Source organism: Gracilinanus agilis, chromosome 2, assembly GCF_016433145.1.
Source record: "Gracilinanus agilis isolate LMUSP501 chromosome 2, AgileGrace, whole genome shotgun sequence".
Taxonomy (NCBI): Eukaryota; Metazoa; Chordata; class Mammalia; order Didelphimorphia; family Didelphidae; genus Gracilinanus; species Gracilinanus agilis.
The window spans coordinates 299464739-299536827 of record NC_058131.1 but is presented as its reverse complement, the minus strand read 5'-3'; the positions used below and the strand labels follow the sequence as shown (position 1 = coordinate 299536827).

Here is a 72089-nt window from a genome sequence, read left to right as displayed (position 1 = left end):
CTTCATCCTCAAAAAATCTTCACTGAATTCTTCCATTCTGTCCCAAACCTTTCCTCTCTTTTTTGGCTGAACTTCTTGAGAAAGCTATCTACTTTTCCTTCCTCTCCTTCTCTTAACTCCATTATGGCTGCCAACCTCATCATTTGACTGAAACTATGTCCAAATTTATTCATGGTCTCTTGCCAAATTTAATGGCCTTTTCTCAATCCTCATTCTTCTCGACCTCTCTATAGCCTTGGACACTGTTGATCACCCTCTTTAATGGTCTTTTCTTTAGGTTAACTATAGCACTATCTTCAGCCTTCACTGAGATCATTCCCAGTAATGGTGGGTCTCCCTAGAGCTCCATCACAGGCCTTCCTCTCTTCTCCCTCCTTGCTATTACCTTTGATCTCATTCAAACTCAATGGATTCACTGATCTCTTTGCAGATGAATCTCAGATCTCTCTTTTCAGCCCTAACCTCTCTCCTAAGCTGTAGTCTCACATCTCCGAGTCTACAGGACCTCTTGAATTAGATGTCCTGTAGACATCTAAACTCATCTTTTCCTCCTCCAAACTGCCCTATTACTTTTGAGGGCACCACTATCTTCCAGGCATGCAACCAAAGTGTCATCCTAAACTCTTCAACCTCTGTCACCTCCATCCACATGTCCATTCTGTGGCCAAATGCTGCCAGTCCACATTCCCAACATCTCCAATATATGTCCCCTTCTCTCCTCTGTCACTGTCAGTACCCTGGGGAAAGCCCTTTGCTCCTCACACCTGGACTATTCCAGGAGCTGGTTAGTCTTCCTATCCAGTCTCTTCTCACTCCACAACATCCTTGATTCAGCTGTCAAGTTGCTCTTCTGAAAGGCCAAGTCTGATCATGTCACCCTTTTATTTATTTAATAAAGACTAGTGGTTCTCTAGGTGGCACAGTGGATAGAGTTCTGGGTCTTGGAATCAGGAAGATTCATCTTCCTCAGTTTCAAATCTGGCCTCAGACACTTACTTGCTGGGTGACCCTGGGCAAGTCATTTAACCTTCTTTGCCTCAGTTTCCTCATCTATGATCTGGAAAAAGAAGGGGCAAATCACTCTGGTATCTTTGCCAAGAAAACCCCAAATGAGGTCACAAAGAATTGGAGAAGACTGAAAAACAACTGAACAAGTGGTTCCCTATCACCTCCAGGATGAAACATAGATTCCTTTGTTTGACATTCAAAGTACTTCATAACCTCTCCTACCTTTCCAATCTTCTTTTTTTATTTAAAATTTATTTTATTTTATAAAATATTTTACTAAAAATATTTTAAATGTTTTATCAAAATATTTATTGTTTTTATTTATTAAATTTTATTTATACAAAAATATTTTTTATTTAAAATTTATTTATTAAGTCCTGGGTATTGGCTCCAAGGCAGAAAAGTGTTAAGGGCTAAGCAATGCCTTGCCCAGGGTCACACAGCTGTGAAGTGTCTGAGGCCAGATTTGAACCTAGGATTTCCCATCTCTAGTCCTGGCTCTCAATCCACCAAGCCACCCAGCTATTCCCCTTTCCAAACTTCTTAAATCTTACTCGCTTCCCTGCATTTTATAATCCAGCGACACATTTCTGTTCCTCACACAAGACACTCCAGCTCCAGACTCAGTGCATTTTCAGCGACTGTCTCCCATACCTGGAGTTTTCTCCTTCGTCATCATCTCCTGTCTTCCTGGGTTTCCTTCAGGTCCCAGCTAAAATTTCACCTTCTGGAAGCTTTTCAGAATTGCCCCTTAATGCTAGTGTCTTCCCTGTTAATTATCTCCAATTTATCCTTCATAACATTTTATTTATAAGATGGTTTGTTTTTTTCAATTTGTCTCCATTAGACTATGAGCTACAGGAAAGCAGAGACTCTCTTTTGTTTGACTTTGTATGCCCATCACTTAGCACTGTGGCTTGGCACATGGGGCTCTTCAGTATTTGTAGACTGATAGAATTAGGCACAAATAATTCTAGACATAGAATAGACTAGGCACAAATAATTCTCACCTAGTGAAGGGTTATGGATTTGGTTCATTTTTCTTAATTCTTTTGTTAAAAATATCCACTTCTCCTTTTCAATAGCAACTAAATAAAAAGGCGTTTTAATTGTGGGAGTACATCTCGCTTTAACTATGTCAATAGAATATTATACAGAGCAGGGAGACATTATTTTGAAAGGGAGGGCATTCTTTTAAAAAATTCTCTCCATCCAAGCCTTCTGAGATTCCCAACAACTGGAAGCTGGCTCTTCTAATTCACAAAAGGATAGATTTGTGCAACAAATCTGAGATTGGGAGAAAGGCAGTAAGATCCAGAGAGAACTTATGACAGGTTTTCAGAAGCAGATGCACCACAAAACTGCTAAAAGGCTCAGCCCCAGGCAGTTTCCAGCAAAGACAATACATCTGAGCCTACTTTGGCTGGGGAAAGCAGCACCAGTGCTCCTAGCCTGGAAGAATCCTGAGGATCAGGATGTGAATGGAATGGGAGAGAAGGGCTTAGGGTAGCTCCGCCACACCAACCCCATCCTTGGTCAGCGTTCCTTTTCCGTGTAACTAACAAATGAGTCTCTGGGTGGGAGAAAGGGTGGTTTTGGGGAAATTAAGATGATAGAAAAACAAAAGATAGTTTTATACTTCCATACATACATACATATGTCTAATATAGATTTTTAGATATATCAATCTTACACCCTTAATTTAAAGGCAATATCAGTGATCTCCCAAATAATTGTGCTAATGTATGGCGAGGAGTGTTGAAAGTTCATTATCTTTTTTGGTGTATCCTCCAGCCACCTACAGCATGTGTTGTTGTTGTTGTTGTTGTTGTTGTTGTTGTTGTTGTTGTTGTTGTTGTTGTTGTTGTTTCAGAATAGCAAATAAAATTAACTATGCCCAGTGGGATTTTTTTTCTTCAAAATTCCAGGACTCCCCACTCCCTTGAGATAACTGGCAACACCCTTGTGGTATTGAGAAATCATGGGTGGGGAAGACCTAGCTCTTAGCATGGCCATACAAAGAAGCTTCTAGTAGTAACCCACGTTCTTTCTCTCTTGTCCATGGAGTCTTTCTTCTGATTTAACCAGAGGGGACCAGGAACAGCAACCACAACCCCCTCCCCTATCATGCCATAATTGTTCTCACTCTGAATTAAAAGCTGAATTTTCTCTTTGCCCTCCCAATCACAATTCAGGCTTCTATTGTTGCCTTGGGGTTTTTAAGTCACTGTCTGCCCCCTTCTGGTAGATAGAGAATTCTCAGGACACGTTAATAGACTTTTCCTTTGACCAGCTCAGTAACTACAGAACTTGTAAATAAGTCCACCTTCTTTGGCCCCTAGAACATCCGGGCACACTTGCCCACCTCCATGATATCCCTTTACTTTTCCTTCACAAGTTGTGTCCATCTAGGCTACCTTAACTAGGAACTTGAATAATTAGGCAATGAATTGAAGTGTAGACAGCAAAGCAAATTCAGGTATTGTTGGGGGTGGGGGATATTTATTATTATTATTTTTTAATCACCTTTCCCCTTCTGAAAGGGCTTTCTGACCTGCAAAATCTGACTTCTTGAGTTCTTCACATTCTTTTGTCTGTAGAGACATAAATTCATTTGTAACCCAGAGAGAGACAGATGGTCAAAACCAAAGGTTTACCTTCTACATCTCCCTGCCTGGAACTCCAGATACAGTGGGAAACAGTGCAAGAATGATCAACCACAGTTCCAAAGGACTAATAATCAAAAAATGCTACTCATTTGCTGATAGGGAAGCTAAGGAATAAATATCCAGAATGAGACATGTTTTGGACTTGGCCATTATTGGAATTTATTTTGCTTAACTATGTTTATTTGTTACAAGTTTTATTCCCACTCCCCTCCCATTTTAGCCAGGAGATAAGTAGGAGGGAAATAAAATAAATGCTTATTATTTTTTTAAGCTTTTATCTTCTCTTAGAATCATATTGATTTTAAGATTCTAAGACAGAAGAGTGGTAAGGGCTAGGCAATTGAGGATGTGATTTTTGCAGGGTACCACAGCTTGGAAGTGTCTGAGATCAGGTCTGGACCCAGGTCCTCCCAACTCCAGACCTGGTGCTCTATCCACTGGGCTACCTAAAGGCCCCTCAATGATTATTATTTGAAAAAAAAATCTTAATAAAAAAAACAGTGCAAGGTTTGGAGGCAGAACTAATTTCAAATCCTAACCCTGACACTAATGACCTGTCTGGCCTTAATTTCTTCATCTGTAAAATGAAGGTTGGACAAGATGACCTCCTCCACGGGAGCCTGGCATTTGCCCAAGCCTTTGGGTAAAGAATGTTTGGGTCTATAGAGGTAGTCAGCTCAGCCTGGTTCTGAGTTGTTTTTTTTCTTAAACACTTACCTTCCATCTTAGAATCAATGCTATGCATTGGTTCTAAGGTAGAAGAGTGGTAAGGGCTAGGCAATGGGATTTAAGTCATTTGCCCAGAGTCACACAGCTAGAAATGTCTGAAATCACATTTGAACCCAGGACCTCCCCTCTCTAGACCTGGCACTCAATCCACTGAGCCACCCAGCTGCCCTCCCTGGTTCTGAGTTTTTACCAGGTCAGAGGTACCAGATCAGTCTTGAACCTACCTTTGGGTTTAGATACTTTTCAAATCCAGGTCAGGAGACCGATTCACCAGCAAGGTGAATTGCACCCTACAATGCAAACCAAGAGAATGGCCCTTGCTAAGATTTCCCCAAATCCTTGCTTTTATACATCTTTAAGAAGTTCACAGGCGGAAGATAAGAGATCAGGGGCTGTTCCTCTTGACCCACACCAAAACCACCCACCTTCATTTATTATAATGTTCAACTTTACATTTACAGTTAGGTTTCCTCTTGGGCTCTCTGTTCTAGGTCCCCTTTTGGTTGAAAAAGGGAGAATCAGGGTATCTTCCACCACACAGTCAGGAATGTCCCGTGAGCTGCCAGAGGGGGGAACAATCTTTCCTCAAATATCCTCAGAGCATCCTACCTAGATTTTTCATTTGCCCTTATTTATATATGTATATTGTCCTTGTGTCCCATATTCTTTTGTACTTGTATTCTCCATCCTCCCATCACCTCTTGGAACGGAAGTTTTTCATTTTGGTGTCTTCATTGAGGCGCATTTTGCCTTGGACTTTGTAAGGGTAACAAGAAGAGGGACAAAGGAACTAGTAGGGACTATGATAGGTCCTTGAGAAACTCCAGTCATTGGACCAAGAGTTTTCTTTATCTCCTAGACAATTAGAGAGAAAAAAATTGAACTTCCCAAAAACTTGGATGTTTTGTGTTTTTATCTTTTGGCCCCTCCCCTGCCTCAGAGCTGCTGTTTTGTTCCACACAAAAAGAAGGCACAAGAAGGCAGCTTGCAAGCCCAGCAGGTTGTGCTCAAGGAAGTCCTTTGGCTCTGTCTCCTTTGAAAAATCGCCCAGGTGGAGGAGGGGAGAACTCCCAAGAGTTAAAAGGAATCCAACACAAGCCAGTAGTTACAAAACTTTTCTGGGCCTACCGACACACAGATGCATGTGTCACAAAGGTACCAGTCCTGTTCCCAGGCCCTAAATTCTGGGTGCAGGCCTAGGGCCCCCAATAGCTCACATCCCCGAGTGGGGAAAATCTCAACAGAAGCTGGGTATTTTCATGTGGGTGGGAGGCAGCTTGTGGTGTACTGTGCTTCTTGAGGAAAGAAATATATATTTTTAAAACTGGCATGCCTTCTGGAACAGCAAAGACCAAGTAGTCCTGCTAGTAAGTGGGTCACAGAGTTTTCTCCTGCTATGGAAGATGAAACGCCTGTTTACTCATTGGTTTGGTTTTGAAATTCTTCATTTCAGTCTGAAAACTTCCTCAGATTAGAAATGTCCTACTTCTCTCTTCTTTGCCCCGTCTTCTGTGATTTTCTTTATTCTTCCTGACAGTAGCTCCTTACCCAGAAGATATAGAGTCCATGTCTCTCCCTTGTGTCATTCTACGTGGCTACCATCTTGCTCCCTCATGGGAGAGGCCCTCCACTTGAGTCTATTTTGATCTGTGGGCCATGATCGTTCTAGGATTTAAGTAGTCACCAAATGGCTAGATGAGCCCTTTGGTGTATGCAAAATTCACTACTCAGTATAGTCCAAGGACTACAACACATTCTCTTGTTTTATTGTAGGGGGAGAAGAGGGGACACGTTACAGGGATTCAATCCCTGAAGAAACTCATATACACGTTTCTCTCCAAATGCCAACAGTAAGGCTGAAGAAGCTTTAGCATTGTTTTTTCAGGGGACCCTCTAGGGGGCAGCGAAGTGGGGAGAGAGGTAGACAGGAGACCTGAACTGGGGGAAGAAAAGAAGTTTTGGTTGCTGGGATTGTATCCTGGCAATAGAGCTTTGAGAATAATGATTCCAAGATAAGAGTGAGTGAAATGTCCAGGATTGAGAGAAGTTTCCCCTTCTCTTCTGCTGCCTTCCAAGCATCCTCTCCAGGTGCTTGGAAGGTAGGTGCTTCTCCCTTCTAACCGAAGGCAAGGCTTCTAAACTCTGAAGCTGTTATTCATGCTTTGAAGGTAAAAAAAAAAAGGTGAAATGCTAGAGCCCCGAAAGTGATGAAGTTGGCCCCAAATAATTCCCCAATCTCACATTAGAACTTTGGATCCCAAGGAAGCTCGAGGACCCCGACTGGGGTGGTTCTAAGGGTGTTGGCCTGAAAGCCTACTGTTGGCCCATCTTTGAAATCCTAAGCAAGGGACCAGATTTTTAAAAAATTCTTTTTTAATCTCTTACCTTTCATCTTAGAATCAATACTATCATTTCCAAGACAGAAGAACAGTAAGGGCCAAGTAACTGAGGTTAAGGATCCAGGTCACATAGTGAGGATGTGTTTGAAGTCAAATTTGAACCCGAGACCTCCCATCTCAAGGCCTAGCTCACTACCCAAATAAGTTTAATAAGAACCTCAGTGGTGACTGTGGAGGAAAGAGGTGGAAAACAGGGAAGAGAAGGAGTTAATCCACCACTACCACCTTGATGGAAACAGCCTAGAACCCAGAACCCAAGACTTAAGTTCAAACAGAACCTCAGACACTTACTAGCTATGTGACTATAAGCCACAACTTCCATCTGCTTCAGTTTCCTCATCTATAAAATGGGGATGATAATAACTCCTACCTACTAGGATAAAACGAGATAATATTTATAAATTAATAATTTTGAAATTATTTGTAAAATATTATTTACAAACCTTAAAGTGCCCTAAAAATGTTAAATGTTACTATAAATTTCTTTAGAAATACTATGTATTGGTTCCAAGACAGAAGAGAGATAAGGGCTAGGCAATCGGGGTTAAATGACTTGTCCAGAGGCCAAATTTGAATCCAGGACATCCAGTCTCTAAGTCTGGGTCTCAATCCACTGAGCCACCCAGCTGCCCCCTCTTTCAGTTATTCTTGTCTGAACATAACATAAGGTTAAATGTATCAAATTCCAGAACATGACAGAATCTCGTAAATAAAGATCCAAAACGAAAAAATCAAATGATTAAAGAATGTCCATTGTCTAGGTAATATTATGCAATTGAATGAGTGTTTATGTGTGTATATATATACATATGTACACATACATATATGTATAGATACAGGTGCATTTGTATGTATATGTATAATATGTGTATGGGTATCTGGATGGATAAATATTGCAAACAAACAATGAGTTGGGTCCAGAATTAAATAGCTAGAGGAAGAAGGCAAGCTAGACTGTCTTTGGGAAAATTGTAAAGTTATTTTAATCACCACAAACATCTCCCTGAAACAAAGATCTAGCATTTTAAAATATTCTATCGGTGTTATATTTATGTGCCTCACAAAGCATGGAGTCTTCAAAGAACTAAAGGTGAGGATCATTCATATGACGACGTAGCAGCATCCAGGAAAAGCGAGTGGATTGCAATACCTTATAAAGAAATATGAAGTGGAAAGGGCGTCACTGACAAATGGTACAAATGAGAAATAAGAAGATATTCATAAGATGAGAGCAAGATACTGACAGCCCATGTGCTCCTCTATAACTGTATTGTCAGGAGAAAACAAGGAAGGAACTCAGAATGTGAGGTGGCTACCCTGGGGCAAAGCTATCCAGGAGGCATGAGCAGTTCCCCAGGATGGACAGCCATGGCTAGGTTACAATCTGCATCCCTCTCGGGAATACCCATATCAATGGGACCATAGTTCTAAATGAGTATTTGATTATATGAATGAATATAAGATGATGTAGAACAAATTGCATCAGCAAGGGCTGAAGGGATATGCGATAAAGGAATCACTAGAATGGGGTGCTCAGGCAGTGAAAGCTTCTCAGAGGAGGTAATTTTTAAGTTGGATTTTAAAGGAGGGAATAGATTTATTTATTTATATTTATTTATATATTAACCTTCTAGTCCATAGAAATGGTGGATAAAAAGACAAAAGGGTAGGAAAGAACAGAACTTGTAGAAGATGTTATTTCCTAGAGAACTGTTCAGCAAATCATTTTTTGAACAGTAGTTGCCTTTTGCTTATAAATCTTAAAAGCCAAAAATGCTTATTTTTTCCCCTTTTACTGATTTCTCTGGTTTGAGTCTTAGGCATGGCATGGCTTATGTCATTTTTCCCCCCATATGGAGCCTTGTGTGATTTCTCAAACGAATGACAAAATTTATTTCTAAGTAATGTTTAGATGAAGTATTAATTCAACCAAACTCATTCTAGAGGAAAAGATGACAGTAGGAGTTGAAGTATTATTCAAAAAATCTCAAACCATCCATGTAAATCAGGAGAGTACAGGGACTTCCTGTCTCTTTGCTTTTCTTTTAAGTGAGAAAGCCTGGGATATAGGACCCATGGTGCTCCATCATGCCGCAGGCAATGATTTCTTGGTCCTTTCAGCTCTATCATAATTCTCCTTAGGATAGGAGCTAAGTGAGAATTTCCTGGGGCCCTCCAGTCAACCAAGCTCTAATTTCCCAACTCCACTCTCTTTACTTCATCATCTGTTAATTAGCTGTAAAAACGTAGGTCCTTAAACAAGCCAAAAATACAAGTCTGAGAATCATCCAATGAATTATTTCAATCATCTCATCCCATTCCATGTGAATGACTGTGCACATTTCAGAAGGAAGGGTATTTCCCTGAGCCTAGATGGCAGTCAACCTTGAGGGGTTCTCCATAGCCTGGGGAGGGGCAAAGACTGCCCAGTGAAACGGGTTCTCCTTGGACCCTGGAGTCCAAACATCAGATACAAAGATTGGCTCAAAGGACATGGGACGTTGAGCTTAGGGAAGAGAGATGAGCAGGCTTGTCTTCAAATATCGAATAGGCTGTCCCGGATTTGGTTTGCTTAGCAGAGGCCAGAAGTCAGAGTGATGGATTCACGTTGTAGAGAGGAAAATATCAGCTTCATTGGGGAAACTGCAGAACGATTGTTGTTATTCAGGTGTTTTCAGTCACGTCTGACTCATTGTGACCCCATTAGGGGTTTTTCTTGGCAAAGATAGTGGAGGGGTTGCCATTTACTTCTCCAGTTCATTTTATAGATGAGGAAACTCAGGCAAATGGGGGGAAGTGACTTGCCCAGAGTCATACAGCTAGTGTCTAGGGCCAGATTTGAACTCAGGAAGATGGATCTTCCTGACTCCAAGCCTAGTTTTTCTATCCATTGAGACACCTAGTTGCCTGAGGAAGTTTACCACATGCACAGGGTAGAGAGTCTCAGATTCAAATGATTTTCATTTACCCTCTCCCTCCCCCAAATTTAGGGAAATAAAAAAACATTAGGCAGCCATATCTTTTAAAAAGGAGAGACTAGGTCCCTTTAATATAGTTTGTACCACTTTGGGGTGATTAAGTGGGTGCTGCCATCCTCCAGTATTTTAAAATAATCGGTTATAAGCGAGTTAACACAGAAAATGCAAAAATTAAAAAGATGAGCATCCAGCACTGTGAATACTTTTTAAAAAATGTATTCTACAAAGTAAATCATGTGTAAGCTTTTGCCCAGCAGTTGTTTTAAAAATAGGATAGTAAGCAAAATGAGCAAATTAAATGACTGCTACAAATCTTTAGGCTCATTTTTCACACTTTTGAACATATGTTGACAAACATTCCCACATAATGAAAGATCCTGACCCCACTTTTGGTATCAACCAACAAATAGTTATTGAGCACTAACTACTATGTGGAAGGCAACATACTGGAAGAAAATAAATTTACTCAGGGTTAATCCTTAATATCCTTGAGTCCCTTTTGTCCTAAACTTTTGGCCATCTCAAACTTGGCAGGTCTGCTTATCTAAACAAGTAATCATTCAATTGCCTAACAAACTAAAAAGGTGTATAAATAAGACTGCTTCCTGACTACATGGAACTTATAGACTACTTGAGGAAAATACTCCATTAATATCCCATTAATGGAGGCACCATAACTTTTTATCTTTGTATTTCATCCACCTCTCCCAAACTTAAAAATACAAAAAACAAGAAATCATCATTAGACATCAGACATAGAGCTCTCTTCAATTTCTCTCTCCTGGGGGGGAAAAACTGTCTACACTCAGGTCCTCTCCTGATTTTCTTCTCAAATTTTAGCAAATTGACTTTCAAGTTGATCACATAACCCAACTACTATGCACTTAATAGTGATATCTTATTTTCAAATCTCGTGGTCCTTTTTTTTTTTTTTTTTTTAAACTCCTTCACTATTTGACTGTTGGACAAAGCTTTCTTCTTCAATAGTCTTCCCTCTTGGGTTTTTATGGCACTCTTTACTCCTGGCCTAAAACCACTCCTCTTTCTGTTGCTGGCTTGCTCATCATCCAAATAAGATTCCTTACTGTGAGTATTCCTCCAGGCTGTTCTGAGCCCTCTCCACTTCTTTTTAAACTCTCTTTTGGTAGCCTCATCAGCTCCCATAGATTTAAGATGTCTGCCACAGGTGATTCAGAGTTAAATATAACCAGCCCCATCTCTCCTCTGAGCTTCAATCCCACATTACCAATTGTGTAATTGAGCTCTCAGACTCAACATGCCCAAAACAGAATGCATGCATGATCTTTCCCTCAAACCTTCCTCTCTCAAATTTATTCCACTTCTGCTGAAGACATTTCCAATCTAGGCTCAACCTCTCTCACCTAGGCAAGTTGTTTTCTCAGTCCAGCCAGTTTTCTTTATAGCTGCTCCAAAGTGACTTTCCTTAAGCCTAGACCTGAGCATACTTCCCATCTTGATAAAGTTCACTGACTCCTTCTTGCCCCTATGACCAAATATAAACTCCTGCTTAGTTTTTAAAGCCCCTCACAAACTGGCTCCATCCCACCTTTGTTTCAATTCTCATCTCAAACTCTAAAATGCAACCAAATTGGGACCTCTCTGTTCTTCATACATGGGAGTCTAGCTCCTATCCCCTTGCCATTGCATCTCTGGAATGCAACATCACACGTTCCCTTAGAAGCAGCGAGGTGGGGCAGTGGATAGTGTTGGACCTGGAGTCAGGAAGACCACTGTTCAAATCCAAACTCAGACACTACTTATGTGACCCTGGGCAACTCACTTAATCCTGTTTGCCTCCGTTTCTTCATCTGTAGAAAAGGAGCTGGAGAAGGAAGTGGTAAACTACTATATCTTTGCCAAGAAAACTCAAAATAGGGTCACAGAGTCAGACACAACTAAAAACTGAATAACAACATGGCAGAGATGAATTCCCCTCCTTATGTGACTCAGTCCTTAGCTTCCCTTTGGACATTGCTCAAGCACCTTCTTCTACATGAAACCTTTTCTGATTCCCTCCACGGCTAGTGAGTGCCCTCTCCCTATCTTGTACTTATTCGCTTCATATTTATTCTTTACATTCTTATAATGTACTTATTTTCCATGTTAGCATGTAGGCTCCTGGAGAGTAGAGATGCTTCGTTCATCTGGATCATCTAGCACACCCGGCACATCGTAGGCACTCAATAAATGCTTCGTTGATTTCTCCCTGAACCTAGCACAAGGTTTTGCAGTACCAAGTGCCCAATAATGGAATTTTTAAAATATCACTGAGAGATAGACCTGTAATGCCCTGAGTTCAGAAGAATTGTTACTGTTTGGGGGTGTTCAGGAAACTGGAACTTGAAGGAAAGATATGATTCAAATATTTGGGCAGGAGGATGTCACATTGTTCCTAAAGCTTTAAGATAGAGATCTATTTATACTTCATTGCTATTAGCACGAGAAAATGTCTCTATGCCTGAGTTCTAAATAATTCTAAGCCTTTTTTCTAGCTTCTCTAATCACAGTGACTAAAGATATCAGAATCATGAGATACAGAATTGGAAAGGAACTTTAAGAATCCTAGTCCAGTCTGTACTAGCAGCAATGCAATGACCCAGGACAATGCTGAGGGACTTATGGAAAAGAACACTACCCACATTCAGAGGAAGAACTATAGGAGAAGAAACAGAAGAAAAACAACTGCTTGAACATTTCGGTTGATGAGGACATGATTGGGGATGTAGACCCGAAACGACCACACCAATGCAACTATCAATAATATGGAAATAAGTCTTGATTGATGACACATGTTAAAACCAGTGGAAATGCGAGTGGAGGGGTTGGGGAGTTTGAGGGGGTGAAGGGGAAAGTAAAAAACATGAATCATGTAACAATGGAAAATTTTTCTAAAAATAAAAAATTAATAAAAAAACAAAAGGAACCATACAGATTTTTTAAAAAAGGATCCTAGTCCATTTTTATATCATGTTTCTATAATCACCTGAGTTCTAAGATATTAAAGGTGAATTTTGCCAACTCGCTCTGTCAAAAACAATTTGTATTTTTTTTCTTCACACATTTGTAACTTTAATCCAACTTTCTGGCTAGTCACATTTGATCACATTTTAAAGTGAAGTATGACTCTAGCATGGAAGAGGTGAGTTGCAAACAACTTTTGGAGATGGAAAAAAATACAGAGCAAAAGAAAGGAATCACTATCATGATAAAACAAAGTCCAAGTCCTAAGACTGCTGAATTCTGTGAATTCAAGTCACTCACAATGCTTTCTTCCCCAGAAGGTGAAGTTTAAGTCTGATACCTGGGAAGAGAATGGACAGAAGAGGGCTTTGGGTTTATACCAAAGAGATACCACAAGAAACCTCTAGGCTAGCTGACTCTTCCTTTTAGGAGAGGGATGTCACCAGGCCAACATCTGCCTAACCTAAAATGGGAAGCTATTGCTTTAGACTGTCATGACAATGTTTACAATGGAGCTTGTGGATGGATTTCTGAGGATTGTTTTCATTAATCTCAAAGTGAAATATGGCATTTACTTCAACTACGAATATAGGGAACCAACCACAGTAATATTAAGCTTTATCAGATTGTGGGGCACTGTGGGGTAAGAGTAAGGGAGTTCTAGTACACAGAAAAGGTTTAAGAATCCCTGAATGGGTGCTCTAAATTCAAACTTTTAAAACTGGGGTGGGGGCAGGGCATTAGGGGCAGCCTAATTAAATATCAGAGCTAAACCTCAAGCCCTAGAATTTAGACCAAATACAATGTTCTTTCTGCTACACTTTGCTTATCTCCAGATTCCAGTGGTGGTAGAAAGATATCTTCCCACCATCCTTATTTTCCAATGAAGCTAAATTTTTGAGATTTTGATATATTTTTGTTGATCAGAGTTTCTGTGTGGCTCGCAACACTTTAAAAAATTTCCTCCTTTTGCCATTTTCAATTCATATACAGTCACGTCCTCTCCAAATTGGAATCCCTTGGTCTTTCATAGATTTCAAATCAACTGCATCTGGTTTCTTGGACTGCTATCCGATACACCAGGGGTCGGCAACCTTTTTGGCAGTGAGAGCCATAAATGTGTGGGGAAGGTGGAGGATGGAGGCAGAAGGCGCTGGAATATGGGGCGGGGGCTGAAGGACCCCCCTGGGGCACATCCTGGGGCTCTGCCCGGACTGGCAGGTCAGGAGGTGGAGCCAGATATGGCTCCAGAGCCGTAGGCTGCTGACCCCTACGCTACACTATCATGAAGAATATAAACTGAGGGTTCCTTTTGGTGTTAAGACCTTTTACCATGATTCATTTAAGATATCAAAATTCAGAGCTTTGGGATTACAAATTAAGAAAATAGCATTTGTTTCTCTTTCCCCATTACTTTTTTTTTTTAAACCCTTTTACTTCGGTGTATTGTCTCATAGGTAGAAGACTGGTAAGGGTGGGCAATGGGGGTCAAGTGACTTGCCCAGGATCACACAGCTGGGAAATTTCCCAGATTTGAACCTAGGACCTCCTGTCTCTAGGCCTGACTCTCACTCCACTGAGCTACCCAGCTGCCCCTCCCCATTACTTCTTAACATAACTTAATGGACAACAAACTTAAGAATTAAAAACTAATCAGCACATTCAGTAAATTATTAACATGCCCCCTTCAAAGCTGAAAAGTTTTCAAAGACTATTATGGTCAAAGACTGTTAGAGAAAAATCAATAGAGTATTCAGGGGTGAAAAAGCAGACTCCTGTAACAAAAACAAAAAGGACCTTTAGAAGTCTTTTTTTTTTTAAACATTTATTAATATTCGTTTTTATCATGGTTACATGATTCATGCTCCTACTTTCCCCTTCACCCCCCGCAACCTCCCCACCCATGGCCGACGCACATTTCCACTGGTTTTATCATGTGTCATTGATCAAGACCTATTTCCAAATTGTTGATAGTTGCATTGGTGTGGTAGTTTCGAGTCTACATCCCCAATCATGTCCGCCTCAACCCATGCATTCAAGCAGTTGTTTTTCTTCTGTTTCCTCTCCTGCAGTCCTTCCTCTGAATGTGGGTAGCGTTCTTTATCATAAATCCTTCAGAGCTGTCCTGTGTCATTGCATTGCTGCTGGTACAGAAGCCCATTACATTCTATTTTACCACAGTATATCAGTCTCTGTGTACAATGTTCTTCTGGCTCTGCTCCTTTCGCTCTGCATCACTTCCTGGAGGTCTTTCCAGTTCACATGGAACTCCTCCAGTTTATTATTCCTTTTAGCACAATAGTATTCCATCACCAGCATATACCACAATTTGTTTAGCCATTCCCCAATTGAAGGACAAAACCTCCTTTTCCAGTTTTTTGCCACCACAAAAAGCACAGCTATAAATATTTTCGTACAAGTCTGTTTATCTATGATCTCAGCAGTGGTATGGCTGAATCAAAGGGCAGGCATTCTTTTATAGCCCTTTGAGCATAGTTCCAAATTGCCAGCCAGAATGGTTGAATCAGTTCACAACTCCACCAGCAATGCATTAATGTTCCAATTTTGCCACATCCCCTCCAGCATTCATTACTCTCCCCTTCTTTCATTTTAGCCCCTTTTAATCCAGAAGTTCTCAACCTTATTCGATTCTGGACTCCTTCAGCAATCTGTTGAAGCCTCTGGATCCCTTTCCAGAATGCTTTTAAAATTAAACACATAGGATTACCAATTAACCAAGAATATTGAAAGTTATCAAAGTGCTTTAAAAAAGAACAAATTTATAATATTAACATATTGCTTCTTTATGAACACATGGGATAACAGGAAAACAATTTTAATTATGGGCAGGCTAAAGTTAAATTTTTAAAGGCTAGGGGGTAATTCTCCAATTCATAGATGGTCAAGGGACATGAATGGACAGTTTTCAGATAAATCAAAACTATCAATAAACACATGAAAAAGTGTTCTAAATCTCTCATAATTAGAGAACTGCAAATCAAAACAACTCTGAGGTACCACCTCATACCTAGCAGATTGGCCAACATGAGAGTAAAGGAAAATGATAAATGTCAGAGAGGATGTAGCACAATTGGGACACTGCTGGTGGAGCTGTAAACTGATCCAACCATTCTGGAGGGCAATTTGGAATTATGCCCAAAGGGCTTTTTTTTTTTTAATTTTTTTTTTTAAACCCTTGTATTTCGGTGTATTGTCTCATAGGTGGAAGAGTGGTAAGGGTGGGCAATGGGGGTCAAATGACTTGCCCAGGGTCACACAGCTGGGAAGTGGCTGAGGCTGGGTTTGAACCTAGGACCTCCTGTCTCTAGGCCTGACTCTCACTCCACTGAGCTACCCAGCTGCCCCCCCAAAGGGCTTTAAAAGACTGCCTGACCTTTGATCCAGCCATACAACTGTTGGGTTTGTACTCCCAAAGAGATAATAAAGAAAAATACTTGCACAAAAATATTTATAGCCAAGCTCTTTGTGGTGGCAAAAAATGGAAGAGGCAGTGTCTCCTGATTGGGGAATGGCTGAATAATTGTGGTATCTAATGGTGATGGAATACTATTGTGCTGAAAGGAATGATGAACTGGAGGAATTCCATGTGAACTGGAGAGACTTCCAGGAAGTGATGCAGAGCAAAAGGAGCAGAAACAGGAGAACACTGTACACAGAGACTGATACATCATGGTACAATCAAATGTAATGGACTTTTCTACCAGTAGCAACACAATGACCCAGGACAACCCAGAACTTGGGGAGAAAGAACGCTATCCACATTCTAAGATGTAGTGCATTTAATAATAAATTTAATGCATTAAATTTGCCTAATAAAGCAAAATTCATGTCATATTAGACATCCAATCAATTTCAACTTTTTAATTCAATGGCTGCAAGTGTAAAAAATCTCAATTCACATAAATTTGTTGCCACAAAGGAGATTAAAAACTCCATCACAAGTCAGAGATAGGGCTCACAACACCAGAATTCCTCAAAGTTTTTCTGAGTCAAATTCCAATTGTAATAATTTTCTGTCCTAAGATATTCAATGAGTTCATCTGGCTATGTTTACAATTGACAGAATTTATTTATATCAGAAAGATAAGGACTGCAAATCCATGACTGAACTTCATGTCAGTAAGAGAAATAATTTTTTCAAGAGTTTGGAAGTCTTTCCAGGTATTTATAGACTAATTTTTTCAAAGCAATTGACTAGAGAAGCTTGTATTCTGTACCTTTTATTTTATTCCCTGGTAAAGCACTTCCTCTAGCATTTGAGTTGGCAATGATGTCAACTTCTACTCTATTCTTCTCTATCAGCAGCTTAGCCAAGAAACCTTCCAATTTTTCAGAAGCATCTGTGATGATTAACTAATACTTGAATTTAAAAACTTATTTCATTCCTACAATTAATAACTATATCTGCCAAGAAAGCCAACTGGACAAAATAATTTTTTTCAAGGTGTTCCAAGAGTATATTTGCTTTTTCTCTTAGAAAAAGTGAAACTTCTGCCCTTTGTTAAGAAGTGGATACTTTAAGACTTGTTCTCTTCAAAATCGCAAATTTCTGCTTAAGATGCATTTCATATTTTGCTATGTTTTAAGAAGGCAATGTTTCCAAGACCAGACATTTTCTGATGTCTGGGTGACTTTTACGACTGCTGACAAAACTTTTGGAGTTATTGGATACTGAGAGATGACTAGTTTCACCAGATGCATACCAAATGGGAATGGTAAAGCTGCCTTGCTTCAAAATGTTAAAAGAAATATTAAGTAGACTAGAACATATTACATCATTTGATCATGTCCATCACTGGTGAAGTTTTTCCACTGTTCCACAAGTCAGTTCAACCATTTCTAGTGCATATAACTTGATTAAAGTCCCTCCAATAGTGGAGGACTAACTGTGTTTGGTGGGCCAGTTAAGCAACTTCATGAGATTTTTCCCAAAAAAGTTTTTTTGTGAAATGGCAAGTCCACATTTTAGAAGCATCCCTGCTCTTTTGAATTTTCTTCGAATGAAAGGAACCTGTATCTTTAGATGCATTTTTAAGATAGGCTGGCTGAAGTGTTCCTTTTGGTTAGGCTTATTTTATGTCAGCTCTGCACAAAAACTCATCCTATTGATTTTTTTTAAAGAATATTTTTGTTTAGCTTTAAAATGATTTGATTATTCTGCAAGGAATAAATATTATGTATGGTAAATATGAGATATTCAAGAATTTTTGTAATAAGTAAAGTAAGGCAGATTTTATAATTTATCCAAAGTTTTAACACAATGGCTTTTAATCCTGCAATAATCAGATTACAGTAGTAAGCTCCTTACTGGAATTCAGTTAGTATTGCATTTAAGAGCCTGTCCCATGATTTTCTGTACCTTCCTAGAAATAATGGTTCTCATTTCTGACTTCATTCAAAGTCTTCCTGACAATTGTTTAAATGAATAGTACTTCCACAGAGTAGCATGAACAACACTTCTTGTTGCATACCTTTACTTTCTATCAGAGTATTAAAAAGTAGAAAGAGAAAAGCAAATAGAAGAAGCTGTCCACTCAAAGAACTTAGAACCTATATCATGGCAAAATCTTTAATACTTTAAAAAACAGACTGGAATAGTTAAAATCTTTAATAGTTTAAAAAACAGACGAGACTGGAATAGTTATCTCTACTGTCAAATGGGCTTGAACTTAGCTAGTCTATCCTCACAGCCAGCACACTTAAGTGTCTATTAATGTTACAAAAGGCTATGGAATCAAAAATTCACATTTGAACCACCCAGTTTTGCAAACTTTAATAAACAAGAAACAATCATACAATAAGAACAATGGGAAGCAACAAAGATGATGTCTAAGTCACTAAGGTGAGAACCCTTCACTGTTTGGTGGTTACGAGATGTAGAGTTGCCTGGCAAGTGAATGGCCAGTTGGACTGTATGAGTTTCTATAGAGAGGAGGTCTGCAACCAAGTGCAATCTAGTGGCATGTTTAATGACAATTCATATTTATGAATTAGTGATAAGCATAAATGATGATGAATGATGAGATATGTATTTCAAGATACCTGAAACAACAGTAACATTATATTTTAAAAAATCTCTAACTCCTCTATTGGTGACAATCACCAGAGTCACTATTTCTTTGAAGGTTTATTGCCTACATACCATTAAAGGAAATGTTCAAGTGCATTTAGAAGTTAGTAAAAAGAAACATATAATTTTTTTTTCTCAACCAAGTCCAGACTCTGAAATTTATCCATTAGAGGTCCATGGATTCCAGGTTAGGAAGCCGTGCCCTAATCCAAAGACCTGCTTAAATTTGCTGTCTTGCTTTCTCTTACTCTATCTTTTAAGATAGTGACCAGAAATTTCTTAGTAAGACTTAATCAATATATTTGTGAATCAGCTATGCAAATACATTTAATTATGTGGAAAAGAATAGTGCTGGAATTTAGAGGTTGTGACTTCAAAAAATCCTATAACAAACTAATGAAAATGAAGCTTTTTGTAGGAATACTGTGCAGAGTCACAAAGAATGCAATGAAAAGGAAGCAATGATGATAAGGATGACTAAACCATTAACTTGAACTAAAAATTTTTTTCAAAATAGCCCTCATTGGAAATACATTCTTCAGACAGTGGTTTGGTGAAATATCTATTATCCACACACTTGTATATGGATAAATACCACAAATGAATGAATTAGTTCCCAAAATTAACCCCAAAAAGAGTGATCACAAAGCTATTTCTTTTTCTTTTTTTAAACCCTTACCTTCTGTCTTAGAATCAATACTGTGTATTGCTTCCAAGGCAGAAGAGTGGTAAAAGCTAAACAATGGGGATTAAGTGACTTGTCCACAGTCACACAGCTAGGAAGTGTCTGAGGCCACATTTGAACCCAGAACCTCTTGTCTCCAGGCTTGGCTCTCAATCCACTGAGCCCGCCCCGCTACCTCCACTGCAAAGCTCTTTCAATGACCTTAGAATTTCTCCCTGAAACAAAGGCTCATTTTTAATTACAACATTCTACCAATAATGTTGTATGCATGTGAATAATGTAATGCTAAGTTCACCAAAAAATTTAAGATGATCATTCATCATTCAAAGGGAAACATGGTAGCTCTGACAGGCTGCATTTCTAACAAACAAGGACCTACAAAGAAGATGCAAATCAAAGACTGACATTATGTTTAGGATCTTTTATATTCTAAGAAGAGATGAGCTGGTCTTGTGGTGAAAACAAAGTAACTAATGGCCAACCTACATGCTCCACTGGTATCCTCATGACTTCAAGAAAGAGCAAGGTCAACCTGTGGCTCGTTGGGTAGACCTTCTGTGGTGAATCTATGGAGGGACAAGGACAAAGGTCGAAAACAAATCTATCTATAACTATTGAGGGAATATTCACATCGATGAGATCATAGAACCATTTGAGGATTTAATATTTTTTGGTGTTTTAACCTTTGTTTTTTCCCTTGAAAGAGACTTTGAAGGATGCAAACTAGATGTGAAGGTAGTCCTTCAGATATTCAGACCAGTGCCACTGTTACTTGTGACATAATATTTCTTGGCAAAGATACTGGAGTAGTTTGCTATTTTTTCTTCTCCAGTATATTAAGGCAATCAGAGGTTAAGTGACTCGTCCAGGGTCAAAGAGCTAGTGAGTTTCTGAGATTGGATTAAACTCATGTCTTCTTGAGTCCAGATCCAGCACTCTATCCAGAGCCATTTAGCTGCTTCAGTGTTATCAACTCTAGAAAACAACTAAATCTCAACAAAAGTATTTTGTTAGATTCCCATTCAAACTACATAGAAAGGATATTTTATAGCTTAAAATGAATTTTGGAGAATAAATGTACTTTCTGAATAATAAAAAATTAAATGATGTTCAATTTTATTTGAGGTTAGGAATCTTTTATTCTATTAATGAAATTTTATTAAAACTGTTGATTATTCTGGACAAGCAGGAGTCTATTATATACTCTGACCACCTATTAAAAAGCCAGAGGGAAGAATTTGTGTACCAGTTTACCATTTGTTATCCAATAATACTTGTAACACTTTGCTCAATCAAAATTTTGTGGAAATGATCCTCTGGCCATAGTAAATGTTTTCAACATTAATACAACTTTTGACATACTGAGTTTCATTCTCAACTGTGTCTGAAATATGAACATCATTCTACATTTTTACTGGTTGGAACTAAATTAGTATCTAGAATTGTCTCAAACTTTTAATTGTACTGTAATTGGAAATCAAAATCTAGGGCAGAAAAATGTTTTGTTTTGTTTTGTTTTTCAAAATCTTAGCAGAAGTTACTGCTGTAATCTTATTCTACTAAATTATTTAAATGAATACAGAAAAAGAAAATCTTTTCCCCAGTAGATGCTAGTGATTCACTCAGCAACTAAAATGTGAAAGTTGATGTATATTTATGTGGAAGGGCTCTGGAACATGACTGTCATGTTGAAAGGAACCTGGGGAAAGTGTTGTGGTGACTAACAAATCCTGCAAACTAGCAACTGATACGGGGTTGTGGTAAGAAACTTGGAGTTTCTTTGCATGACCAAATTCTACAAAAGCCAGATACTTCCCAAACCGCAAGTGTTATTATGGCAGGTGTTCTACACAAGCCATAATCTATATTTCATAAGATAATACAAGACTTGAGTCACATCAATAAAATCTGTATTTAAGTTCTAAGAGCTTTCAGGCCAGACATAAAATTTCATATTTTAATGAAGGAAAAGACAAAAAATTTAATGTAAAAAGTGCTTCCAACATAGGAATAGACATCTGGTATAGACAAGTATACACTGGTAGTACAGTTAATCAAAGTGAAAGGTCCTGGACAGAAAAAAACAACTCCTTTTTATTCAAGTTTAGAAAAGACAGCTGCCCTGAGCTGATTTTCCCCCTCAGACTTTTCATTCCAATACAAAAATTCCCATGAAGACCCCACCCCCACCCTTATAGAACCCTTCCCATTTAAATCAAAAAAGGTTGACTAGCTTGTTCAGTTGCTACTGAACAAGAAGCTTCTTCCTTCCCCATATATTCCCCAAATAGATTAAATCTAACCACTGTTTAAAAATGAGCAAGGGGTTGTGTAAAACAAGGAATTTATTGTGTAATATATATGTAATGGAACAACTTAAAGGTCCAACATATCTACAACACTGACTTTTCACAAACATCTAGCTTGTGACAGTCTCCGCAAATTAAAAAAATTCCCGTGGGAATGTAGATTATAACAGAAAGTATGCTACAATAAAGTTTCTTGCCTGGTACACAGACATAACTGATGAAAGAGAGAGGACACCATCTACTTGGAATGGCTTGCCATTTTCTTCCTGGCCCAGCTGAGGTTTCCTTAGTTCAAAAAGGTTTGGGTTTAGCTGCCCGTTGAGGTTGCACTGTTTGTACTGTTGGGAGGCAAAAAGACAGTTAATACAACATGGTATACTTCTCTAACCTTCAGATCTTACACTGCCATTTGTGTCCCATCCCTGCTCCAAACCCATACCATCGATGACATCAAATTGTTCCAGTTTTGTAGGCTCTAGCAGATTCACCATATAATGAGGTGCTATGGTTGAGCCAGCGCTGTAGGAAAGTTGAGAAAATTCACCTTCCTCCATTCTTTGCAAAGTTGGGGACAATGGATGCGGCTATATTATGTATATATATGCTTTGATGTGGTAGATATATAGATTTGGGTTGGTGAACTGATTTTTCTCCTTTAAAAATTTCAGTTACAAAGGAAGGCTCACTGACAAGGGGGAAAGATATAGTCAAAAATTAAGGTAATGTAGATACAAAATATTTTAGTAATGTTTTAAAAACTTGATAATTAGGGTGTATTTGTGATTTTTAAAACCAGATTCCATTCTTCAGTGTTTGAAGGGTTAAGTTCTTCTGTCTGAATGACAACAGACATTTATTTGTATTTGTTTGTATTCATCAAAGGATCTGAAGCTGTCTTACAAATACACGAGGAACACTATGGCTGCATGAGAACAAAAGTATGTGGAATCAGGATACTGAGGCTCTAGACCAAACTACATAAATGGTACTATCAAAAAGTCACTTAAAATTAATATCTGTTATCTCTGTATTCTCCTCTTTGCAATCCAAATCCTTTACTTACTTACTTCAAGACCAATCTTTTCCACAAACTATTCTTTTTTTTTTAAACCCTTACTTTTAATCTTAGAATCAATACTATATGTTGGTTCCAAGGTAGAAGAGTAGTAAGGGATAGGCAACTGAGGTTAAGTGACTTGCCCAGCTAGGAAATGTCTCTGAGATCACATATGAACCTAGGACTTCCCCTCAATTCACTGAGCCACCTAGCTGCCCCCCCCACTCCAAATTATTCTTAGAAACTTTCTTTTGAATTTCTGTAGCCCTTTTATAGCCTTGAATTTTTCTCTCCCCAACCTAAATTAGATCATAAACTGTTCAAAGGTCAGAGAATTTGTTTGAAGACTATCTAGATAATGTAGATATTGTTAAAGTAATGAAATAGGACTTCTAAGCACTTTTTGAGTAAGGGGGAAAGTGTTTAAAAATATTTTATTATTTTTTAATTTTATCATAGAGGAATATGTTGAAAACGCTGAACACCCCGACTGTAAACAACAATGTAAAAATCTACTATCAATCAATATACTTTCAATCAAAGTCTTCTGGACATTTGCCTAACAATGCCAATAATTCTCATAATGTAAAGGGGACAGGAAATATTATCATTCCCATGAAGATACTTATGCCATGGTCATCAAGAGTTGACAAATAAAACAAAGTCTCTATGGCCAATTCCTTTTATCAATTCCAGATCTCAACTACTGTCTTTTTCCTCTATATTTCCCAGGAAAAGTCCAGTCTTCCTACATAGTAGAAACATTACTGTATTATACAAGTTAGAAAGTTCTCAATGTTCTCAATGGTAGCTATGTGACACAGTAAATAAAGGACTGGGCACAGAGTCATAAAAAGTGGTAGAACAAATTCTACCTCACACACTTAGTATCTGAGGGACCCTGGGCAAGTCACTTAAAACTCTCTCAGACTCAGGTTTGCTCAGCTGCAAAACAAGGGGGTTGGACTCAGAGTTGTCATAAGGATCCTTTCCAGCTCTAAATCTATGATCCTAGATTATTTTGATTTTAGAGAGGGAGGTAGCAATTACTGTATGTTCTGTTTCTTGCCACTATTTTTGAGTACATATCTTTTATCCTGAAACCATAATTACCTATGCTTTAGAGAAAATGTATCTTTTTTTTGCTTCAACAACAGGGGACTTGAAACCAATCTTGAAATGGCAATTCAATGCCAGGAGAAAGGTTTGTGCTATAAAACCATGGCACATACTTGTACACAAGAGGATGTGGAGAGGAGGTTTGTTGGGAAATGATTAGTAGGGCATTTTAGTACCAATGATTTTTGGGTCATCCGTAAGTCACAATACTTGCAACACAACTCACCTACTGGTGTAGGCAAAAGGGCTGGTTTCTCCCACATCATTGGACGCTTTGCAGGCTGGTGTGGTGCATATCCTAGGAGACCAGGTCTTTTAGAGGGTACTGCTAGAAGGGGAGGAGGTTTACCCTTGGGCCCAGAATGTCCTAGATTTATGTAAAATAAAAAACAACAAACTGATGAGATATTCTTATCAGGAATGATCTTCCCTGATGTTTAGTAAAGTAGACTTCTCTAAAAATGTATATCCAACACAGCCAGCTAGCAGCCCAAACCAGATCAAAATGTAAATGGAGAAGTATTTTTAAAACAAATAAGAATGCAAAAAAACATAGATAACATTATGTGATTTTTTTAAGTCAATATGTGCCCACAGGGATCCTTATGCAAGACTTATTGGCCCTATTTGAGTTTGATACTACTATTCTAATCTTAACAGTTTATTTGCCTCTTCTTAAGCTACTTCATTCAATGGTCCGAGATTCTGTTTCTCCAGTTATAAGGTAACTGAAAACCAGACACAGTAACTACATCTTGTATTCAAATGTATGAGAAAATTCCTTTTGACAGAATTCCATCTAACCATGTCAAGTAGCTCTAAATAAGGCTTATATATAAAGATCAAAGAAATATTCAACATTTACAACTAAACTGCATGCCCTCAAAAATTGTTGTCAACAATAATGGTGAATGTGTTACTAACAGTGTACAACTATAAGTATAAAGTAGCATGCATTATTCTCTTCCTTGGACTTGTTCAGAATGATGAATTGGGTATAAATGAAGCACTCACAGGAAAAGATTATAGCTAAAATTAAAATGGCTTAAAATTCATTGCTCTACGACAGGTCTAAACAATGTATGGTGCAGAGCATTTACTTTGAAACTCTTAGCTCCTTTTCCTGAATCATGTTTCACCAGAAGCAAAAGATAATAGAAAATTATTGATATCAACTTAAAGAACAGAAGTTACAACATGTAAACAAAAATGAATTTGTAAAAGATAGCAATGTAATACAAAGCAATAGCTTTTTTAAGTATCATGTCTCCCTAGATGAGCATCCCCAGCCCCACTAATTACAAACTTTTAAAATTCTACTGTTGACCTTTCTTTAGGTTTTCAATTATTTTTTATAACTCAAACGTGCTCATGAAATATTAGCTTCATCTCACAAATTCAAATTGCAAAACAAGAGTATGAAAATAAACACACATTTCATTTTAATTTAGCACTAAAAAATGCATCAAGAATGCTAGGAAGTTCAGGTAATTGTTGGGAGAGTACAAGTCACTATCAATATATTGAAATGGTTCTCATTAAGCTTCATCAGCTTTAGAATCTTAATCTTAAAGGAAAACGTGGGCCACTCAAATTTGGCATAAAAGGGAACAGAGTTCACATGACAAGTTCTCTCTTCACTCAGAGGGCTTTGGGTAAACACAGAAACCTAATAAAAAGTACAAATCTTCTCCATCAAGGGGTAAAGACTGCAAGAAATTTTAGATTTCTTTAAAAACTGATAGAGAACAAAGCAAGTGTCATAATTGTTCTGCTCTCTCAAGGGAGAACTTGGAGGACAGCTAAGATGGCTCAGGAGTCTTGCCTTTTTCCCTTTAGTCTGGTTCATCCAGGCATATCTATATTTACATACATATATACATACATACACATATTTATTTTTTTAGTTTATTTTTTTATTTTTCATAGATGCAGCAAAATTCAATGACTGCACATTTAAGAAAAAAGTGGAATGATCATAAGGTAATTGTGCTGGGGAAAGACAACACTGACCTGGTGTTGGAAGGAGTCCTCCAGGCCTATCACCTAATAAAGGAGGCTTAACTGGAGGAAGGAGAGGCTGACCCTGGAAGGAGTTCCTACCAGGGGTTGGAAGAAGAGGAGGTGGTTTGCCCATAGTATGAGATCTTGGCATCAAATTAGCTTCAATCAAAGCATTTACAACTGCAGTTGAAGTATCTGGTGTCTCAACAAAACCTGAAGAAAAGAAACCAAGGTCAAAGAACCTAAGATAAAAGCCCACCCAAGTGACCAGATAATAATACAACGGATCTCTGCTGTTCTAGAGTTCTAGAGATGTTGTATGAAATTTAGGAATATTATTTTAAATATCATTCTGCAACTTAAGGAATATCTTAAAAGTGTTCAAATGCCAAGTGGACATTTCACATCTTATCTCTTTAAAAATACTGTCTAACCCAAATCTAATCTGAACTAAGATTAAGAACTATTGACTTGCCACATCTGCTGAACTTTTCTAATAAATGAAAAACAGAATACACTAGAATAAATTGTTCAGTCTCTAAATTTTCATTATATACATCTCAAAAACATAACATGACCATTAGAGACATTGAGTCAAAAGACTTAGATCTTGGCTCTGACACTAACAGGCAAATTATTTAAGCTTTAAGCTTCAGATTACTTATGTGCCAAATCATTATTACCATGCGCTGACCTCATTTTAAAACACAGATTATTATGTAAATATGAACTATTTTAGTAAGAAGTTGTTCCAAATACATAATCATATTTATAAAAGAAACGTCAAGGATAAGGTGATACCACAGACAATAATGGCTAGACATTGTACATTCCTACCACAAGTACCTACTCAAGTTAATCTTTGTTTTAGGTCTGAACCAAAAAGACTATTACATCATAAAGGTGCCTTCTTTTTTATTCCTTGATGATATACTGCTAAGAACAAGGTTTTATCTCAAAAGATGATTTTTCCTCCCAGTTTTGGAGAAAGAAATACACGAATACCTTCCAATTCCTCTTTCCTGGTCTTTAGGTAGTCACAGATGGTGTTTAACTCCTCCTGATACAAATGTTTTCCCTCACTTAGTAGGAAAAGGAGATGTTTGATGCCTAGAGGCACAGAGTAGCTTTCGCAGAGGTCCCGTTCTAAGTAGTCATCTACCAGATCAGCTGCTTTTTGTGAAATTCCAGCACCTTCTTGTTGTTCCCGTTCAGCCAAAATAGTCCCAAATTCCTTAGCTACTAGAGCCAATGCATCCTCCAGGGGCATATGGCGATGTACTAGAGAAAAAAGAAACATCCAGTTTCATCAATCTTATACTTTGGTTACATCACAAAATATTTATTTTTAAATATTATTATTAATTATAATATTATTGATAATATTATAAAATATTATCTTAAGGCAGCATGAAATATTAGAAAGAGCACTGGAGTTAGAGGCAGAAAGTCTAGGTTCAAACCTTGACACTTACACAGACAAATTAATTCCCTTCTCTGAGTCTAAACAACTCAACTCAATTCAACAAACATTTATTAAGTGCCTACTATCTGCAGGCCTCCATTTCTCCATCCGTAAAATGAGACTAATTATACTTGTACTATCTCCCTCACAGGGTTGTTGTGAGCAAAGTGCTTTGTTTAGTTTCTGGCCTCAGGAACAGAAATGGACAGATCTGAGCCAGGAAGAGGTAGCAATCTGTCTGGCCAAAAAATCTGTACAATGATTAAGTCTACAAGTATCACAGATATGCAAAGGCATCTTTCCTCCTTTCTCTTTTCCACCCCACCAAAACAATTTAGCCCATAGTTTCTACTTCAGAGCAATTATACTGCAGTTCACAATGATGGTATTGGATTTTAAGGTAATTTATTTTCCAGTGTAAACCTACTTTTTTTGATGTGTCTCACATTAGAGACACAGCCTATAATCAATACATTATATTTTCTGCTTATGGTACAAATGATTGTCTATGATATGATTATGTAGGCTGCAACCACAAGTGTACTGTCAGTTTCAAAAAATAAAGTATTATTTTGTTTCTTTATATTGTATAGTAAATGTCATATCTAACATTATTTTCTGTTCAGATATAAATCCTAATTTCACATCCAAACAGCTTTACCCCAGCTGACTGAAATAATAAGCACAATTCATGTAGATGTGAATCACTATTTTCAGAAAAAAAAGTAACCTGAGAAAGAGCAGAATCCTTTGACATATGTGACATTTAGAAGGCTATATCTCAAGAAAAAAAGCTTTTATGACTGAGAGGATATTGTCAATTATAAATATATGTATATATAATTGTGTCTACTTGTGAGTACATCTATTTTTAAGTATTAAAAAGGGAAAACTCTATCATTATATATTAATTGCTACAACTAGGGGTGATTAGAATAATTTTTATGAAAGAAGGGCATAGATTGACAAAAGGATGGAGAAAGAAAACTAGATTTAAGTTGGTTGAGAGCACTGTGGAGAGGGCAAGAAGGTTTGTAAGTCAGCCTGATGGCTAAGAGCAGATAATGGATAAGTGAATTTTTTTTATTAGCAAATGTGAATTTTCCAATAGCTGTTTAACTTTGGGTGCAGAATGCTAAGTTCTAAAATGTAGTTAAAAAAATAGATAGGAGAGGTCATTACGGATAGATATTCCAGGCCATTTATGTAAAAAACAAGGATGGGTCATTACAACCTAAATTCATTGAGAGCCACATAAAAAGTTATGATATCTTTTTCACAACATTTCACCAGGCTTTTTTATGGAAGTAATAAATGGAAAACTTTAAAGGAATCAATAAAGTGTCCTAGAGTTTAACAAAACAGTGTGGAATTGTGTTTTTAAATAGAGACACTAGTGAAAATGAAACTTACTTGTGATAGACTTGTGAAGTGAAATTACGGTGCAAGAGGAGAGCGCTACATTAGATTGTTCAACAAGAATACAAAAAGGAGAACCATCATTTTTAACTTCTTGGAGTGCACAGGTGAGACTTGCCTCTGACGTCAGATATATCATTTCTACCACAAGGCCATGGTCTTGCAAACGGTGACCTATGCTTACTGCATAGTCCCTTAAAGTAAAACAAAAAATTCTGATTACTTTAAAATAAAACACACAAAAAAGAATCAGCATTGTATGGCTGATGTTTACCTTTTAGTTATTCTCAGTAACAGAAATATGAAATAAAAATTAGACCTCAAAGTAGCCTTCAGACTATTTCAGAAGGTAAAGAAGCGTTGTGTTCCTTTTCCCTCTCACAGACATTAAACACCTGGAAGCTCTCTGAAGGGGAATTTTATAAAATATGAATCCTTCTGTTTTTGCAAGCATAAATAGCATTTTAAGGAAGAAATATGCCTGCTAAAGACATGCTTTCTTTTGCTATGCTATTTATACTCAACTGAGATAATGTAATGTAAAGAGCTCTATAACCACAAAGTGGCATGTAAAGAGAATACAATTATGACTATAATTATTATTGCTTGGTTATGTGGGTCAAGCATCATTATATTGTACATTATCATCCCTTTCCAAAATGGAAATAATAGAGTAACTATAGATATCTCCGAAAGAATTAAACTAAGGAAAAAAAAAAAGGAAAACTGGAAAGATAAATGAGTTAAATTAAGGAAAACAAACAATTCTTATCTGACTAATTTCTAAAATATTCCAGTACTTATTGCTGTTAGTAAGCTGGAGATAACTCACTTCTGAAAAGAATAACAGCATTGTTCTTACCTAATATTTTGACTCTTAGAAGAGATAATAAAGCTGGTTTCTCAATGCAGAAACCATACAATTCAGGATCATAAAAATGTAGATTAATTTTCTGATGAAAAGTGATAGACAAATATGCAAAATGAGACAATTTTTGGATGTGGCCAATATGGGAATTTGTTTTCTTTGACTATACACATTTGTTAAAATAACTTTTTTTTCTTGCTTTTCATCTAGGGATGAGAAGGTTTGGGGGAAGAGATAGAAGGGAGAAAAAATAAATGTTTGTTAACTGAAAAATAAAAGAAAATTTAAAAGAAATTTCAAGGTATCTAGGTAGCACAGTATATAAAGTGCCAGGCCTAGAGTCCAGAGAACCTGGGTATAGTCTGGCCTCAGGCACTTCTAAAACTGTGGTACCCTGGAAAAGTCACTTAACTTCAATAGTCTAGCCCTTGCTACTCTTCTGTTTCAGAACTGATACTAACACAGAAGGTAAAGGTTTTAAAGGAAAAAAGGTAGAGGCAGGTAGGTGGCTCAATGGATAGAGGTAGGCTTAGAGACAGGAGGTCCTGGGTTCAAATATAGCCTATGATATTTCCTTGCTAGCCAAGTCACTTAACCCCAAATGCCTGGCCCTTATTGTTCTTCTGCCTTGAAATCAATACTTGGTATTGACTCTAAGATGAAGGTATGGGTTTAAAAAAAAACCCTTCAATAAAAATAATTTTTAAAAGGTGAACAATTTATTAAAATGCACTTGATAAAAGAAATCTTCCTGTTAATATTCCCTACCAATTATAGAAATTTACCTAGAAAATATCGCATTTATGTTCATATGCTACAAAAATGAGAATGTGTTTAATTAAAATTAAGCTGACTAATTTATTCCTATTTAGGTTCAACTGCTTTTGCCACAAATGAAAAATATTTTACACTGCATCATTTCCCAGTCAGGAGCCAACTGCAGAATGGCAGAGGACTTCCTAAGCTGCCTACGAAGAGCTTGTCTACTATAGTATCTTAAGCCATGGCAAAATGCCAGCACTGCAAAACACCAGGCAAAGTCTAGATAATATCTGAAGAGCTGTTTTAAAGAGCCACTCCAGATAGAGGAAAAAGAGAAGTAATCTCCAAAATACCTCTCCAATACCTGACAAAGTACTAGAATTAAATACCAGTAGGTCTGTTTCTTTAGATATGAAAGAAGCAAAAATATCAGTGCTGTCTTAGATGGAACAGCTAGAGCCTCAATTCTAAAAGTAGTAAAGGTTGCTTTAAGTAAAATTTTATAACACCTACCAATTTTAAGGAAGTTAATCTATCCTAAGTCTAATATAATGAACCTGGTTCTGGGTTATTATTGGTGCAGAGGGGCTTGGAGTAGAGACACTGAATTCTAGGGGAACACTTAAGCAATTTGCACACTGATTCTTCATTGTCTCTGGGTCTGAGTTCAACATTAAGAATGTACTGTTGGAGGCAGCTGGGTAGCTCAGTGGATTAAGAGCCAGGCCTAGAGATGGGAGGTCCTAGGTTCAAATCTGATCTAGCTGTGTGACCCTGGGCAAGTCACTTAACCCTCACTGCCTAGTCCTTACCACTCTTCTGCCTTGGAACCAATACTCAGTATTAATTCTAAGATGGAAGGTAAGGGTTTAAAAAAAAAAAAAAAGGATTGTTAACAAATCCAGAGCTTCTTCAATGTTCTATAATCCTCAAATGTATAGGCAATTGTGCTCTCCTACCCATAATACTCTTTCAGTTCTCTTCAAGTGTTCTTTAGCGCAAATAATCCAACCAAGTAAATTCAGAGTGAGATGGAACTATGAATTTGCTTTCAAAAAGTCCTATAAAAAATCTAATTATGAAAATGAGTAGAATACTTTAAAGGGGCCAAATTTAAGAAACACAAAACGTAATAAATTCTACTACACAGAAAAGGTAAGCATGAGAGATGGATATCATTTGCCACTTATAGAAACCTTTTAAAATTTATAGAGTGCCTATATTCTCTCTCTAGATCAGGGTTTCTTATCTTTTTTTGTATCACGAACCCCTGGCTATATAGTGAAATCTAAAGTACCTTCTCACAATAATCTTTTTAAACTCATAAAATAAAATACAAAAGAAACCAATAAAATTGAAATTAGCTAACAAAATACTTAATTTTTTAAAAGTTCATGGACTCCAGATTGATGACCCTTACTCACTGCAGTTATATTAGTGAAAAGAACATTATACTTGAAGTTCAAGTCCTGGACCTACTACTTACTAACTGATTTAGCAAGCAAGCTATTTAGCATCTTTGAGCCTCAGATTCTTTATCTAAAGAAACTGGAATAATATTTACCTTTTTTACTATGAGTAGCCAGGTGACACAGTGGATGAAACCTGGAAATCAGGAATACCAGACCTGAATCCTGCTTCAGATAATGGGTTTATCTGAGCAAAATCACTTAGCCTCTGTTAGCTTTGATTTCCTTATCTATAAAATCAGTATAGTAATAGCATCTACCTTATAAGGTTGCTTGTAATGTAAAACATTTTGCAAACACTAAAGTGGTATATAAATGCTAAATGCTCTCTACTTCCAAAGAGGGGGAGGGGGTATGGTAGTGATCAAAGCTCTCTTTGTAAACTGCTCAATACATGTGAGCTATTCTCCCTATTAATAGGCATGGTGGAGGCAGACTAAGGCATTTTTTAGTAAAATCCTAAGACTTTATTTCAACAAACTATTAGATTCCTAAATTTTCACCAGTTTATTTGTTTACTATTCAATTATACCTTCAAAAGAATGGAATGTTGAATTCATTTCAGGATCATATAAAGTGGTCAAGTGATTGCTTAGTTACATTTCGAGTTGCAAAGAACCTGAAAGGTTTTCTAGTCAATCATCTCATTTTCCTGATGAGGTTAAGAATATTCAGGTATCGCTTGGTCAAGATCCCAAAGACAGTAAGTAACACAGTTGGAAAGTGAATCTCAAATTCAATGGTTTTTTCCTAGGTCACCACATTGTTTAATCATATTTGATGCAATAAAAGGAAATACAACTACCTTTGGTCTTTGTTGATTGAAACAATGGTGCAATCTGAAGGCCTTTCTTTATCGTATTCACTTTGTATCTGTTGGTAAAACTGCTGATAGAGCTTTTCTTTTAGATGGTCCTTACTGTGGTCATCATCTGGAAAATAATGAACCTCATCAAAAAAAAAATACATCAAAAGTCACAACTGCTGAGTTTTACAAAACAAAAACACCTCCCTCACCCTGAGAAAATACAGGTGAAATTTCAAAGACTGTTACCTTTATGAGAATATTGGTATCTCTCATAGTTATCTTCACTTCCTTTAGAATAATCATACTCTTTCCCCAGTAATTCTTCAAAGTTACTGTACAAATAAAAATGGAAGTATTTTATGCACATAACTTTTTCTTCTAAACACAATCATACATTTCAATTAGAAGCAATTTCCAAGATATTTAATACTAAAAAACAAACAAAAAAAACCTTTATTAGCTTTCAGGCAACTAAATAAAAACTACATCCATCTAAACACAAAAGTTCAGCCTGTTATTTCATTTACAACCACTTAAGTCCCTGTGCATGGTTTATGCCAGGAAAGATAGAAAAATAAGACAAGTTTGCATCTCTTTACTGTCCTTAGGGTGTAATTCTGAACCCGATATCACTTCAGCACTGTCATTCTCTACTATATTGCAATTCAACTGCAAAGCCCTTGGATAGAAAGTCAAAAAATCACATCTAAATGACATGCAAGCCACTTTTACATCCTATTTTCTAGAAGTTATGAGATAAGAACTTGGATAAAGAGGGGGCAGCTGGGTAGCTCAGTGGATTGAGAGTCAGGCCTAGAGACGGGAGGTCCTAGGTTCAAATCTGGCCTCAGACACTTCCCAGCTGTGTGACCCTGGGCAAGTCACTTGACCCCCATTGCCCACCCTTACCACTCTTCCACCTATGAGTCAATACACAGAAGTTAAGAGTTTAAAAACAAAACAAACCAAAAAAAAGAACTTGGAAAAGGTGTTTATGAAAACCACAACAATTTCGCACCTGAAGGATCCTAACTGGATCTTCCTTCAAAGGAAGTAGGACATAAAATTCTAAATTCTAGTTAATCAGAATGTAGTTTCAGAGACACCGGGAACTATATAAGTGCTTAAGGAAGCAATGAATACTGTATACTCTGGAAACATAATAGCTAAAACTCTGGTGGGTAATTAAATTCCTTTTTCTTACTAAAAGCAAATCTGAAAGAAGTAGCCAGATAAATAATGATCTCTTAATCAGAGTCCCCTCTCCTATAATTTAACAGAAGATAGAAAAGAAATATACACTGTAACCAAAATAATATATGATAGCATCTGCTTACCTGTAATATCCAACTAAGTGTAGACACTAAGGAAGGCAGCAATTAATTATTATCTCCTAAGATGTGGCATCCCAGGTATATTCTAATCTTGAAAGTATTATTGATGTATTAATATTATAACCTATTGTGCTCATGTACCAGACTCATGGTCATATTATTTCTTGATCATTGTATTTAATTGGTACTCTATTAATTCTGACCACTCTCCAAACCTACAGTCCAAAGGTCAGGAGAATTCCTGGGTAGGACCTTAGCTGCCACAGGGTCCTAGCTCCTACCTTTGACAGACCAGATTCCCTACCAGGTTACATGTTTGATTAACCTCCTCCTCTTTGGTCTTATGGTTGTCAATTGAGCCAATGCTAAATCAAATGCCATGTCACATGGTCATTAACTACCTCCCATTCCTTGATTCTCCAATAAGAGGCTGGGGACACGTGTAGCTCTCTCTCTTTTCCACCATCAGAGGAGCACACATGCTGGAGCCCATGTTGTTGAACCCTTTTCTCTGAGTTTTTCTTCCTTTATTGTTTTTCTTCTCTCTCTATATATATATCCCCTTCACCCATTTTCCCTCAGTTTCTAACTTCCCTTCTCAGGTGTCCACCCACGAATATATTAGTTTGTGGCTGCAAGAAGCTACATAAGATAAACAAGTCTCTCTCTGGTTTTCCTCCTTAAGAGTTTTATTAAAATTCTCACACTCAAGTTTTTAAGATGCACGTTATGTATAGCTGAAGATCAGCACTAAACAGTCAAAGATGTTTACTGGTTCACTGGGCATATACCTTGGATCCATGCTTGCCTTAATAATCTAAATCAGTGTTTCTGGCTGGGAAATTTTTTACTATCAATCTTTCTGAATTCTTAAAACCTATGAAACTGCCCCCTAATCAACTCTCTCCCATCAAATGTCTCCAGAAGACAAAGCACAGTACACAGTAAAGAACTAACATATTCATTTTGCTAATCTTCAGCATAATTTACACGGGGAAACATTGCTCTAAGAAGATTTGAGATCTTATGGCTAGGTACCAACAAGGAAGAAATTAAGAACCATCTGGCTCACTTACAATAAATTATGACATTTTTCAATAATGTATTTTTCTTCTAGAAAACTACTCTACCATCTCCAAGCCTTCCCATGTTTCATACAAAAAAATTCAATAAGCATTTAAGTGCTTAACTGTGCAATGCACTATTTAATAACAGTAAGAACATTTAATAAGAATGAAATAAGATGGTCCTTGCCCTCAAGAAGATTGCAAACTAGTAAGGGGACTCAAATAGTCTGTTCTTGCCACCTTTCTCATACATAATCCTATGAAGGAAAAGGATTCCATTTAACGTCCCCATAAATTTGCCTTTTTTCCCCAGGACAAGATGGTGATAAAATTCCCCAAGTAAATAGAATGAACTGACGGGTCCAAGAAGCCTGAGTTAGAGCTGGTTCTGGAGGGACTCTCCACAGATGCTTATAGATAAATACAATTCAGTAGACATGCCAAATATGATGTACTAAACTATTTACCTGAGAGAAATTAACCTCTTATCAATGTTAACTCCTGAATTTTTTTATTTATTTATAAAATAAATTTTATAAATTTATAGTCAGGAAAAGCATCCTGTAATTTTGAATCATTAGTTTAATCTGACAAAATTCATCTTTAATGCAGATGAGACAAAAAGCTCTGTCAAAGTCTGTACAAATTTAGAAATATAAGGAACAGGGCTTAAGTTTTCTTGTCTTTGTATTCCCAATGCCTTGCACATAGTAGGGTGTTTAACAAATGTTTGCTAAATCTAAATTTTAAAGCATTATTAAAACATTTTACAAAAATGACACACAGACTAGGAAAAGGCTCACAAATTGCCAAAAGAATTGACCAACTTAGTACTCTCCTCTGACTCATCTCTTGTTGACTTTCCCATCCCATTGCCCAAAATGTCTTTTCTTTCAGTGCTTTTTTTTTAACTTCACTATTATTTCCCAATAACTCCTCTTCTCCTCCTACTTCCTTAGTAATAAATAGTCAAGAAAAAACAAATGCCTTATTCCAAACCTATAATCCCCTATCAGCACCAGCAGAGTCTACCACACCTGAATTTATATAACAGTCCTCTGAAATTATAATAGATCACTGCACAGATTAGTTTTTAAGTCTTTCATTGTTTTCCTTTATGTTACTGTAGTCATTTCCAAAATGATTATTAGGAAATTACTTTCTACCAACTCCCCTTCTCTTTCTTCTTCTTCTTTAAAAATTTATAGGTATCCTTTGTTGTTTTTTATAATCACCCTATAGCCACATGTCTCTCCCCCCCCCTCACTTAGCCAAAGAATGACGATTAGTAACAATAATAAAAGAAAAAGGAAGAGAAATTTAGCAAAACTAACCAGCACATTAACCAAATCAGACAGAATATGCAAAATTCCATACCTATGGTCTCACATCTGCAAAGGAAGGGACTTTCCCATTTCTCCTTTAAGGATCAAGCATGGCTCCTGATAATTACAGAGCATTTAGTTTCCATTTTTATTCTCTTCCCATTTACAATGTTGCAATCACTGTGTAATATATTGTTTTCCCTGGTTCTTCACTTTGTATCAGTTTTTATGTCTTCCCATGCATCTTTACACTCTATATTCATCATGTTTTATGGTGCAGTAATAGTCTATTACATTCATGTACCATAATTTGTTGAATCATTCTTCAATCTACTTTGTTTCCAGTTCTTTGCTAATATAAAAAAGTGTTCCTATAACTATTTTGGTGTATATTGGGCAAGTCCTTTTTTTCTGTCTTTGAGAGGTTATTGGCATTTTAGTCTCATGTATATGTACATGCATATATATCTAATTCCTAATAGCCCAATTTATTGCTTAACCAACAGTCAAACTATTGTGCTTCTCTTTCCACAATCCTTCCTAACACTGACTTCCCATTCAGCTGTCCATCCAGGCTATTTAACAATCACTGTTCCTTGCTGTTGCCTCACTTGCTCCCTACCTGATGCCATCTTCTGCCTGTTGTAGCTCCATTTCCCCTTATCGGAAATGGATCCTCAGAAATCATGTCTCTAATTCTTGGGATAGTTAGTCCATGTCTAGCTTGCCCCCTTCCCCCCAAACCCAATCCATTTTTCTTCAAGATCTCTACAAGACAAGGTTATCCCATTCCCTCCTGCAAGCAGAACAAAAGCCTTACAGCCTTAAGTGAGTTTGTCTGGGGATTTGCCTGAGGCAGGTATCCCAGACTGACCCAAAGATCAAATCTTAAGTACCAATTTTGGGTACCTTTTTGTCTTAGAAATCTCTCCCATTGTAACAAAGAGAGGAGGAGGTCAGGACTCCTCTGACCTCCTATTTCTCCTATGACTCCTATTTCTGTGACTCCTAGTTGTGTTACCCTATTTGATACACAATAACCCTGGGATACAGGCACTACCATATTTCCTGCCTTGATTCTACAGGTGAAGAGGCTGGAGAAATTGACTTGCCAGGAGTCACACAACTAGGATGTCTAAGGCAGGACTTCCTGATTCCCAAGTCCAATGGCTGATATATACTCACAACAGCCCCAGCCAGAGAGTCCTGACCTCCTCCTCTCTTTGTATTATATTCCTGTCCTTTATTTCTGGATTAAAACCTTTAACTTTTGACCATTTCTTTTCTTTTGTTTTTTTTAAACCCTTACCTTCTGTCTTAGAATCAATATAGTATAATTGGTTCTAAGGCAGAAGAGTGGTAAGGGCTAGGCAATGGGGGTTAAGTGACTTGCCCAGGATCACACAGCCAGGAAGTATCTGAGGCCACATTTGAACCCAGGACCTCCCATCTGTGAGCCTGGCTCTCAATCCACTGAGCCACCCAGCTGCCCCCAGATCATTTCTTGAAAATATTAATTTGCTTGAATGTACCTATGGTAAAGCTATTCTCCAACTTCTTGAAAATGTTAATTTGCTTGAATGTGTAAGTCTACTGTATTTTCCTTTAAGTCAAGAATCTTTTGGTCACAGTCAGTCAATAGTCAGCCAGTTGCACATCTCTCTCTCTCTCTCTCTCTCTCTCTCTCTCTCTCTCTCTCTCTGTCTCTGTCTAAATTTCCACTTCACATAGTAATAAGGTGTAGACTCCTAAGTGAGCCTGCATTTTAGGGTATCATTTCCTTTATCGTTGTTATTGATGTAATTCTATAATTTTGCTTTCTTCAGAAAGATGATGCAATACAAGGGCCAAAAAGAAAGTCAATTATATCAGGTTATTTTAGGGACAAAGGAAAAAATAACTACTACCACCAAAACTTTTGTTGCTTTTAGAAAAGATATGAAAGTTAGCTGCCCTGAGGTTCAAACAATTATCCCATCAACGACCACCCCCCCCCAAATAAAAGCTTCCTTCCCTGACCACCACTCTGCTAAATATTTTATCTCCCCTATTTGAACGTAAGTTTCTTAAGGGAAGAGACTGTCTTACTTTTGTATTTACGTTCTCAGCCCATAATACAAGGGCTAGCACACAGTAAGTACTTAATTCATTTATTTTTATCTCTTATTATCTTTGCCACTTTTCTGAGTATAAGGTAAAAACCTCAGGGCTGCTTTGATTTACATTTTCCTAATTATCAATGATCTAGAACACTTTCACATGGTTGTTAATAGCAATTTTTATTTTAAGAACTGTTTGTTCCCCTTTCCCTTATACTCAGATGATTTCACTTCCTATTTTATGGAGATAACCATCTCGATGGCTTCAATTTCTCTTCTATTTACTTTAAAATTTCTCTGTATCTTCAATCATCCTTTTTCTGAGGAAGTAGTCAGTCCTATTTTGCAAAGTATCTCCCTCCACTCATACTCTTTGATCCCATCCTTCTCAAATTGATAAAGCCTATTTCTATAAACCTGTTCATATTTATTTGTTTGATATGCATGATTTCCTTGGATTCTTACAACAATCCTCCAAGGTAAATAATGATAATAATAACAGCTAACTTTATACACCTTAAGGCTTTACAAAGAGCTTTTCATATGTTATCCTATTTGATACACAATAACCCTGGGATACAGGCACTACCATATTTCTTGCCTTGATTCTACAGGTGAAGAGGCTGGAGAAATTGACTTGCCAGGAGTCACACAACTAGGATGTCTAAGGCAGGACTTCCTGATTCCCAAGTCCAATTCTGTGCCCACTAGAAAAGTTACATATTATATCCTCATATTACATACAAAGAAAGGGAAACCCAAAGCAACTTCACAGGCTGGAGAAGATATCACCACCACAAGTGGAACGAGCATTCAAATCCAGCCTCTGCACCTCTCTGTGTTCTTTCCCCTGAACCATGATACTGTTATTCTTTTTATTTTGCAAATTCAGTATCTCCCTTTGTACTGGCTACTCTTCCTGCTAGCTAAAAATCTTCTCAAGTTTCTCTTATATTAAAAAAAATCTTCCCCAACTGTGCTATCTTTTCACACTCCCATGAAATTTCCTCTGATCTTATTATTGGGAGAATCTCATTAGCCTGTAAGATCTCATAAGGCTTAAAATGTCACCTCATCAGCACCCTCTGTCTTTCTGAAACCTTTATTTAAGGAGGATGCTGGGCTCAGAACATTACCTCATTTCTTTGACTTTTACTCCACAACTCCTCATCAGGACCCTAACCATTTTTCAGTTTCTTTATGGGGGTTTTATTCTGCCACTAGACTGTAAGCTCCTTCAGAGCAGCAGCTGTCTTTTTTCATGCTAGTAATCTCAGGGTTTAACACAGTACCTGGCATATAATCGAGGCTTAATACATGTTTATTGATTAACTGAACACTTTCTCAAACTTTTAAACGAATGCTTCTACTTCCTTTCTCATCCCTTACCTAAAAAGTGTTTTTTAAAAAAGATTTTCACTCCACAGTATTTGATATAATTTCCTACTTCCCATTTCTGAAACTTTATTTTTTCATGACAAAATAGATTATTTTTCCTCATCTCTCTTCTCCTTCAATTCCACGGTGATTTCATATATAATTCCACAGCTTCAATGATCACGTCTAAAATGCTGACTTCCAAATCTATTTCGCTAGGCTTGAATTCTCCCAGTACTCTAGTTTCACATTTAACTCACTGATGAGTATCTTTACATGGTTATTCCACTGATGCTTCATCAATTTCATCTCTCATAAACTATCAATTCATTCAAAAAAGTTAATGAAAACTACTATATGCAAGGTACTGTGCTAGTCCTAAGTTCCTTGCTTTGGTACTGGTATCAATATTCTTCCAAACACATTGGAGACCTCATATTTACCTTTAATTCTATTCTTTAATGCAGAGATTAAAATTTAGGAATAGACTATAAATGTCTGTTCAAATATTCTACTTCACATACTCCAAAAGTTGTATTTTAGTTACTGCAGGCCAAAAGGCAAAATACTTCACTGAGGTAAAATTCAATCAGGACAAATATCACCATTTCAAACATTCTCCTTTTGCTTCTATTGGCATTCAACTGTTGATATGATGAATTTAAGCTACTGACCAAAATAAGGAGCTAGCACTAACACTAATTATAATCAAAACAGAGTAGAAACATTCAGACATATTAGGAATTTCTAAAACTTTTAGTAAATTCAGTCATTTTAGTAAAAACTTTACCTTTTAGTGTCTTCACTTTCCTTTATGTGACCATCTCCAGGAGAAATGATCAGATGAGGTTTATAAGGATTTATGCTAAAAATATATAAATATAATAAATGCAAAGTTACACACAGGAAAGCATTTACCCAAATACATTGGTTTTCACATCTCTCATACATACAATGAAATCATAGATGCAAAACTACAAGTTGAATTTTAAAAAAATTATCTCAAGATTAAAATAAAAATTAAGTAGTTCTCCCTTTTATATTTCTTTTATTTTCACAAGTGTTTCAGTGAATCTGTCATAAGGAAGAAGATTATCAAGTAAATAGTAGGAAATAGTGCAACTCTTATTAAAAAGCTGTTTTGAGAATCAACATTAGAAATTCCAAACTAAGCTGATTTCTTCAAATTAACTACTCTAAAAAATAATCAAGTAAAATATTGGTCTTAAAATAAGATGTACATTCCCAAGAAAATCTGGCTAATATTTTCTACCAGTTGTACCAGAACTAGTAAAGGTTCAACAAAATTAGTTAATATCATTTTTATCTACTTGGAAAAGGTATCTGACATTGTCTATAAAATGAGAGTTGTGATAGGAAAATATCCATGAATTAAAAGTCTACTGATGCTAAGTACTGTTTATATCTTGGCACAGACCACTAGGCTTGCATACCTTTTTTTAAGTTAAAATTTTAATATACCACATATATTTTTGTGCTACATTGCTATGAAAGCACCCATCTATACCCACCTTCCCCCCAAAAAACCAACCCCAAATCTTAAAGAATAATCGACCAGTGTGGCATCCCAGGTATATTCTAATCTTGAAAGTATTATTGATGTATTAATATTATAACCTATGTGCTCATGTACTAGACTCATGGTCATATTATTTCTTGATCATTGTATTTAATTGGTACTCTATTAATTCTGACCACTCTCCAAACCTACAGTCCAAAAGTCAGGAGAATTCCTGGGTAGGACATTAACTGCCACAGGGTCCTACCTCCTTCCTTGACAGACCAGATTCCCTACCAGGTCACATGTTTGATTAACTTCCTTCTCTTTGATCTTGTGGTTGTCAATTGAGCCAATGTCAAACTATATGCCATGTCACATGGTCATTAACTACCTCCCATTCCTTGATTCTCCAATAAAAGGTTGGGGACATGTGTAGCTCTCTCTCTTTTCCACCATCAGAGGAGCACGAATGCTGGAGCTAGAGCCCATGTTGTTGAACCTTTCATCTCTGAGTCTTTCTTCCTTTATTGTTTTCTCTCTATATATCCCCTTCACCCATTTTCCCTCAGTTTCTAACTTCCCTTCTCAGGTGTCCACCCATGAAAATATACAACCAGCATTACTGTACTAACTCTAGTTTGGTATTCAAGGTCCTTCCCATGCATCCCTATCCTCTAGATTAATGGTATCAAACTCAAAAAAGAAACAGATTCCCGCCTCTAGCATATTAACTTTAGAAAACCACAAATTAACATCTATGTTGTACTGTACTTCTATTTTGTAAAAATAAACTGTAAAACATTTCCTAGTTACATTTTAATCTAGCTGAAGCCTCCAGCCTGGCAGTGAATTTGACACTTCTGCTCTAAGCTAGTGGTCTCTAAACTTTTTTTAATTAACAAAACAAAGTATCAGCATGAAATCCAATGTGTATGCTAATGCTTTATAAATCATATGCATGTACTAATAATTATGTACATTATAAAACAAAAAATTGGCATTTAAATTAAATAAAAATTCATGATAGAATAAACCACTAGAGTTGAATTGGGGAGGAACTTAGTCAGACCTGTCCCTTATAAAAATCATTTTATCAGCTTTAGATGGTAAAACCTGAGGGTAGGAGACCAATTAGGAGGCTATTTCATGTGAGCTGATAAGGACTTGAGTAGTGACTACATGAATAGAGGAAAAGGCAGAGATATAAGAGATTTTATGAAGATAGGAATGACAGAGTTGGTAACTGGTTAGATGTATATAGTGAAGAGTTGATGAATTTGAGGATATGAATCTGAGAATGGAAATGTTGGTGCCCTCTCATCTTTAGTCTAAAAGGATATTTATGGGTAGGGAAAGGGGAAGGAGATAATGTAATGATACCTAAGATGAATATCACCATTCATACATTCATTCTTTATTATCCTATGATACAGTAGAGGATGATTTAAAATTAACCAGGTATGACCACTTTCTCTTCTTGGAAAAAAACATCTGACTAATTAGAAAATGCATTGTGAAAGTAGGAGATTCATGAACTATTTATATCTTGGTCCAAAATGAAAAAGATAAATTAAAAAAATTAAAAAGATGAAAAAAAAGAGGGAAGTGAACCTCTAATTTACCAGTCGATGACTGGGAATATTCGGTCCCAGCCATTAGGTGATCTAGAAGGCAGGAGTTAGGTATAGAGCCCACAGTAAGGCTTCCCAATGGTACTTTTGAACCTGCTGTTATAAGTACCTGGGGAGGCTGGCAGCTTGTCGAGAAGAGATCAAAGTGACAAGTGAGGTAGTACTGGGGAGAACATTGGTTGTGATGCTGATATGTTATCAGCTACTTCAGGAAGGATAGAATGCAATCTATCTTCTCACTCCTTGACCACACACACCTGTGATCAGACCAAAACCTTGGGCTCCCATTTCATAGATCAGGGCTTCAAACTAGAAATTATTTTTATGCTCTTCCTTATACCTAAATGCCCTTATTTTTTCTCCTGCTGAATTTATTTTAAAATCTAACTCAAATGTCACCTCCTCCAATTCAAATTCAGTTATTAAACATCTATATTCAAAACTGCATGGGGGTCAGTTAATAACCCTCATCCACCTAGGTCTGATAAGCATACCTTGTAATTTTTTTAAGGGAACTCCCTTCCCACTGATCATACAGTCTATATTTTGAAGTTTTAGGGAGGTACCAGAAGCTCAGAGAGATTGGTCCTTGGGTCCATGGTCAACTGGCCTTTCTGACTTCCCAATCTGGTACTCCTTCCACTACACAAGACTGTATTTTTTTCCTCCTTACTTTATCTGTGTATAACACATTCCACCTAAGAGCATAATTTTTAGGTTCTCCAATAGCTCTTAGCACAATTCCCAATGGCTTCCCAATTGGTCTCTCTGCCTTAACTTATTCCCCTCTCCAATCCATTCTCCACATAGCTGCCAAAGTGATATTTTAAAGCACAGGTCTCTCACTCCTCTGCTCCCCAAATTCCAATGACTACCTATTGCTACTAAGTTAAAATACAAAATACAAATCCCTGTTAGTTTTATTAAACCAATTTGACTCCTGCCTACTATTCCAAGTTTATTACACCTTTCTACCCTTTGAAAGCACTCCAAATTAGCCTACCAGCTGTTCTCTGATTTGGGCATTCTGTCTCTCGTCTCCATGCCTTTGCACAAGCTATTCTCCATACCTGGAATGGACTCCTTTCTTAGTTCCACATCTTAGACTCTCTAGTTTCCTATAAAGCTCAAGATCACTCCCAGCCCCATGGGACTTAACCTCAGTTGACAATGCCTTCCCCATACCTGTCAATATATACTTGTTTTATATACATTTTGTTTATTTATATATGGACATGTGCTTTCCCCAACAAATTGAAAACTCAATGAGGAGAGAAACTACTTTTTTCTTTGTTTCTCTAGCACAGTGATTCCCAAAGTGGGCGCTACCACCCCCTGGTGGGTGCTGCAGCGATCCAGAAGAGCGGTGATGGCCACAGGTGCATTTCTCTTTTCTATTAATTGCTATTAAAATTTTTTTTTAATTAATTTCCAGGGGGGCTAAGTAATATTTTTTTCTGGAAAGGGGGTGGTAGGCCAAAAAAGTTTGGGAACCACTGCTAAAACCTAGCACAATGCCTAGTATAAAGCTATTCCCTAATGATCCCCACCTCTTGACAGAGATAGATTTTGAGGCATGGTTATTGTACAAATTCAATTTTCTTGATTATGTTTACTTGCTATAAGGATTTTTTCCCCTCCCTTTCCTTGCTCTCAGATTTTCAATGGGGGTGAGGTGAGGAAGGATTAGCAATAGCAATGCTCAAAAAGGGAGGGTCAACTGAAACATTTCTTTAAATAAATACAAGAGCACAGAAGTTTAGAAGGAATGACAAACATGCAGGAGAGTTTTGAAAGTAATGTATAAAATATATACAGAGTTTCATGCAGAATCCTCTTTTTTTGTTCTGCTGTGGATACAGCAATGCTCTTTTTTATTTGAAGTTCTTAATTTTTTTAAAAATTAAGAAAGAATTTAAATTTAAGTAAGAAATATTTGTAGACCTTGATGTTTGGTATTTGATACATTTGATTTTGCTGGGCTGAATTTAATTTCAGTTAACTAGGTAACCAACAGCTTAAATTGCACAAAGAAACAACTGAAAGCAAAAAAATTTCTATTCCAAACTCTTATCTGAATGGAAAAAGGGCAAAATGAGAATTCTTATTGGTAATTTGGACTAACAGGGTTAAAAAGTGCCTGTGAAACATATTCTTCTACAAAAAGGATAAGCACAGATGCTTGATTCAACCTTTCTCTTGATTATAGTAGCCAACTCTGAAGACCAAGAGACGGTATTAGCAGATGGTTCAATGTGCAGAAGTCAAAAGGAAGCTGCATTTGCCTTACCGAGCTTCCTACCAAATGAGCTTAACTGATGCCAAGAAAGCCAGCCGGCTCCAAGGAGAAAAACAGCAGGATATCTGGAACCCAACAGTCCAGCAAAAGAAAGAAAACCTCAAGATATAACTACCTGGCAAAGAAATAGAATGTCTAGTGTTACCCACAAAATAAAGCTTCGTCTCAAACACCTCCTAACTGGAGGGGACATTTTTGGCCTGCCCAAGCCATCTATTTTAAGCAATGCTAGAACTATAAATTCATGTAATGGAAAACCTGCTAAGAACTAGTTGTATCTAAAGTGTATTCTGACTTGGTCACTGAAGAAAAACAATTCACTGATGCACAGACTCCTGGATTCTTAGCCCACCTCAACCAGATGGACAAAGACAGAACAGGTCAAAAGGGCATGTGCCATTTTCAAAATCAAAGGCTTTGAAAAGCAGTCAATAGACAACTACCCAGGATTCTGGAAGAGATACAGAGAAGTTTTGCTCTAAAACATCCATTTACAGGTGTGACATGTAATGGGCAAGAGCTTAAGAACAGATTCATTAATTACAGTAAACCAAAGTTTATGCTATACAAATGAACCAATTAATAAACTTTTATAGCAACTCTAAGAGTGAAGCCAAGCTATTGATTTCCCTTTAAATGTGTTAACGGGTATAAAGGGCCATTTAATATGAAAATATACTTGCTTAAGTAGCTATTTAGAAAGGATTTTAGTTCCCTATTTGTCTTTTTCTAATTATTATAATTTCAAGCAAGAATCTATAAAAAGGTCTATCAAAATACCATTCCCACAATTATAAGTATAGACAAGTTTCTAAGGGGACCTGTCACCTAAAAGACTTTAGGAACACTAATAAAATATTTTAACACTTTTAATTTTTATGTCTCAATTACCCCAGCTTACTAAATGGTCTATTAAATCCTTGTCATGTGACCCACTGGGGAGAAATTTTAAAATTAAAAGGATTAAAAAAACCCACTCTTTAAAATGCCATCACTGTTTCTGGTTTTACTGGAAACACCTTGAATTTTAATACCTCTCTAGAGAAAAGTGAATCAGGGAACAAAAACTAAAAAGAATAGTTTGTTTTATTGTCCAAATCTAGTAAAATGCAAAAGTTACTCAAATGACCAATTTTAAATAGCTTATCTTGAAATAATGCAAAGTATCAGAAACTCAATGGAACCAAATGTTTACCTTTGAAATGCTGTTTGAAAAATATACCAATTTAGTATCAACTCTAGCAGCCTAAATGTCAAGTTTTGTTGTCAATTGTACAGGATATTATAACCCTAAAATTTCTGAGCTAGACTGGGCTTTAATGATACTTCTTATTGAAAACAAAACTGAGGCCTAGAGAGATAATGGATCATAGAACTTCCAAGTTAATAATCAGATATTTAGTTCAAACCACTTCCTTTTACAGATGAGGAAACTAAAGTCAAGAGAAAGGCAGCAACTCCCCAAAGGTCCCAGAGGTAAAAGCAGCAATGCCAGGGTTTAAGGCAAGAGCCACTGGCTTCAGATGCAGGACTCTTTCCACCATACCATTATCCCAAATCACAGCTAATAGAAGAACCAGAGCCAGAGTCTACTACATATCTCTCCTGACTCACTCATCCATTTTTCCATAACTCTCTTAGGCTTATTCATGACATTAGAATTTTGTGTGTTCCCCTACATCACAGAGATGCTATAAAGATTAGGTTCAAAAGGAGTTTCCAATTCTTTAAATAAGAGAACAAGCAGCAAGCAAATAATAGCTAGTACTGCAGGCAGGTAGGTGGCTCAGTAAATTGAAAGCCAGGCCTAGACACCAGAGGTCTCAGATTCAAATTTGGCCTTAGATGCTTCCTAGCTGTGTTCCCATTGCCCTATTCCTTATTGCTGTTCTGCCTTGGAAGCAATATATAGTATTGATTCTAAGAAGGAAGGTAAAGAGTTTTAAAAAATAAAAATAGTTAGCATTTATATAGCACTTTTGACCTTACAACAACTCTGGTAAATGGGTGGAATAATTTCTCACATTTTACAAATGAGGAGGTGGGAAGTTAAGTAATTTGCCTAGGTTCGTAAAGTTTAATAAATGGCTGATGCAGAATTCCAATGCAGACCTTCCAGATTCCAAGTGCAGATTCTCTCTGCTTGGACATCTACTTGCCTAAATATCAATTACCTATATGTCTATTTGCCTAAAGACAGTCTGTCATAATTCTTTCTTTCAAAATAGCATGCCAATAAAAATATATTCAAAATGTACCAAACCAAATACAAATAAAGGGAAATTACATAAAGCTGAGGATTTACAAAACTAAAAAAGATGCCTGATTTCTTGGTTATCATGTCTAGAGGTTGTGGAATTCATGGGCTCTTTGTTATTCAAAAAATGTAAGCCAATACACAGAAGTTAAGGGCTTAAAAAATAAATAAACAAACAAACAAATAAATAAATAAAAGGGGGCAGCTGGGTAGCTCAGTGGATTGAGAGTCAGGCCTAGAGACAGGAGGTCCTAGGTTCAAATCTGGCCTCAGACACTTCCTAGCTGTGTGACCCTGGGCAAGTCACCTGACTCCCATTGCCTACCCTTACCACTCTTCCACCTATGAAGTTAAGGGCTCAAAAAACAAATAAATAAATAAATATTTTAAGAAAAACTTTTTTTCTTTTGAGTTGCTCTTTCCTTTTGAGCTACTTGATAGTAGGTGCTACTTCTACATATCATACACTTTCAGCTTCTATTAGGTAATCCATGATTCTCTTTTGAGAAAATATACTAACACTAAAAAGTCATTTAGTCTAAACATCTCATTTTATTTTTACATATGAGGGTACTAAGGCCCAGAAAAAATAAGTACCTTACCCAAGGTCACATAACTAGTTAACAACTGCACTATTAGAATGTAGGCTTCTTGTTGATGTTGTAGAATCTGAGATTTACTGGTACAGACACAACACTGGGTTCCAAAAAGCAAAGAAGCAAACAAAGCACAAATCCTGGTAGGTCTTCCCAAGAGAACCCAGATGACCAACCTCAATGACCAGATTAACCTCTGGGTCAATAGATGAATTTTTTAGCCAAGGCCAACTCATTAAATTTATCTAAGGTATGGAGGAGTTGTGATCTGCAAATCTGTGGTGGGAGTATCCACAGGAAGAAAATCCTACATTAATGAAGTATAATCCCAGGAATATAAAACACAGTACCTGATTTCAAAGTAATCTTTATGTTAAATTTATAATGACCATTAGAAAATCAATTTGTTTCATTAAAATGACAAATAAAGAATACAAATAATAACCTAAACTTTGAGTAGCATTAAAAGAAATATTATTTTGAGAAATGGTATTGGGTCTTTGGCCTAAGTTATATTACTTCAGTTTCATTCTAATCTATTATACTAACTCTCATAGCTACAATATGAAAAACCCAAAATACACTCAAGTCATTCTGAAAAATTTAAATAAGAGCTAATTTATAAACTTGTAATTTGTCAAAATTTCCTAGAGTAAAACATCTGTTGAAAGAGCTTAACAAATATGATTCATATACAGAAGATATTTCATTTATCCAGCACATAAAAGGACAAGATATTCTGTTAGGTGAATTTTCTCTATAACTAAAGCTGTAATCTGCTTTGCTAGAAAGTTAACCAACAGATCTTTCAAAGTATGAATAATCTATAGTGGGCTTAAAGATAAGCAAACCTGTAAGAACTGTCTCCAAAAATAGGTTCTGAGGGGGCTTTATGAGAAAAAAAGTTTAAGTGTTAGTGAATGGAGTTCATGACATCTATAGTAACCACACTCTGGAGAGCTGAGGTTGCCAAATATGACTATCTGAAATGACAGACTGGGAATATTTAGACTTTTACATGCCCACACAAACACCATGTCATTCCTTCAATGACAACTTTCTCTAGGAAAAGTGTTCACAACTAAATTGTAGTGAACAACTCTAGAAAACAGTATTGGCAATTTCACCTAATTTGACTAACCTACTGAAATTCTAATGAAGTACAGCTAGCACAAATATTTAGGGGGATTTTACCTCACCTTTTATCTGCAGCACATCTTTGAGTTTGTCCTCTGTTAACCTTGACCCACGAAGACATTTTAAAATCCTACAACAATTAATTCAGGTTATTTGCCTTCAGGATCAAAATGATTAAATATTTTCATACTACCATTTGAAAAGAGAAAATTTCCCCAACAAAGCCAGGGTTCCCACCAATGAAAGTCAATTTTTGTAATAGGGATACTGTCAAATTAAAGTACACAGAAAATACAAAAACTTCATTTATAAGCTATAAGGTAAATGAAGTCATTTTAATTGGGAGGACACTAGCTTTGAAAGACCTGAGGTGCATATGAATGAATGAACAAATGAATAAATGAATGAATAAGCATTTATTAATCACCTAGTGTGTGCTAAGCAGGGGGTGTGGGGGGCATATACAAATGCAAAGACAGCTCTGGCCCTGAAGAAACTTACATTCTTTGTTTTGGTTTTAAATTTTATTCTTAAAATTTTGAACTTATTTGTTAAAGACAACATATAAAGTAAATGTTTTCTTTTTGTTTGTTTTTCTATTTTTCAAATTTTATTTATTTTTTTAAATTACTTTATTTTTTCCCCATGGTTACATGATTCATATTGTCTCCCTCCCCTCTTCCCTCTCCCTTCCTAGAGTTGACAAACAGTTCCACTAGGTTATACATGTATTAAAGTGAGCATTTTCTATATAAAACAGAAAGAGGATTATTATACATCCAGCTTACTTTTCCTTTTAAGCATATAAATTCAACATGCAACTTTCAAAGCTATCTAGTCTGTCAGCATTTCCATCTGAATTCCCTTCTATTAAGAAGCTTTAATTCTTTTGTTTTTAAACCCTTACCTTCTTAGAATTAAATTTTTAGAATTAAAGTTAAGTATTGTTTCCAAAGCAGAAGAACAGTAAGGGTTAGGCAACTGGGCTTAACTGACATGCCCAGAGCCACACAGCTAAAAAGTGTCTGAGGCCAGATTTGAACCCAACTACCTCCCATCTCTAGACCTGGCTTTCAATCTACTGAGCTGCCTACCTACCCCAGCTTTAATTCTTTTAAGAGAGAATATACACAGGTTGTGTGCCAGGAAGGGATACTTTGAAGCTGAAAGTTACAGGTGAACTGAGCCATAGGAGAACAGGTTGACACATGCCCAACAGAAATAACAGCAAATGGATTTGATCAATGGGAAAGCAAGATGGCAGCACCCAATGGTACTAAGTATGGAGAGGCAGTGGAGTATGGTGGACAAAGAATTGACACTGAAGTAGGAAGGCTTTCCATCTTTGACATACACACATTGGTTTTTGATCCAAGCAAAGGCAGCTCTCTGGACTTTTAAGTTGCAGAGAAGGTGCCCAACTAAAATGTTAAAGCGAGCTTCTTCTCACAGGAATTCCCTATACTACTGAAATCACAAGTCCAATTCTATTTCCAGCCCAATCTATCCCCCAGTATAACATGCAATTGGCTGTTTATCTTTTCTTTCTTTTTGTATTCGTATACCCAGGGCCTTGAACATTGTAGGTACTTGGTAAATACTTATTGAATTACACTAAACTGAAAAGGGGTCTGTTACAGTGCTACTAGATATCTATGAAAGGAACACTGACCTTCAGTGGAATGTAGACTGGACTAGGCCTTGATGCTTCCTAACATTTCCTTTTCACTGATATTTTAACTTTATTATTTCAGCAAAAATCAACCTAGCTCAAACCTTTTATACCTTTTATTCCTGGAGATGCTGCTGCTGGATCTCTCTCCTCCCTTTTGGTAAGAAAGCAGGTAGAAGTCTCCCTCCACCCTTGTCTTTCAAGCAAACCCTAGGGTACGACAAGAGGTGTTAAAAGTAGGGTCTATAAAGATCCAACGTAGATTTACATATGAGGGTTAATGTTCAATGTCCTTCTGCCACAGAAAAGAAAGTAGGCCCCTACTGATCGCTCCTACAGTGTTCCCTTGAATGTATTCTTGGCCAGCCCCAAACTCCAATTACAAAAAGGGTTGAAACTATTATTTTTATATAATATATATTATTATATTTCTCTCCTTCCTTACTATTATTAGACTTACTTCAACTTTATGATATTCTTTTCTGAGCACATCCCAATTTCAGGCCATGGTATAATATTCATGCCCTCTGAATTTTTCAAAATATACACCCCTCCCCTTCAAATTCAGAATATAAGCCTAGCATAATCTACTTCACAGTTTTCCTTGCCACGATCTTGAAAACTTGGTCGTACAAGGATTATCATCTCTATTAACAGCACTGAGATAGAGAAAATAAATTAAGTGAATGTCCTAGTCACTTAACAAATAGTTAAATAACAGAATAAGAACTTGAGTTTTCAGAAAATCTGAAAAACGGGTTTTCTGAGTCCAATGAAAAGAACACAGGATTTAGGGTCAAGGTTTGTGGAGTTTGACTCTTTGTAACTCCTTTTGGGGTTTTCTTGGCAAATATACTAGAGTGCTTTGCCATTTCCTTCTTCAGCTCATTTTACAGATGAGAAAAATGAGGAAAATGGAGTCAAGTATCTGGAGTCTCACAAGCAGTAAGTATCTGAGGTCAAATTTGAACTCAGGTCTTCCCAACTCCAAGCCAAGCATTCTTTCCACTGTGCCACCTAGCCACCCTAGAGTTAAAAGACCTGGGTTCAAATCCAGAATTTGCTACTTGCTTCCTATGTGACCTTGGGCAAGTCATAATCTCTTTTTGTTTCAGTTTCTTCATTTATGAAATGATTGGTTCCTACTTTTGAATGCTAGGATTCTTCCCTCCCTCCCCCCCCCCACTTTTTTTTAAACCCTTACCTTCCATCTTGGAGTTAATACTGTGTATTAGCTCCAAGGCAGAAGAGTGGTAAGGGTAGGCAATTGGGGTCAAGTGACTTGCCCAGGGTCACACAGCTGGAAAGTATCTGAGGTCAAATTTGAACCCAGGACCTCCCCTCTCTAGGCCTGGCTCTCAATTCACTGAGCTACCCAGCTGCCCCCTTTCTCCCCTTTTTTGAGACAGAATCTCCCTATCTCATCCAGACTAGAATTGTAGCAGCCATTCACTGGCCATACAGACCAGCACAGAAGCTTTGACCTGTTCTGTATCATCTCTACTCTGTCAACTTCATGGCCTCCTCCCTACTGGGAGCTCACTATGGATTTAGTATACACACTCAATGAGCTTTAGCCCACTGCAGCTTAGTACTTCTGACCACAAGAGATCTACCACTACCTACCTGGTAATAGGAATTACAGATATATACTTTGAACTCCTTTTTAACATAAAAAATTTCCTGTACCTGACATGATAATAGTTGTACTATCAGTAGTACATGCTGTACAAAAACATAATGATAAAAAACTACTATGAATGCAATACTTTTAAATTAATTTACATATTAATAAAATGTAAATACTAATATATACATATATATAATAAGATGTTTACTGTAGAAAGAATATTTGCTTACTTATGAATTTACATTTGGAGTCAAAGTAGGGGAAAGTTTATAACCCAAAAACTGAGAACCTCTAGACTTGGAGATCTTGAGGTCCATTTCAACTTTAAATTGTATGACCTTATTTACTCCACTACACTTGTTCCCAACATGAATCTAAAATAGGACAGGCCAATCTCCCAAGGCTTCTGCCTTCACACCACAGACTACTTTCTATCAAAGGCCAGAACTAAGTCAGTAAACAGGCACTTATTAAGTGGCTTCTAAATGTTAGTCAAGAGAAGTCCCTTTCAAGAACCTTTCCACATCTCTACAGATAGGAAGGAGATGATAGCAATCCAAGTTAAGAACTTTTCAGAAGTACCTCTCAAAAAGTCAAGATGTCACAAAGAGTAAGGAAGGAAGAGAAAGATAATGTGGAAAAGAAAAGGAAGAAGGGAAAAGGAGGGAAAGAATGGGAGAAACTGAGAAGAAAAGTTGATAGGGAAATAATTATTTTAATTCATTGACCCATGCAATTAATACAAACTAAAAACAACAGAGTCTTCGATGAAATAGGTAACTATTTGAAAAAGGTCAGCCTAGCTAACCACAGGGAAAAAATGAGGCAGATGTTGAACATATTTCCTAAAAGTTACATGTGTACATAGACAAACAGATACAAAGATATTGGACAAATACTTCAGATGGACAATAAATTGGAATCAGGCAACACGGTACAATGGAAAGAGCTCTTGGCACTGAAGTTAAGAGGACCTTGGTTCAAATTTAAAATATGATGCTATCTGTAGGACCATAAACAAATTACAATCTCTCTGGGCCCTATTTTTTTCATCTATAAAATAAGTGGGTGGGTTTTGGATTCAAGAACCTCTCAGGTACCTTTCGGCTCTAGATCCATGGCATCCCCCTCTTCTCTAGACAGCCCTACATACAACCTAACAACAGCCTTGTTGCAGACAAGAGACTACAGCTTGGAGATTTCAAACACCAAAAAAAAATCTACAATTGCTATTTTCACTTCCTCTCCTCTCACTTTCTAAAACCTCTGAAATCTAGCTTCTAACCTCATCACTCAACTGAAACTGATCTCTCCAAAGGTACAGGATGCTTTCACTTTGTAATAAGTAAACTTTTACTTGGTCTTTTCTCAGATTTTCAACCTTTCTGATCTTTCTGCAGCATTTGAGGCTACTGAACACCTTCTGTATCAAAAGTTCTTATCCTGGATTCTATTATTTTTTGACATTTTGATAACTGTATTAAAATATATTTGGTTTCCTTTATAATCCTACATATCTTTATGCATTTTAAAACATTATTTTGAAAAGGGGTCCATAGGTTTCACCAGACAGCCAAAAGATTCAACAACAAAAAAAAGTTAAAGAAACCTGCCTAGATGTTCATTCCTCTCTAGGTTTTTGTGACTAAAGAGGATAGTTCCCTTCCCACCTTTATGACCTCTACTTCCCAATCTCTTTAACTATATCTTTATCCATGTTATATATACACTAATTACAGGTGTCCCCAAAGCACTGTCCTGGAGCTCTCTTCTTTCTACACTTTCTCCCTTGATCTCATTAAGTTCCAATGGATTTAATCACTATCTTTCTGCACAGGATTCCGAGATATAGATATCTATCTCTACTTTCCTAAGTTTCAATTCTGCAACACCAGTTGCCTATAAGACACCTCAAACTGGGTGTCCCATAGGCATCTCAAATTCCACATGGCCAAAATAAAACTCAAAAAAATTATTTTCCTCCTCTCAACCTTCTCAAATTTCCTATTGTTGTCAAGGGTACCATCATCCTTCCAGTCACCTAGGTTCAAAAATCTCAGTGTCATTCTTGACACCTCTCTATTGTTAACTCACATATCTAATTAGCTGCCAAATCTTTTAATCTCTCTTTACAGCATCTCTCTGACATGAGCCCTTCTTTTGAATTACATAATCACTACTTTGGTTGAGGCCCAAACTATCTCTCACCTGGATTACTGCAATAACCTTCTAATTGGTTTTCCTGTTCATGTCTCTCTCCCCACTCCACTCAGCTACCCACTTGATGTTAATGTGACTATGTCAACCTCTTGTTCAATAAGTTCCATTGGCTTCTTATTACCTCCAGGAGCAAATATAAAGCACTTTTGCATTTAAATCTTTTTCTAATCCAGCCCCTTACTGTGTTCCTAATGTTCTTCTTTCTACTTCCTTCCAAGCACACTATGATTCTGCCATACTGGTCTACTCGATATTTCTCTATCTCTCATCCCCACAACATTCCACTGACTCTTCTCGATGACTGGCACACCTTCCTGACTCAAGTGCTATCTTCTTCAGAAGGCCTTTCCTAGTCTGTTGCCCTCTTCCAGACCCTCAAGATGCTAGTGCCATCCCTTCAAGTTACCTTCCATCTAATCAATCTGTATTTATTTGGTAAGTTTTGATTTATATCATTTTTTCCTTAAGAGGAGGAACTTTTACTTTTTCCTGTGAATCTGTTTACATAAACCTATTATGTATGCTTTTCCACTGATTCTTCACTGAAATCTATCTGGCCTCTATTCCCTAGTTCCTCCGAATTCTGCTTCCTAACTCCTTCTTGATTGTTGATTGTCTTTCCTAGCCCTCTATTTCACGAAAGCTTCTAGACATGCTTAATTCCCCATCTTACTCCACAACTTTGTCCTCTACAGCCTCTCAACAGTCACTAGCACAACTTTTCCTCTCTCCAGCAAACTCCAGGTCTGGAACTGTAATCAATTTAATAATGAGCCAAATTGTCAGTCCTGATTGATCGAGGTCCATCCAATACAAGAGTAATAATGAGATCGGAGTAGGGCGATACAGCAAGATTTATTAGATGAAGTGGGGGGGGCCACCCAATGTCAGGAGGATTAGCAAAGGGTTCTGATTGGAAAATGGGGTTCAGAGGATTAGGTAATCTTAGATTTATCTCATTGGCTGTTGGGGGGGGTGGCAACTGTTTCCCATGATCATATAGTTCTTAGCAGGATACAGACAGGGTAAGTTGTGACTATCAATCCATCTTGAATGTGTCAGGTCAAGGTATGAGAAGTTACAGCCTCTGCTAGACAGAACAGCTGCTTTGTTTCGAAGTTCCAGCTGGTATTGGGGAGGGGAAGGTGATAGTTTTGATTAAGGAAGAGGATGGAAAAAGGGCTCAGGCATGTCAAAAATATCTCTCAAAGGCCTCTATTCCCCCAAGAATTATCTCTACTTATCAGAATGTAAATTTCCCCTAAATCAGAGACTGTCTTTGCTTTTCATTAGGTCCCCAGCATCTGGCATAGAGCTTGGCACATAATACTACTTAGCACCCAGCCTGACATTATTCAATGTTAAGTCAATGTAATTTTCATTCATTCAATCAAAGTTTGGTCTCAATCAAATTAATCAGGGCAGAATTTGAGAAAATGCTTAACTTTTCAGAGATCAAGAACCCAAGCTCGTCTTTTCTTCAGAAACCACCCATCTTTTTAATAGTAGTTTTCTAAATGCTACTAAATCTGGGATTCTTGGACCACAATTTCATAAGAATCACAAATGTGGAAAAATTATGTATTAACACTTGGGGCAAGGGGGCTACAATGAATTATCACTAATAAGTTACTTTGGAGAATATAAAAATCATCACCCGAGGATACCTATGGCAAAAAGATAAGGTGCTCATGAGAGTAAGGAATTATCTAAGAATGCAGTGCTATATTGCTATTTGTAAAATATTAAATCAACAGAGAAAGGTCCCCATCGTGTGGAAAATCATTTCAACTATCTGAGCTTCAATTCTTAAAACAAAAATGAACATTAAGGTACTACTAATATAAGTTGTTTTCTACAACCTATTTAGAGAAAGACAAACAAGACACACGCAAGATGAGATATGGAGGGGAGTCAACCATCCCTTGTGGAGGCGTTCTACACACTGATGAGATCACTGTTTTATTGAAATATTGTTACTATAATAACTCACGTTGCTAGATTGTTTTGTGCTTTCCTCACAACGATCCTGTGAGCTACGGAGTAGGAGAGAAGGGGAAGAGAAGAAATGACTGAGGGGAATGAAGTAAAAAGTTGAGAAAGTGAGAGTAAAGAGGGTAAGGGGAGAAAAGTATAAGGTGGTGGAAGAGTAGAAGGCAAAACAAGGAGGAAGGAGAAAATAAGAAAGGTTGAAGGAGAAAAATGAGATGAAAGGAAGAAGGGAGGAGGAAAAAAGAAATGGGGGAAAGAAGGGAAAGAAAAGTGGGAAACGAAGAGAAACTGGGGGAAAGGAAGGAGGAAGAGAAGGGGATGACAGAAAAACAAACGAGAGGAGAGAAGGAACGCGCACAGAAACGAGTAAATGGAGAAAAGGAGCAAAGAGGGAAAAGGAATGAAAACAGGAGATGGTGATGGAGGGGGTCGATGCCTGGAAGGAAAGTAGGGGAAGTATGGGGGAGAGAAGGAAGGGCGTCAGAGAAAGAGCAGAGGCGGGCTCGGAAACTCAGGGTGTAGGGAGAAAGGCCTTCCGCAGTCGCCGCCGATGGAAAGCCCGAAGTGGCTAAGAAAACAAAGGGGAATGATGTGGGACCAGAGGGCTCCGGAGGAGGAGGCCTGAAGCCTGCCGGCGCCGAAGCTCCAGGCGGAGGCTGAGCCCGGGGACGAGGCTGGGTACTCGGGAGGAAAGCGGATCTCTGGGAGGAAGGGGGTTGCATTTACCAGAGCCTGGAAGTGGCGCTGTCCGACGTCTAAGTCCAAGCGTCCCGCTGCGCTGGCCTCCACTCACGCCCAGCGGCCGCCGCGGCGTCCAGGCCCCAACGCTGCTCCCGCCCCCCCACCCCCCGCTGCTGCCGTCGCCGCTCCGCTTCCGGCTCTGGCCCAGCTTCCGGTTCCTGTTCCGGCTCGGAACTCCAGGCTCGGGCTACGTCGCTCCTGGAGACGGTCGTCTTACAGCCGAACCGCTGCCTGAACGCAGAAGAGAGCGCCCTCTGCCAGACCGGAGGTCCAGCGCAGTCTGATCAGGGGTGGACAGCAGAGAAAGGAAAAAAGAGAAGAAAGGGAGGGAAAAGAAAAGGAGAGAGGAGGGAAGAGGAGAAACGGATGAAGGACCAGAGCTGGATTCCAAGGTTTCTTCACCTTTTCTGTATCAGGAACCCTTTGGTCGGTCTGAGAAAGCCTATGGAAACCTCAGAAAAATATTTTCAAATGCATAAAACAAAATACATAGTATTACAAAGGAAATCAGTGACCGCCGAAATATACTTCTCTGTTTTTTTCTAAACAAGTTCAAGGACCTCAAAATAGGAAACTCTCTGTGACCATGGATACTGTGGAGTTGGGAGGATGTGGGTTAAAACTGACCTCAATTACTTCCTAGCTGTGAGACCCTGGGCAACACACTTAACCCTGCTTGCCTAGCCCTTGCCACTCTTGTCTTCAAATGGATACCAAGATAGAAGGTAAGGGTTAAAAATTAAAAAACCCTCTGTGTGTGTGTGTGTGTGTGTGTGTGTGTGTGTGTGTGTGTGTGTGTGTGTGTGTGTGAGTGACTATATAGAGACACAGAGAGAGGAGAGAAAGCAAGAGAGAAAGGAGAGAAAACAGAGGTAATTATTTTACGTGTATTATACACATGTAAATATATGTATGTGTATACACATGCACACATGGAATTGGAATTGAGATATAATACGTACTTACATACACATAGTTAATCCTCAACATTCCTGCATTTAACATTCACTATTTCAAGCCTTTGCACGATTATATTTGGAACCTCATTTTCACTTTTCCGTTTGCAACCAGGCACATTCAAGGCTATGCACAGTAGGGAAAAACACGAGAGGATTCAACACGTAGATTTGTGGAGCAGCTGGTATCCTACTAGGCTCATCATTGGTCTTATTCACCTTACTATTGTAGAATAAAGAGGTCCCTTGTGCATGCATTACATGTTTTCACTGTTTGCCTTTAAAACTCAAGTTTTGTGTTGCAATTGCACCCCTCAAAACATGGTGCAAGTCTTTGGGCTCTAAACCTAAATGTGCAAGTCAGTGATGTAGCTTAGTGAAAAAATAAAAATGTTAGATAAACCTCATGTGGAAATGTCTGCAGCCACTGTTGTCTGGAAGACCCTTAAGGATCTCAAAAGGCACAGAAAGCAGACTTCAATGTCAGATTATTTCAAGGCAGATGCATCCACTAGCTATGAAGGACAGAGTATTGAGGTGATTGATGTCAAGACCATATCAATTTCCCACAGCAGCAACTAAGGTCCCAGAAACCTCTCTTTGGTTTTCAGAAGATAGCCAAGGTAGAGAGGTTTATAGCAGTATAATACTTTATGCAGTGCAACACTCATACTGTCATCTGACACAGTGGAAGATAAGATTCAGATTTTTAAATGTTATAGTTTTAAGAATTTTATTTGTATAACAGTATTTATAAAACTAGATTTCATGTGTTACAAAAAGTTAATAATGTCTGAAATTAATGAGGTTTTTTTGGTTGAGATTTTAGAACAAAAGGTCACAGAATTCTGAGGAATTACTAACAAGAAGAAAATGTTTTTCATGTTACCAATTTTATTTTGTGTACTGAATTTTATAGGTTATTTCATGGTTACTATGCTTATCAGAATTCATTTTGTTACAAAAAATTGCATGCAGAAAAGAGTATTTTCAGCAATCTCTAGCAAAAGATTACAATTTTTGGTGGTCAAAGGAAATTTACTCCCAATTTCCTCATAGATTCAGTGTATCAACATATGTACTTTTTACTTTTGCCCCATTTTCTAGAAAAATTACACCCACAAAAGTTAGGATTAACTATAAAAACATATACATGTATAAATACACATCTATACACACATATAGTCTATGCATATATGTGTTACATATATGCATATATGTTATTCATAAAATCCAACTTACCTCATTTTATAGACAAAAAACTGGTATCCAGAGAAGGAAAGTAATTTTTCCAAGATCACACTGGCAGTCATGCACAGGGCTAGGATTCAGCCCTGGAAAGAAGAAAGGTGAGAAAACAAAGAAATCTAGAAAGAAAGTGAAAAGCAAAAAAGAAAGGACTAGAGGAAGAAAATCAGACAGGAAAAAGAAAAGAGGAGAAAGGAGGGAGAAAAACGTTTGTGAAGTAGGGAAAGAAAAGGAGCAAGACAACAGATAAAGAACAGCTACATAATGAATATACATTTACTAAGCACCTACTATGTGCATACACTGTCCTAAGCTCTTCAGATACAAGGAGAAGCAAAAGAACAGTCCCTGCCCTCAAGGAGATTATGATCTAATGGTAGATACAACATGTACACTAACAAGGTATATTCAAGATAAATTGAAAATAATTTATAGAAGGAAGGTATTTAGACTTAAGAAAGATTGGAAAGGCTTCCTATAAAAGCTGGACTTTTAGTTTGGGGATTCAAAGAAATCCAGAAAAGTCAGTAGGTTGAGTTGAGAGAGCTCAAGCATGGGGGAGAGTCAGAGAAAAGGGTCTTATTTGTGGAGCAGTTAGGAAACCAGCATCACTGATCAGTAGGGTAGTAAGATATTAGGAGGACTAGAAAGATTGGAGGGTCTAGGTTACAAAGGCAGCTGGGTAGCTCAGTGGATTGAGAGTCAGGCCTTAGAGACTGGAGGTCCTAGGTTCAAATCCAGCCTCAGACACTTCCCAGCTGTGTGACCCTGGGCAAGTCACTTGACCCCACCATTGCTCACCCTTACTCCTCTTCCACCTAGGAGCCAATACACAGAAGTTAAGAGTTTAAAGAAAAAAGAAAAGAAACCACTGGTGTTTTTTGTTTTTGAGTAGAGGAGTGACATGATCAGAGTTACACTTTAGGATAATCACTTTGTTGACTGAAGTGAGGCTAGATTGGATTGGGGAGACTTGAGGCAGGCAGACCTATCAGCAGATTATTGCCTTAGGCCAGACATGAAGTGATGAGGGCCTTTACTAGAGCCATGCAGTGTTAAAGAAGAGAAGTAATTATCTTTAAGACAAATTATCAAGACAACAATATTTGTTAACATTTATTAAACACTTAACATGTGCCAAGAAATGTATTAAGTGCTAGAGATACAAGGAAAGGAAAAATGAGTCCCTGTCTGATTTGTCACCATCAAATTGGGGAGACAATATGCCAACAACTACATATAAACAATATCTAATATAAAAGGACAAATCAGATCTAATCAACAAAGGAAAAATATTAGTATTGAGGATGACCAAAAAAGACTTCTTGGAGAAGGGAGGATTTTAGCTAAGACTTCGAGAAGGCAAAGAGGCAGAGGTGAAGTGAGAAGAGAACTCCAAATATAGAGGATAATTTATTAAAAGTCAAGGAATGGCAAAATGTCCTGTGTCACTGGAGCATTCCATTGAAGGGAGTCAAATATCTGAAAAGTGGAAAGTTAGGAAGGGGTCAGGTTGTAAAGGAATTTAAAAACCAAATGGGATTTTATATTTGATCCTGGAAATACAAACCACTAAAATTTATTGAGTAGGAGGGATGACATTTTCAGACATGAACTTTGGGAAAATCCCTCTGGCAGCCAGCTAAAGGATGAGCTAGAATGGGAAAAGGTTTAAAATAGGGAGAAAAACCAGCAGTGATGAGGTGATGAGGACCTGCATTAAGGTAGTAACAGTATCTGAAAAGAAAAGGGGTCCAAATTGAAAGATATTGCAAATGTAAATTCAACAGGACTTTTGAACCAATTGGATATGGGGGAATGAGTGAAAGTGAGTAATTGAAAATGACATGCTAGGTCATAAGACTGGGTAACTGGGAGGATTGTGGTGCTCTTGATGGTAATAGAGTTTTTTAAGAAACTGTGATATGTGAATGGAATGGAATATTATTATTCTTTGAGAAAAGACAAATATGAGAAATATATAAGGATGGAAGGACTTAAATGAAATGATGGCAAGAATGAAGAAAGGAGAGAGAGGAATACAAGGTTCTTAGAACTTTTGAATTAAAAAGGATATTAGTAAATAAAACAAGGAAGTCCCTTGTGTTTAACTGAAAATATTTGTGGAATAAACTATAAGTTAGGGGGAAAGTTAGGTTGATGTAATGAGAAGAAGCCACCAGACTGATTCTAATGGAAAAAGTCAAGAAAAAGTCATGAGTCATTTTTCTAGCCAAGAGAAGCTTAAGAAGACAGATCTACAGACAATGGATCTGGAAGCTGCTCAGGTATATGGGAGGAGGCAATAATGACAGAGAACATTCCAGCACCCAAGGAAAGAGAGCTGAGACAGAACATGTACCACTGAAGGAGATCTCAAAAGCTATTTCTGGATTCAGGAACAGGTACCATCTAGCAACTTTATTGCCTATTCGTGCATACCCTTTGATCTAGTAATATCACTACTAGGTCTATATCCCAAAGAGATAAAAAGAAAAGGTGTGTGTGTGTGTGTGTGTGTGTGTGTGTGTGTGTGTGTGTGGCTATTTGTACAAAAATATATATAGCAGCTCTTTTTTGGTGGCAAAGAATTGGAAATTGAGGAGATATCCACCAGTTGGGGATGGCTGAACAAACTGTGGTATATGATGGTGATGGAATACTATTGTGCTATAAGAAAAGATAAACAGAATGATTTCAGAAAAAACTAGAAAGACCTACATGAACTGATGCAAAGCAGAATAAGCAAAACCAGCAATATTTTACAATGATCAGTTATGAAAGACTTAACTATTCTCAGCAGTACAATAATGTAGGACAAATTCTGAAGGACTTATGATGAAGAATACCATCCACCTTCAAAGAAAGAATTGTTGGAGTCAAAATGCAGATCAAAGCATACTATTTTTCACTTTAATTTGTGTTTTGATTTTGTTTTTGTTTTAAATGAATATTCTCTCACAACAATGACCAACATGGAAATATGTTTTGCATTAGCATACATTTATAACCCAGATAAAATTTCTTACCATCTCAGGCAGAAAGAAAGGAGAGAATTCGGGTCTTATATATTTCATAAAACATATGTTGAAAATTGTATTATATGTAAAGGGAAAATAAAATTTTAAGAAAGAAAAGAAAACCCTTCAATCTATTGCTTATGAGAAACAATGCATTTAAAAAACAAAGACATATATAATAAAACTGAGGGAATATGAAAAAAATAAATTTTTCTAAAAAAAATAAAATTTAAAGAAGAATAAAAAGAACTGATGCTTAATATCAAATCTAAGACAAAAGGAAAGGATTTTTTAAAGGCAGTTCTTCTGCCTTAAAATTTTAAATTGTTTAAATTAAATTGTTTTTAAAATTAAAAAAAAAGTGGGAGTTGCCATCATGATATCAGACAACTCAAAAGCAAACACTCCAAAAATAAAAAGAGATTAAACAAGGAAATGATATTATTTTGGAAAGGCACCACAGTCAACAAACAAATATCAGTAATAGACTTGCATGCTCCAAATGCCACAGCATCCAAATTCATTGAGGAAATATTTCTGAGCTTCAAGAGGCCATAGTGACACAATGTGACAGGAGACTTCAGTATCTATCAGTTTTTGGTCAAGTCTAACATAAAAGTGAACAAAAAGGAAAATAAGGAATTGAAAATTTTTCTGTAGAAATTAGTTAAAGATTTATGGCTGTCCAGGTCTAGCCGGACACAACCGAGGGGTCCAGGGAAACGGCAACCTAAGAACCCATAGGGGAAGAAGAAGGGAGACCTCGCATGCAAGACACAGAGTCGTTTGGATGGGGAAAGGAACGCGGAAAGGGAGCATAGAAAATCTCTTGTGGCGTCTTACTGTCTCCAAGCATGGCTGGGCCTATGATCAATATCTTATCTTAGAAGAGTGAATGATATCTATTCTTAGAAGAGTGACTATCTTATCTTAAAGTCTTGGTCCCTAACAATTCCCCCTTTCTTTTTTAAATAGAAAGGCGTAAGGAATAAGTTTATTAACCTTTGGTCCTTGTTCAATCCAAGTCTGTCTTAACACCAGAAGTTTTTCCTAAGACACCTTGTGTTCCCTGGTCAATCCATAAGTGAGATTGGCAGCGACGGCCCCTGTCTTAGGCTACACAGGGGGAGTTACTCAACCATAAAGGGTTGAGGACCTGTGCTACTCCCGTCATTGGGTTACCGCCCTGCTGGAAAACTGCAAACGAGTGTCACAAGGTTGTTCTGTGTCCATCATCTCAATATGATGGTATTGAACCATAGGGAACTTATCAAGGGCTGAGTTAACGTTAGTTTTGATGAGTTTCCTTAGACATTGGAAGGCCCAAGGGCCAAAGGTTAAGATCAATAAAAATATAAAGAGAGGTGTAATAATAGTGGGAATTAAAGTGGAGAGCCAAGGAGAACCTCTGAGAAGGGTATTAAACCATCCTTCCTGTGCCTCGGCTTCCCTTTTCCTCTGGGCTAGCCGTTCACGCAACTTTGCCATAGATTCCCTTACTACGCCAGTATGGTCAGCATAAAAACAACATTCCTCTTTGAGGGCTGCACATAATCCCCCCTCTTTTAAAAAAAGGAGATCAAGACCACACCTATTCTGTAAGACTACCTCTGACAGAGAAGTGAGTGATTGTTCCAGGGCTGTGACAGACTTTTCAAGGGCTTCTAAATCAGTTGTCATGGCCATCTGAAGAGCGGCCAAGTGTTGGGTCTAGAGAAGGGCAGTAGTGCCAGTGCCAATGCCTGCAGCAAGACCGCCGAGTCCTAACAGGATAGCTAAAGTAGTAAAGGGTTCCCTACGTGTTCTAGGAGAGGGGGAGAGGAGGGAGGCCACACTATCGTCCGTGTGGAAAGAGATACGTGGCCATAGCTGGACAAGAACACAGAATTCAAAGGAGGTATTGAAAACTAGAAGAGATATACAAGGGGTGAGGCCAGTATTGCAAGCCCAAAAGCCATTATTCGGGGCTTCCAAAAAGGAAGGGGAAGGGGGGAGGTCAAGGGTGGAGTTACATAAGTGGGCATGAGATCGGGGAATGGTGCCTAGGCGAGAAAAGGCGGCACAGCGCGGGGAAGCTAGAACTGTTTCATCGGGTTCTGCCATATAGGCAATACCTTCATAGTAAGGGGGTTGTGGACTCAGACAGAGCCAACACTTAATCTTCAAATCTGGCCTGGAAGCGTTCAGGGCAGTATAGGCACCTGATACTAGAGATAAAAATCTGTCTGCTGTACCGGGAATATTTAGGGACCCTTGCTGTGACTGGGGCTGTAACTGGGAGGAGGTATTCGGAGATGAAGGGGAAAAAAGGGGAACCGATGGGATGGGGAGAGACGTGGGAGCCGGTAATGGCTGGGGGTTAGGGGAAAAAGGGCGTCGTTGATCCGAGAGGATGATGTTAGGACCAACAGAAACAATGAGGGGCTGCACACGGAGGCGGAGGGTGAAAAGAAGAACATCATCAAAACCGCCCTTCTTATAGAGTCGTAAACCCCAAGTCAAGCCATCTGTCCATTTAACACTTCGTTTCCCTGCGTTGGTAAATGTGATAATGAGGGGATTACAATTAGGAGGACTGGGGGTGCACACAGATGGACGGGATAGATTGCGGGTTATTGATATCAAGTCCTGGTTCGCCTGGATCCAATATCCAGTGCCAATTGTTTCACATCCCCAGGCTGCACAAAATCCATCTGTCTGGTCCCCACAGTGTGGTGGCTGATCAAAGCCAGGGCAGCCATATAGAGGAAACTGAGTGTATTGAGTCCAGTAATCCGGGAGGCTAGGCACACCAGGGAAGGTGGGGGCGCAGTAGTGGATTGAGGACATCTGGGGGGCGCCTAGGGCACAAAGATCAACCAGAATGGAAGGAAACCACGTCCATTGGGGCCATTGGGAAGAAGAAACGGAGGTAATGATGGCTTGATTAACTGGATTGATGATCTCCCATCGTTGTTGGACCAGGAGATGAGGACTGGAAGTGGTGACCGGAAGGAAGGTGGAGTAGATGATGTAAACTGCCAGAGAAAACGATTTCAGGATCTGAGGTCCCATCTGTGATGTTGTCAGGGTTGTGGTTCTGAAAAAGGAAGAAGAAAAAGACTTCTCCCTGGCTTAGGAGGATTAGTATCAGGGGCGAAAGGTTTAATCAGTCTAGATGGAATCCAACTGGCATTATTAGCCGCTTTATCAAAAATACAGGCGGAGCCCCTTTCCCCAGATAATGACAGGGTCGGGCCACACTAGAGGCCCGTGACGGGGTCACACCAAAGGACTGTGGCCAGATTAGATGAAGTATGCGGATTCCAGTGGCGATCAGCAGCGGAATGCCCTTCAGCATCCAGCGTAAGGAAATTGAGAACAAAGAGGGCGTGAGCAAGAAGCAAAGTCTGATTGCCACTTAACGGATAAAGAGTTTCTTGGGCTTTGAGTTTGAATTTTATCTGGGGCAATGCTAAAGCCTCCAGCTTGGAGCTGTGTCAATGAGGGGGATGGGGAATTGACTATGGGAATGGAAAATGATAGCAGTCGGGGATGGAAGGCCTGACTGTAAAGCCCCCATGGGTAGCATGGTCTTATTGACCTCACGTAGGTCCTGTGGAAGTCTCCATTTCCCCGATTTCTTTTTAATAACAAAAATAGGTGTATTCCATGGGGAAGTGGAAGGTTCAAGGTGTCCAAGAGAGAGTTGCTCCTGCACTAGCATTAGGGCAGCTTGAACCTTCTCAGATGTTAGAGGCCACTGGTCAATCCAGACAGGGGAATCGGACTTCCAGGTGATCTTATCTGCCTGGATTGCAGGAGGATCAGTGACCTTTATAAAAAATTTTTTGACCCAAGTCCTCCTTTATCGTTTTGGGCTGGGGGGGATATTGGGTGTAAGATGCCTTGTTCGTTCTTGCCAAGGCCTTTGCCTGGGAGGTGCCCAGATTTCAGCATCATGGTGGTGACAGCATCACTGGGGCTAACCATAAGGAGCCGCATCTGGGCTAGAATATCCCTGCCCCAGAGATTAACGGGGAGTCCCGCGACTACATAGGGATGGGTAGTGCCACTATTGCCCTCAGTATCTTGCCAATGGAGGAGCTTAGTACTTTGGAGGGTATTTTGGATCTGACCTATTCCTGACAGGTGGGTGGATGAGGGTGGAAGGGGCCAGGCTCGGGGCCAATGAGCCTGGGAGATGACAGTAGAGTCTGCCCCTGTGTCCAGCAGCCCTGTGAAGGTTTTTCCTTCGATCTTTAATTGCAGAGTGGGTCAGGACTCAGTAAGTTGTTGTACCCAATAAATGTTGGAAGAGCCGGGTGAGGAAGGACCTCGTTTTTGGGCTGCGGCAGGAAAATCGCCTATCATGGGGAGGGGGAGGGCCTGAGCTAAGCGTTTACCAGCAGGAATGGTAACCGGACTGGACCGTGAGGAGATTCTATGATAAGTTTTATCTCCCCTGTGTAGTCATTATCAACAAGGGTGGGATGCACAACTACACCTTGTAAGGTGGTGAGCGCCCTGCCGATGACCAAGAAAAACATGCCAGGAGGTGGTGGTCCGAATTTGCCGGTGGGGAGGACTACCGGGCCTTCTTCAGGGGTCAATATTCGGGTGGAGGTGGCACAGAGGTCCAGGCCTGCGCTGCCTGCTGTGGCTCGAGTAAGGGAACTGGGCAGGGGCTCCCGTAGGAGCCCCGCATCCCGTTTCCCGACATTGGGGAAAAGTTCTGAGGTTTGGCTCGGCAATCTCGAGCCCAGTGCCGACCCTTCCGACACTTAGGGCAAACGCTGGGAGGTGGTCTTTGGGCTTGAGCCTGAAGGGGGGTGGGAGTCTGGTTAGAGGGACATTCACGGGCGAATTTTACAACTATAAGCTTAGCTTGATTTTCTGCCCTATCTAGGAACTCTGCCTTCCAGATTAGAAATTGCCCTCAGGATAGGACAGATTGCACAACTTTGGACCATTCAGAGGGGAGCATGTGTCCCTCTCCTCCAAGCCCTTCTAGGATGGAGAGTGTAAAGGGGGCATTCAGGCCATAATTTTTAACTGCCGAATGCAGGTCTTTAATGTGCTTAATTTTTAATTTTTTATAAATTAGCCGATGATGGTGGGGGAGGCCTGAAGTATCTGCGGCCCTGGAATTTCCACAGGATCCGCTTTCCTCCTCCCCCTCTTCCTCCTGTTCGGAGTCAGAGGAATCATGTGGAAGGGCAAGTTGGATGGTGGGGGATGGGAGGTTGTAGGGAGGAGGTCTATTCCTCAGAGGGCCATTGTTATGGTAGTGGGCTGTCTCCTCCTCTAGCTCTGCTTGATAAGCCAGATTAAGTGTGCTATCTTGAGGAGGGTCCCCGTATAGGACTGGATAAAGGCGTGGTCTGGGCTTAGAGGGAACAAGGGGCTCCTCAAGGGAGGGATTTTTGATAGGTTCGTCTAAAAGAGACGAGGGACGCTCATTCCCCTTGAGGGGCGAGCTCTGTTCTTTAGTCGAGTTTGGTTCTTCATTTTTTATCTTAGATTCTAAGATAGAGTCCTCAGCCAAGCTGAGGAGGTGTGAGACTTGTTGACTCGTGTCGGCTTCTTTAAGAATGTCACGAATCAAGCCATAGAACCTGAACAGGTCCTTCTTTTTTACTCTGCTACCTCTCTCCCTGCGACTATTTTTTAGTTCAGTCACGAACACTGTTTCCTTCGAGAGTGTTTTTCCCATCATGCACACGTATTACTTCCACTTTCCTTGCACACACACACACACACACACACACACTGTTTTTTTTTTTTAGAAACACTCTTGATTTTTAAATGCCTATGGGGGATGGGACAACTTACCCTACCTCGAGGCATCTTGCTCAGCCTCTACCTGTTGCGTATTTTCGCGGCCACGACAGCTGCTCCTCAGTTGTCCTGTAAGCCGTTTTCGCCTCTCCCCGCGTTGGGCGCCACTGTCCGCCACTGTCCGGGTCCAGCCGGACACAACCGAGGGGTCCGGGGAAACGCCAACCTAAGAACCCATAGGGGAAGAAGAGGGGAGACCTCGCGTGAAAGACACAGAGTCGTTTGGATGGATGCAAGGCTCGTTTATTGCAGATCTATGACAAGAATATATAGGTTGAGGGCAGAAGGGGGTCGGCAGATACTAAGGGGAAAGGAACGCGGAAAGGGAGCATAGAAAATCTCTTGTGGCGTCTTACTGTCTCCAAGCATGGCTGGGCCTATGATCAATATCTTATCTTAGAAGAGTGAATGATATCTATTCTTAGAAGAGTGACTATCTTATCTTAAAGTCTTGGTCCCTAACATATGGCTACTTCTAAATGAGGCAGCAAAAATAAAAATACATATTTCTTTGTACTGCAAAGAACTTTTCTAAAAATTAGCTGTTTTCTGGGGCATAAAAAAATTGTAAGCAAATATAAAACAAAGCAGTGAAAATCAATGTTTTCTTTCTTTTTTTTTTTTTTAAACCCTTACCTTCCGTCTTAGAGTCAATACTGTGTATTGGCTCCAAGGCAGAAGAGTGGTAAGGGTAGGCAATGGGGGTCAAGTGACTTGCCCAGGGTCACACAGCTGGGAAGTGTCTGAGGCCAGATTTGAACCTAGGACCTCCGGTCTCTAGGCCTGGCTCAATGTATTCTTTATAGACCATAATACAATACAACTAGAAAATGGTTTAGAGAACACAAACAAAAGATACAGATGTGGGGGCAGCTGGGTAGCTCAGTGGATTGAGAGCCAGGCCTAGAGACAGGAGGTCCTAGGTTCGAATCTGTCCTCAGCCACTTCCCAGCTGTGTGACCCTGGGCAAGTCACTTGACCCCCATTGCCTACCCTTACCACTCTTCTGCCTTGGAACCTATACACAGTATTGACTCTAAGACGGAAGGTAAGGGTTAAAAAAAAAAAGGTACAGACACAAATGGAAACTTTGTATACAAAATAAAAAGCAATATTGTATGATGATCAACTGTGAAAGACTTAGCTATGCTAGGCAATATAATGATGACAAAGAATGTGATTCACTTCCAAAGAAAGAACTGTTGGGAGTCAGATGCAAATCAAAGGATTCTATTTTTCACATTAGTTTATGCTTTTATTTTGGGATTTTGGTGTTATATTGAATATTCTCTTATAAGAGTGACCAATATGGAAGTATACATTGATTGATAATCCATGTATAATCCAAATCAAATTGCTTACCATCTCCAAGAGGGGAGAGGGAATGGAGGGAGAGAGACTATTTGGATCTTAAAATTTCAGAAAACATATGTTGAAAATTGTTATAACATGTAATTGGGAAAACAAAACTCAATCAATTTTTATTCAATTTATTTTATTAAAATTAAGTTTATTGAATTTTGTTTTCAATTAAATTGAAAAAAGAAATTTAATAAAAACATTTGAATAAAAAAAGAAATGAGTAAAATAAAAAGTCATAGAAATAACTATATAAAAGAAAATAATCATGAAACAACACTCCAAAATTTCTGGATGCAACTAAAGCAGTCTTGGGTGGGGAAGGAGGATGGACTCATAGCCTTACAGTCATACAGTAACAAAATAGAAAAAGAGAAGATTAATAAAATGATTGTGCATTTTATAAATACAAATAAACAGATTAAAATAAGCACATACTGAGATTTTTTTTTAGTTAAAAGAAAAATAAATTGGAAACAAAAACCCCATAGAAGTTACAAATAAAAATAAAACCTGGGTCTTTGAAAACATAATAAAATTCTTAAACCCTTGGCTAAGCCAATCAAAAAAAAGAGAACAGATAATCAAATTGATAAAATACAAATGAGCAAGATGGAATCATACCAAAACCAAAGTAAATAAATATAACAACCCAAAAATATTATGCAGTTAGATGCTAACAAAATTGAAAAAACAAAAGAAATAGAAGAATACTTTCAAAAGTATAAAATAACCAAATTATCAGAAGACTAGTGTAATGGGGAAAAGGGGTTTGGGTCGAATATATTAAAGATTGGTCGCCAGATGATTGAACAATTATCAATCCTCAATTAAGAATAATCTCAAGTCAAAATTGACTTTTATGGAAGTTTATTTACAATTAAGAAGAGAGAGAAAGTAAGAAAATTAAAAAGAGAATAAGATAGGATAAGTGATCTAACATACTGAGTAATTTGCTCTAGCCCCTGGCTCAAACCAGGCAGATTTAACTAGTCCTTAATTGGAAAAAGTCAAGCCTTGATTTTGAGACCTGACGCCCAAAGGCCCCTGAGGCATATGAAGCAAAGCTTCAATCACAGAATCTCTTTGGAAGGGAAGTTCCTTAAGAGAACTTCAGGAAGAGTCAGTCTTTAAACTCACCATGTGGAATTCCAAGAAGATATTAAGAACAGTCTCACCAAGGTTTCAGGGTCCCAGCCAGCACTCCTCCATGAACCAGAAGAGCTCCTTCTCTAGCAGAAGACTCCTTGACTCACTCAACTCTCTCTTTTTAAAGGGGTCACTTATACGTCACTTCTTGTGCCTTCCTCCTAGTTTGTGTATCCAATCACAACAGACTTCTCTTAGGACTGCCTAGGGGCAGTCAGTCATTCTGATTCCTCACCTACTCTAGCACACCTGGATTACAGATCTCCCAAAATTGGAGATGTTCTCACCTTTGGTGATTAAATCTAAAGATGGGCAGTATAGATTTAATCTAATTATCACACTAGGTAGAAATCTTAAATAATCCAATCTCAGAAAAGGAAATAGTGCTAACTGTAAAGGAATCCTTTTATGAGATAAATGTAGTCCTAACACCTAAACTAGAGAAAGATATAACACAAAAAGAAAACTATACACTAATATCATTAATGAACCTAGACTTAAAAGGATTAAACAAAATCATTTCCAGAAGCAATTTATCCAGAACAATCATTTATTATGATCAAATGGGATTTATATCAGGGATACAGGAATTATTCAATGTTAAGAAAATAATGACCATATTAAAAATTAAAACATCCAAAACCACATGATCATCTTAATTAATTTGAGAAAAGTCTTTGACAAAGTATAAAATTCTTTCATGCTAAAAATCTTACAAAATATAGGCATAAAGGAACCTTTTTTTAATATCATAAAAATCACCTAAAACCAAAAGCAAGTATCACATGCAGTGGGGATGTACTAGAACTTTTTCCAA

General features: G+C 38.0%; 1 protein-coding gene across 4 annotated transcripts; it reads right to left on the bottom strand.

Moving 5' to 3' along the window:
• Positions 1 to 21868: 21868 nt before the first annotated feature.
• On the bottom strand, positions 21869 to 57791 carry LOC123237317 (nuclear receptor coactivator 5-like). Of its 4 annotated transcripts, none has more exons than XM_044664163.1 (10): positions 57706 to 57791; positions 49528 to 49595; positions 40814 to 40888; positions 33068 to 33153; positions 32819 to 32945; positions 28909 to 29108; positions 27036 to 27311; positions 26040 to 26243; positions 24253 to 24393; positions 21869 to 22188 (listed from the first exon to the last, which is right to left on the bottom strand). In XM_044664163.1, exons 2-10 carry the CDS (start codon positions 49584 to 49586, stop codon positions 22142 to 22144), a joined length of 1215 nt encoding a protein of 404 aa, XP_044520098.1. In that variant the 5' UTR covers positions 49587 to 49595; positions 57706 to 57791; the 3' UTR covers positions 21869 to 22141. The 4 variants fall into 4 exon arrangements, with proteins under 4 accessions (XP_044520098.1, XP_044520097.1, XP_044520100.1 ...); XM_044664162.1 differs by lacking the exon at positions 57706 to 57791 and adding an exon at positions 51251 to 51344; XM_044664165.1 differs by lacking the exon at positions 40814 to 40888.
• Between the last annotated feature and the right edge of the window lie 14298 nt (positions 57792 to 72089).

Coding starts and splice junctions, on each gene's coding strand:
- LOC123237317 (XM_044664163.1), bottom strand. CDS start 49,586: ATGTCTTCGTGGGTCAAGGTTAACAGAGGACAAACTCAAAGATGTGCT. Junction 40,889..49,527: donor AGATGTGCTGCAGATAAAAG/GTGAGGTAAAAT, acceptor ATATATTTTTAG/CATAAATCCTTATAAACCTC. Junction 26,244..27,035: donor CAGGAAAGAGGAATTGGAAG/GTATTCGTGTAT, acceptor TCTTTTCTTCAG/GTTTTGTTGAGACACCAGAT.